Source organism: Molossus molossus, unplaced genomic scaffold (assembly GCF_014108415.1).
Source record: "Molossus molossus isolate mMolMol1 unplaced genomic scaffold, mMolMol1.p scaffold_m16_p_1, whole genome shotgun sequence".
NCBI lineage: Eukaryota > Metazoa > Chordata > Mammalia > Chiroptera > Molossidae > Molossus > Molossus molossus.
In genome coordinates, this window is record NW_023425344.1 from 210,708,375 (window position 1) to 210,780,295 (window position 71,921).

The 71,921-nt window shown below is 43.2% G+C and overlaps 2 protein-coding genes and 1 long non-coding RNA gene across 12 annotated transcripts in view; 1 reads left to right on the forward strand and 2 right to left on the reverse strand.

Moving 5' to 3' along the window:
* Positions 1-585: 585 nt before the first annotated feature.
* LOC118643936 lies at positions 586-7,386 on the reverse strand. The gene is made up of 3 exons (XR_004962040.1): positions 7,033-7,386; positions 2,834-3,036; positions 586-1,948 (listed from the first exon to the last, which is right to left on the reverse strand). It is a non-coding gene; the product is annotated as an uncharacterized LOC118643936 (long non-coding RNA).
* Positions 7,387-31,394: 24,008 nt separating this feature from the next.
* On the forward strand, positions 31,395-47,705 carry LGALS3 (galectin 3). The gene is made up of 6 exons (XM_036266094.1): positions 31,395-31,506; positions 37,681-37,702; positions 38,347-38,718; positions 40,162-40,250; positions 45,125-45,290; positions 47,400-47,705. Exons 2-6 carry the CDS (start codon positions 37,685-37,687, stop codon positions 47,553-47,555), a joined length of 801 nt encoding a protein of 266 aa, XP_036121987.1. The 5' UTR covers positions 31,395-31,506; positions 37,681-37,684; the 3' UTR covers positions 47,556-47,705.
* A 3,548-nt stretch (positions 47,706-51,253) lies between these two features.
* Positions 51,254-71,921, reverse strand: part of DLGAP5 (DLG associated protein 5) — a 44,518-nt gene continuing 23,850 nt past the window's right edge. For 5 of the 10 annotated variants that reach the window (XM_036281291.1, XM_036281282.1, XM_036281299.1 and 2 more), the window contains 7 exons: positions 68,659-68,751; positions 64,587-64,806; positions 61,508-61,700; positions 59,154-59,214; positions 58,319-58,565; positions 57,455-57,504; positions 51,348-51,546 (listed from right to left, as the gene is read on the reverse strand). In XM_036281291.1, the coding sequence (XP_036137184.1) occupies positions 51,406-51,546; positions 57,455-57,504; positions 58,319-58,565; positions 59,154-59,214; positions 61,508-61,700; positions 64,587-64,806; positions 68,659-68,751 (1,005 nt within the window). In that variant the 3' untranslated portion in view covers positions 51,348-51,405. Of the gene's footprint in view, positions 51,547-57,454; positions 57,505-58,318; positions 58,566-59,153; positions 59,215-61,507; positions 61,701-64,586; positions 64,807-68,658; positions 68,752-71,921 lie in introns of all 10 variants that reach the window. The other 5 variants (XM_036281343.1, XM_036281308.1, XM_036281326.1 and 2 more) reach the window with 5 other exon arrangements.

The following is a 71,921-nucleotide window of genomic DNA, read 5'->3' on the forward strand; positions in this document are numbered from 1 at the left end:
ACTCTGCTGCTTCGGAAAGCTTCTCCCATCACTTCAGCTCCTCGTTATCTCCTGTGGCAGTGATTCACTGCCGTTTCAGTCCCACGCTCCATCCCAGGGGCAAAAGACAATCTTGACAACCACTTTGATAGACACCCACTCTCACCCTTTCTGCAGCTGAACTGCATTTGGAAGAGCTGACCCCCTTTCTTTCCTCCAGTCGGTCAGAGGGACACTAGCTGTACTTTTCGCACCTTTCCACGTTATGGTGTGGTCACCAGAAAGGTGGCACTGGGCCACAAGGTGTGCTGTGACCACCACAGCAGAACAATGAGGTGAGAGCAGAGGCCAAGACTAAGTCAAGGGGTGTTCTTCAGGGTCTAAAGAAGTCCTGGAAGTAGCAGAGAAACCCGAGGGTGTGCATAGTCGGAACCCCACACCAGGAGTTTTCCGGCAGTGGCAATACTCAAAGCCAGTTAGGTGGCACAAAGACACATATACAAAGGAATTCATTATAACCTTGTTGTTACAGAGGGAAAAAATGAGAAGCAACTGAAGCATCCAGCAACAAAATTATCCAACTATATGATATCATATACCGTGAAAAGAATGAGGCAGGTCTGTATTAACTAACACAAAATGGTCTACGCTGTAAATGGTAAAGGCAAGTTGGAGAAACCTATATACCACATGATTCCATTTATGGGTTTTACAATTCCTGTGTGCACGCACGCAGTCTCACACACACTGGCTCTGGTAAGTAGACAGAAAAAGGTGAAGGATCCACGTGTTGGGTCGCCACTGAGGAAGGGAATGGAAGTAGGAAGATGAGAGGGCACTTTTCACTTTCACCAGATGTGTTTCTGTAGTTTTTGTTTATGATTTCCCAATAGTTCTTTTGTAATTTACAAAGCAGTTTTAAAAGCTGCGGCTATGGGGATGGAGTATGGAGGAGGCACGCTTGATGAGGCATGGTCAGCAGAGCCAGAAGCTTCTGTGAGTCAGGACTGGGGCTGGGAAGTGGGCTCTTCCAAGTTAGGGGAGAGACTCCCAGCTCCTGATGGTGCAGGACCGATCCTTTCCTGTCCTCGTTCACCCTCTTTGGGGCCATGTGCTCTTGGCTCTCTGGGTTACTTCCTACCCTGACAGCCAGAGAAGGGCCCCAACCTCAGAGAGCCCAGGGAGGGTGGCTTGGGCCAGCTTGGCCCTAGGCCTTAGGAAGAAACCGCCTTAGTGCCCACTCTCTTGAGGTTCTTTCCCTTAGTGCCCACTTTGGGGGTTCTTTTCCTGGGCCTTCATTCTTAGAGCACTAGATCTCCAGAAGCTGAGAAAAGGGACCACCGCACTCGGCCAACTTTTAGTCCAGTTTACTGCTGTTCTCCACCCAGATTCCACCTTAGAATTGCCTGGGGAGTGTTCAAAAACTAGAAACCTCAAATATAGACCTATACATTGAAATACAGAAAAAAGGTTTTGTGATGTTAGCAGATAGCCAGTGCTGAGTGAAATAAAAATTTTCATTCACTCTGGAATGAGTATAAATTGGTTCAGAACTATTTGCAACACAATTGGGCCAATAATAAAATTCCCCTTGACATCGAATCACAAGCAGAGGCAGGTGCACTCATTAGGAAATAGGTGGTGGGAATAATCTAGGTGAGAGTGAGGGCGTGGCCGGCTCGGGACAGCAGTGGGGGCGTCTCAGAGGCAGGTCCCCACAGCCGCACCTGAGCTAATGGAGACTACGAAGTTGGAACCAAACCCTGGAATGCAGGTGGAGGAGGGGACCCAGCCCTGCAGAGCCCCTGGGTGCCTGCCCAAAGGCGCCCATCTCCACCGTCTTGGTAGTAGGGTAAAAACAGACGCTTGGAAGGCTGGCAAGTAGGCAATTCTGGCAAGAGACGCTTTCCTCCAGGGCTCTTGGCAAGAAGGTGCTCCCGCCTATTTGTTGTTGGGTCAAAGGAAACGGCTGAAAATTTAAGAGGAGAGAGAAAAACTCAGGAAAGGCAGACAGCCAAAGGGGTCTATTAGCAGAACATAGTGATCCCTGTATGGACACTCTGAGACCCTTGGGGGAGTGACATGTGGTGTGACTGGGGAGGCACCGCAGAGCCCCCTGCTCACAAACGTCCTCCCCACCGGGCTCCCTGCTGCCTGTAGCTCCACTACTGGGTCAATTCCACCAGGGTATTAAGCATCACCCATTTATTGTTGTCCTCTTCTAGGAAGCAGACTCCTGAAAGGAGTAACAATTTGATTCAGCAACAATTTGGTGGAATTAGTGTATGATTTATTCAGCCAGTTTGCGTGCCTACTCGGTGCTCGGTTCTACACGGGGAGCTGGGTAGGACACAACGGAAAGAAGACTTTGTCAAGGTGCTAAGACTCGATTCCATTCAGAAGTGCCTACTGGACACCTGTCCCCTGACAGGGAGCCAGTGCTGAGACAGGAGGAAACAGAAAAATGCACGACACTGTCACACCCCTCAAGGAGCTTTTAACCTCGCTGGGGGAGTCCAAGCACACGAAGACAGATGGGACAAGCCAGGGCTTATTACACGGCTAATATAATCCAGGGCCCACATGAAGAGTGGGACTAAACGCCTGCATGTCGAAGAGCCTTTCAGACGCTCTCTCGTGATTGAACTACACTGATCCTTTTCATCAGGAAGCCTGGAAAACAAACTATTATACCCCCACTGTTTTCCGAATATTAATGTGGGTGTGACTTCCTGGTTCTGAGGCCTCACCTTAGTTTTTGCCTTACACCCTATAGCTCTGGCTAGACTGAGCATTACTGAAAGGGAGTTATTCATGAAGCGTTTATTTATAGGGTGCATAAGGGCCCACCCACCTTCTCTGCCTGTGCTCCCCACTCTGGCCACTGGCCACATCTTGGTGGCAAACTGAGTTCAGGTTTCACGTCGAATGAACACCCACAAGATTCGTGGTTTCTGTTTATCATAGTCATGTTCACAAGACATCCTCATGACAAAAGCCTCATGAGCTGCTGGCTCCGGCTGTCACTGGAGAGGGAGGAGTGTGACGGTCACCCTGCTGGAGTAAGACAGCAAGATTTAGTAACAGGAACGGACGAGGGTCAGGATCCAGGCATCGTGCAGGGCCAGACACGGTGATGTTGCCACGTCTTGAGGAAATGTGCCTTTTTATGAAACTGCCGTTAGTAAATCATGTTATCCTGGGGCACTTTTGAGGCCAGAGACCCTTCAGGGCCCAGGAGGAATGAGGAATGTGGGCTAATGGACATCTAGCCTGGAGGAGGGGAGAACTTGCTGACACGGGGTGGGGAAGGACTAGGGGCCAGACTGGAAATCAAAATTGGGAAATGAAGGAGAACAGAGAAAGCACAACCTCAGGCCAGACAGCGAGGGGCACAAGCTTCATAGTGGGGAGAGCACAGAGTGGGGCACAGGATGGAAATGGGAGTTCAAAACCAGGAGAGTTCATTTGGACTACAGACTAAGCAAAATATCCATCGCTTCTGGTGGTGGGGGGCTGACTGGGAAGACAGAAGGGAACTTTCTGAGAAGATACAGAGATGATAACAGTGGGAATTGTAACCCACTCCACCAATCTGACATTGTTTCTGTAAATGCCGACTCTGACTAATATGTAGCTTGTAGATAAAAAGCTTGTTTGTATAAGAATCCTAGGAGCAGCCCTGGCCAGGATGGCTCAGTGGTTGAGCGTCGGCCTGCGGACCAGAGAGTCCCAGGATCGGTTCCCACTAGGGGCACGTACCACCAAAAAAAAAAAAGAATACTAGGAGCTAACTTCAGAAGATACAGACTCCAACCTTCAGTTATCCTAGTCCCAGGGGATTTGCTGACCTTCCACTGTAGAACCAGGATGACACACACCAGACCATCACTATCACTTGACCAGTTTCAAGGTCTTTATCAGAATGGACTCTGCTGGCCTACAGGTAGAGAACTTTTCAGAGAGCCCCTTGATCTTTGTCCTGCGTTCCCTCTCCTCCTTATGAAAGCCCCTGCCTGCACTGAGACGCTGAGATGGGCTTTGGACAAGAGAGCCCATCTCCTCAGGAGGCTGACATCTGAATAAGCCTTTCGTTTCTGCGCCAGCACTTGTCTCATGAGTTTGGTTTTTGTGGCAACAGACAACTGGACCTAGATTTTGGTTACAAGGTGAGTATCCCATATCTTGAAAGAAGATGGTGTATCCATTTGTCAAAAGTCATTGAATCGTATACTTAGAATATGTGCATTTCAATGTTTGTAAATTTTACCTTAAAAATTGTAAACAAATTGAACTCTCATTGGGTTTACTTTTTTTTTTTTTTTTTTAATCCTCACCTGAGGACATTTTTGTCTTTATCTTCAGATAGAGTGGGAGGGAGAGAGAAACATCATGTGAGAGAGACACATCGAGGGGTTGCCACCCACACGACCCCATCCGGGGCCGGGGACAAACTGCAACCGTGGTACATGCCCTTAGCGGGAATCGAACCCGAGACTCTCTGGTCCGCAGGCCGATGCTCCAACCGCTGAGCCAAACTGGCCAGGGCTCATTGGGTTTACTTTGAGCAATGCTATGGATTAGCAATTCTGAAACTACAATCTGTGTATTATTGAGTTTGAGGCTAATGGAAGCTAGATTCCTCACTGTTGGGAAAAGAAGTTACAATTGCAGAAGGGGTGTTTTTGTAATGGAGTTGGAGTTATCAGTATAATTCTATATCTATATCTAATCTTAACATTTCTCTCTCCAAATACACACACACACACACACACACACACACTTCTGATATATATCTATCTCTATATTTATCTACTTCTGTGCTAATACAGGGTGGGGCAAAAGTAGGTTTATGGTTGTGAGTACACAAAACAGAGTTTATTCTTGTATTATTATTTCTTAATGATTATATTATTTTCCATATGAACAACTGCAAACCTACTTTTGCCCCACCCTGTAGATAGTAGTATTATATTGATGCTTAATTTCCTGTTTGTTTGAACTGCATTGTGGTTATGGAAGAGTACAGTCACCTCCCTCAAGGAGCTTTTAGAAAATGCTTACTGGAGTACTTAGCGGTAAGGGGGCACCACATCAACTCACTGTTAAACGGTGGTGATGGCGGGGGTGATAGAGCACATAAGGCAGACATGCAAACAAATGGATCAAAGTTTGTACTATTCTTGTCATTTTCCTGTAAAATGGGAAGTATATCAAAATAAAAAGATCTGTCCTAAAACATCTGTGGTCAGGAGCTAGGCAACGTAAACACCGGGCTCACCGAAGCCAGTAGGCCTATGCTTCCTGTTGGGGCCAGAGCCAGCCCAGAGTGGCCATTGCAGAGCCTGCAGGAGGGGTAGGCAGTCACCCTGTGGGGTAGGTTTAGTTGGCTGACACCTGTATCATCAACATTCTGTCTGTGAACAGACCACAAACCGGCGTGCATTTCCTGACAGCGCCGGTCCCGTCCTGACAGCAGCGAGGCCTCACACACAGCAGCTTTTGGCAGATGGTTCCTAGACACCGTGCGGCACGCAGAGGAGAGTCACTGGTAAACGTGTGAATTGTGCTCAGACTGCATCTCTTCTCATAAAACTCATCATTGGGTAAGTCTTCTGCTTTTGTTACAGCCCATCAAGAAACAGAAATGTGTTTGCATTTTTGTAAGGAGGGCTGATTTTTAAAATCCGGTCAAAGAGTTTAAGGTTAAAAGAGTTTAAGGCAAAATCAAAGTCTTCCCATTTACTAGGAGTACAATTAAAAATGCCATTTTCTAGGCCCCGGCCAACTAGCTCAGTTGGCTAGAGCACTGTCCCCAAACGCCAAGGTTGAAGGTTCAATCCTCAGCCAGGGCACATGCAAGAATCAACCAATGAATGCATAAATAAGTGGAACAACAAATCTCTCTCTCTCTCTCTCTCTCTCTCTCTCTCTCAAATCAATAAATAAAAATGTAAAATATATATATATACTGTTTCCCTAAGCAATGTTTTTCTAAACAGAAGCATACATTTATAAGCAAACATAATTTTAAGTCATTACTGTCTCATGGGTGATCGTCATCCAGTGCCTGGCCTTTTGCCACAGCTCTAGTGCATAGTGATCTCTTTTCCTGTGCCACCTTGTTATGTGGCCAGAGATTCTGAAAATCTCTGAATTGCTAATTATATGATTTTCTCCAGCTTGCCCCCAGAAGTTAAATAGTCAGATCATCCCCCCTCCACCAGCAAATTGAATACTCCACAAATCAAAGACCAATGAATTAAAAGTAAAACAGTCTTCTTCACGCAACCCTTAGTAACTGTCTTTTTCTCAGAGTAAGAGAAATCGCTTTGTCAGACCCCACTGTGTAAGTGCTTCCTGGCATTTAGCTTACACCGCCTAGGCTGGGCCTGGGCAGGGCTGAGTGACTGCACTGGTGGGGAGTGGAACAACCCGGAATTCACCTCGTCTTTTCCTCTGCCTGCCTGTGGGGAGCATTTCTGACTCTCATCCTGGCTCGAGCAAGACAGTGCCCTGGCCTAGCAGCACCTGGACAACATTAGAAGAGGTGCTGCTCCAGGAAGGCCTGGAAAACACAACTCATTAAAGCCAGGCTGGCAAGCAGAGAAAGACAAATGTCACATGATCTCACTTATTTGTGGAATATAAGGAACAAAACAAAGTGATGAACAAAATAGACCCAGAGACATAGAAGTAGGGTACAGACAGACAAACCTCAGAAGAGAGGATCACTGGGGAGGGAAGCGATAAACCACAGAACTTACATGCAAACATGCGTAACCATGGACATAGACAACAAACCTAGGGATGGGGCTAGGGGATCAGGAGGAGGGTGTCAATGGGGAAAAAAGAGAAACATCTGTAACAAAAATACATTAATAAAAACCCAGTAACAAAAAAATAAAACAATAAAGCCAAGAATGAAAAAAAATAAATAAATAAAGCCAGGCTGAGTCACTGGGGTGTGGAGGCTGTTGAGTAACATTCTTGCAACATAACAAACAAACAGAACAGGGAGATTCCGGAAAACTTTTTTAAGGCCAGGCTCACCCTTGCTCTTTGGCTGCTAGGGCAGGGTCATCAGTCACTGTGGAGTGCTGGTGGAAGGTGCCGCTGGCCGGTGAGCACCAGAAGCCACGCCTGCACCGGCGACACCGTGTCTTCAGGCTGGTGGAGGACACGGAGCCCTGGCCCAAAGACAGCCTGGAGCTCATCCGCACGCACGCTGTCGGCAGAGGAGCTTGGAGTCTGGGGTGACCTGGTTTCAGTGAAGAAATCTGTGGGTCCTATATGGACTCCTTCCTCAAGCACTGGCTGTATAGGTGTCCCCTGAAAACAAGAAGCTGTTAGAAGAGGAGAAATTGCTAAGACCAGAAGTAAAATTACAAAAGATCAGACCAAGGCAGGTGAGGCAACAGTGAACTTTCTCAGAAGCTGTCACCTGGAGGTGGGGATGAAGAACAATGTCAATGGGAGCCAGACCCAAAAATAGTTGCCTGCCATTTTCTCAAAAATCTGTAATAGAGTCAACAATAAAAAAAGAAATAATGAATAATAAAATAATTAAAAGGTTGAAAACAAAATCTTGGTGTTGTGATAGCCACACATGCATTAAAGTTACCTGAAGAGCCCCCCCACGGTATCAGTGTGAGCAGTGGAAAATGGGCCTGGCACTGTCCGGGTACCTAGGACCTCGGTTAACTTGAGAGGCCCACGCCCAGAAGTACTGCTTAGCTCAGCAAGCTGCCCGGGAGTGGCCCCACCAGCTCCCAGGCGACCTGAACCTACTCTCCCTCAGGAACAGTGAGCAGAGGAGGCACCATGAGGCCGCTGAGCCAGCTCTGACCCATACAGAGTCTCAGAGAGCCGGGGGACCACGGACCACACTGCAGGCGCCTGATGGATCCTCCGTGGCTGCCGTCTCCTCCTTCCGCGACTGTCACACCCACCTCACTGCAGCCGCCCTCTGAGAGAGGGCCCTGCTGCGGGTGTGATCCACCGAATGTTAGTGGACCAAAACAGTCTAGACCTTATTTCCTCTTCCTCCACTGGAGTTCACTGGAACGAATGGAAGAGTTAGCCGTTGTCTTTTTTTTTTTATCCTCACCTGAGGACATTTTTCCATTTTTTGTTCAGGTAGAGTGGGAGGGAGAGGAACAGAGAGAGAGAGAGAAACATCGATGTGAAAGGGACACATCGAGTGGCTGCCACCCACACAACCAACCAGGGCCGGGGACAAACTGCAACCGAGGTACATGCCCTTAGCGGGAACCGAACCCGGGTCTCTCCAGACCGCAGGCTGACGCTCTAACCGCTGAGCCAAACCGGCCAGGGCTTAGCCATTGTCTTTAGTACTTGGTTCCTCCTCACCATCCAAACGGAAGCTTTATGTCTCAAGAAGAAATAAACAGGTTGTGTTCTAAAACAACAACGATGACAGAAAATCCTTACTCAGGGCCAGTGCACAAAGCGTTCACCAGCTCTGCAAGAGAGAAATAAACGGTGAGCAGAGCCACAGCTCCAACTCGGGCCAGTCTGGGCTAAACAAGGTCAGATTAGCCCGTGGCCAACCCGACAGAGCGAAGGAAGAGCCCACTTGAAAGGCAAATACTTGCTGGAGTCTGAAGGCTTCGGCAGAGAAAGGGCATGAAATCCCAATTACAAAAAAGGCTTAAGATGGGGAAATGACCTCTCAGGGATATCTCAGCAAGTGTCCTACCAGCCTCTTGTCTCCAGTTTTAACTATTCTTGATCTTGAGCTCCTAGCTGGAGAGAATTTACCGAAGCACAATGTAGTCCTTCAGACCCCGAGTACCCAGGCAGAGAAGAGCACTTTGAAGCTGAGATCTGTTTCCAGGGCATAATTACTTCAGACCTCTGAAGTGGGAAGACGAAAACCCAGTTTATAGGGATCAATAGCATCTGAGAGACAGGTTTGCTGGAACCTAAAGGTTCAGTGGACAGGCAGAGGCAGGCCTGACTTGTTTTCCTAGTAGCTCAACACCATTTCTTTTAGACAGTGATCTGAAGTGGGACACCTGGCCCTGAGACCCACACTGAATGTTCACCCTTAGGAGTAAATGCTTCTGATAGGTCAAATGGTGGGAACCCGCATGAAGCAAAGAACGCTGAGACTAACACACTGGTGTGATGGCCACACCCGTCTCCACTGTGGACACCACTTGCCCGACAGGACAGCCTGACTTTGGTTTTTGATAAGCTATGAGTTGCTTATTTTCACTCTTTTGGTTAAAGTATGGGGAAATGTCATCTGCCTTCTTGACTTTGGTTATTTTTCTCCTGCTTCCTGAGCTGGGCACGAGAGAGACAGAAAAGGAAAGGAAGGAGAAACCCAAGAGGACAAGAGAAGCTCCTCCCATCCTTCAAATTTCTGTTGTGCTCCGGTGGGTGTGAAGTCAGGGCCTGGAAGGGTGATCTGCCCCATTCACATTCTGGTCATTTTATCTCTGAAATAAGACTGACCAGTCCTCCACCTGTGTTGAATGTTTCCATCCAGGGCCTGTGGACAGTCTTGCAAATGTGACATCACAAGAGACTTACTCTAAATCCTGCTGGGGTTAACTGTCCCCCACCACCATTTGCTACCTTTGTTATCTTCTATTTCGTAGGAGTTATCAGTACAAAGCAGTGATTATGGTGGTCAAGAAATCAGACTGCCTGGCTTCATATTCCAACGTTGCCATTTACTAACTGTGTGAACTCGGCCAACTTGTTAAATGTCCCTCAGTTTCAGGCTGGTCCCACATCCACGTGTGGTGGATAAAAATCAGGAGGATACCTCGGCTGGGAAGGTCCTCTCTGAGGACTGAGGGGTCCCTGTCCCACACCAGGCACCCTGCTCAGGATTCCAGTGCCAGGAAGAGAATCCCCGTAACTTCTGGCTGGAAAAACCAGCGGGAACTGAAGCTCAGGGAGGCTGAGGCGGCTGGAGCCCCAGGCAGCTCCTTAAAGGGCCCGTGCACGGACTTATCAGACTCACTCCCTCTAAGCTTGGAGGGGAGGCAGCTCAAGAAGTGCCAGAGACATACAGGGAAGAACTGAGCTGTTTGGCACTAGAGCTAGGGCTGAAGAGAGGGCTTTCTCTGGGACAAAGGTGCTGTCAGAGGCCTTTGTTCCTTTGGTGAGCTCTTCCCTGGGGCAGCAGACAGTCACCATATCTGGGACTCCAGCAACCTGAGTCACACTGGTAGCCCCGCCCTGGTGATTCCCTGAGGCCTCGCCCCACCCAACTTTCAGGCCCACCCAAGCTGTTGCCAGTTTCTTAACCATAGGATTGGCCTGTCTTGGATCCTGCTTCAGGTTTTCCTAAATTCTTTTAAACAAGCAGCATCTGGTCTCAGAGAGCCCCATACCTCTCATTCAGTAATACATAGAAATAAACACAGGGAGGCAGCCAAAACGAGGAGACAAAGAAACAGGTCCCAAATGAAAGAACAGAACAAAACACCAAGAAAAGAACTAAGCGAAATGGAGATAAGCAACCTAACAGATGCTGAGTTCAAAATACTGCTTATAAGAACGCTCAATGAACTTAGTGAGAACCTCAGTGAACTTAGTGAGGGCCTCAAGAGCATAAAAAAGGAGCAGTCAAAAATGAAGGATGCACAGTCAGAAATGAAGGAGGCACTAACTGAAATAAAGAATAATTTACACAGATTCAATAATAGAGTAGGGAAAGCCAAGAAGCAAACCATCAATTTGGAATCTAAGGGTGCAAAAAACACCCAATCAGAACAACAAAAAGCAAAAAAGAATACAAGAAAATGAGGATAGTGTAAGGAGTCTCTGGGACAACTTCAAGTGTGCCAACATTCACCTCTTGGGGGTGCCAGAAGGAGAAGAGAGAGAACAAGAAATCGAAAACCTATTTGAAACAATAATGGCAGTAAACTTCCCTAACTTGGTGAAAGAAACAAACATACAAGTCCAGGAATCACAGAGAGTCCCAAACAAGATGAACCCCAAGAGGCCCACACCAAGACACAACATCATCAAAATGCAAAAGGTTCAAGATAAAGACAGAATCTTAAAAGCAGCAAGAGAAAAGCAGTTAGTTACCTACACGGGAGTTCCCATAAGACTGTCAGCTGATTTCTCAAAAGAAACTTTGCAGGCCAGAGGGAGTGGCAAGAAATATTCAGAGTGATGAAAAGCAAGAACCTACAACCAAGATTACTCTATCCTGCAAAGCTGTCATTTAGAACCGATGGCCTATAAAGAGTTTCCCAGACAAGAAAAAGTTAAAGGAGTTCATCACCACCAAACCATTATTATATAAAATGTTGAAGGGTCTCTTTGAAGATAAAGATAAAATATATGAACAAACAAAATGGCAATGAATACATATCTATAGACGATAAAATCTACAAACAAAATGAACAGGCAGAACAGAAACATTCTTATAGATACAGAGAACATTTTGTTGGTTGCCAGATGGGCGGGGGTTTGGGGGAATGGGTGAAAAAGGTGAAGGGATTAAAAGGAACAAATTGGTTGCTAGACTGACAAACCTCAAAGAGAAGGGGGTTGGGGGGGGCAATAAGCCAAAGAACTTATATGCATAACTAATGAACACAGACAACAGTGTGGGAAAAGGCAGGAGGGGGGCGGGAATGGGGAGGAGGGGTCAATGGGGGATAAATGAGGAAAATCTGTAATACATTCAACAATAAAGATAAAAAATTTAAAAATGTCCCTCAGTTTCCATTTTTCTCTCTCTATGAAGTTAGAATAATAATAGAACCAACTCAGCGGGTAAATATAATTAAATGAGATCATGTATGTAAAAGCCCATGGCACAGGGTAAAGGTTCAATAGCCATTTAGCCATTTGCCTATGGTGATGGTGAGGGTAGAAATACTAGCAGCAGTAGAAGTCACGATGACAAACCAAAGAGTGGTCATGTACTTGTTTCAGAGATGGGAGGTAGAAGAAGAGTTGGGAACTGGTGCCCTACTGACTTGGGGCCCAGAGAATCTGAGAGGAAGAGCTTCCTGCTGGGATTAATCTCTGGACACCTCATTATTCCAGGTTGGTCCCACAAGCCTGCCCACAGCTCTGGACATCCTTCTTTCCTTCAGGTGTCTGCTTTGAAACCATCATAGTAGCTTCTTTTTCCTGCTAGGGACCTGACTGACCCAGTACCTAATGGTGTTGTGTGTCTTTTCCATCAGTCTTTAGTGCTAGTCCTCAAACCAGCCCCTTTTTCCAACTTCCCTCCTTGGCTGTGGGTACCAGCATTCTCCCACGCATCTGAGTGTGATTTTTAGTCATTCCTGAGTGGTTCTTTCCTCTCCCTGAGCCCCCACAATCCAGTAGGTCCTCACATCCTGAGACTCTTACCCCATGGAGTTCCTCATGTCCTCCCCCTCCTCTCCCTTCCCATGGTGTCTCCTTCCCACTCGGATGCTTTTGACTGCCCACTTGGGCTATGACAAAAAAAATCCTAGACTTTCAGCCTCCAGGCTCCTCCTCTGCATTACTAATTCAGCCAATGATTTGCCACCAAATTAATTTCCCTAAAGCTGGGGTTTTCACACTTTTTTGGCTATGACTCATAATAAGAAATATATCTTACCTCCTAACCCTGTACATACATATAAAACTCACAAAACAATACTTTGATATTGTTTTTATTCACAACCCGTGAAATTGACTTTGTAACCCACTAATAGATCCTATCCCACAGTTTGAAACACTGCCCCAATGTAACTCTAATTCTGTCTCTACCCTAGTGAAAGCTTTCAATAGACCCAACTTGACTGAATTTCTACAAGTTGTTTCACCTAGCATTAAAGGCTTCTATAGGCTGACCCCAGTTTGTCTGCCTCACCATTTTGGTCCCTACTCTATTGATACCATTTAGCCTCTGTGGGCCTTCGTGGTCTAATATATCAAATGGGGAAAAATGTTTCCCAGCCCGAAGGCCAGAGGTAGACCCAATGGTCCACTTCATTTCTTCTAGAAGAGCTATGATTCTGGGATTGTAAATGCCCAATATCTAACAATCAGACATATCTCTTCTCTGGTCTCCAGACACACCCGTATCTGGTTGCTCCCTTTAGCCACCTTCCTCTGTCTCCCTCTACCTTCCTCCATTGATGTCACATCAAAATTCAGCAGGAGCAAAGTACACAGGAAGAGAAGGTCAGGACACATGGAAGGAACACAGTCAGTCCACCAAGAGTGCAGCCACGAAGGCAGGTATTTTACACACAGGTGGGAAGAAAGATGAAACCACAGAGGTGGGCTAAGCTAGTCTATGTCAAACTTAGACCCTCAGATGGAGATTTCATCTTAATTTAGAGGTCATGGGGAGTCGTTAATAGTTTCTGAGCAGGTGTGACATGATCAAAGGTCAGGTAACTTCAACAGTAAAATTGACATAACCTAGGTGTGGCCGGTATTGGGACAGGTCAGACCAGGGATGGGTCCTAGAAATCCAGACAGGCAATATTAAGGAGCTTCAGCTTTGGCCACAGATAAGCATCCTGGAGAGTAGAAGGAACATAGTGTCCAGATGCAAAGGACAGACTGGAGCAGAGGGCCAAGAAGGTGCCTGGTTTCTGCCAGCTGTGGAAACAGTGTGGGGACACAGCCAGGAACCGGGACTCCGGAGCAGGAGGCCACTCCTCGAGAGGGCTGCTGAGGGCAAAGCTGCAGAAAAGTAAAGGAACCACCCTTCCCTTGGACCTTTTATGTGACAGCTTCTCTACCAAGCATGTTCACACGCTCGTCTGACTCGACAGCCTGAGTCTGAATGACAGCAAACTGCCGAGGTCTCTGAGGACCAGAAGCAAATTTTCCGTTCTCCTGGGACCCAGCGCACTGCTCATACAGAGTAAGCCTACACGCTGCTTGTTGGATTGCACTGAGAAGGGATTATGATCTCTATCACCCCATGGCTATCACTGCCTGTTTGTCTGTCTTCACTGGTGATTCTTGCTGTCCTGCACCTTACACTGTTTACCTGACAGCCCGAGTCCGAAGCTCTTTGGTGGATTACGTTGCTACTCTGAATTCATTAGCCTGAATGTGTTTCTAGATGAAAGGCTTGAGGTGCAGCCTCAACGACGATGGTGTGTGAACAGCTAAGGGAGAAATGAGTTACTGTCCTCGTGAGATTTGTTCCCCCTCGTGCAGAGAGAGAAACCAGCACTAATCCTCTTTTCCTGTGCTCTCTTCCAGCCGTATCATAAACATCTTGGTCTCCCACCGCCCAAGTGCTCAGCAGGTGGGGGAAGCCCCTCGAGCAGCAGCAAGTGTTGGGAGGAGGCTGAGGTTTGTGCTGGAATCTGTGAGGGTCCCACCACAGGGCTGGGAGCTCTGTCACAGATGAGAGAAGCTGGCTGTGGTCCCTTTGGAGCAGCACACTGCTGGGGGTGGACAGGGGCATCTACCTGACAGGAAAAGGGCACAGACTGGTTCTCTTGGTAAACTCTCTATAAGCACCCATTAGTCAGAATTCATGGCTCCTAGTTTCTCAGTCAACGCTTACTAAAAGCGCCTCTGGACTTCCGGTCAAGATGGCGGCCCACATAAACTCGGTATCCTCCCACAACCACATCAAAGTTACAACTAAACTACAGAACAACCATCATTCAGAATGGAAGTCCTACAACTACGGAATTAAAGCAGCAGCCACATCCAGACTGGTAGGAGGGGCGGAGGCGGACGGGCTGGTCCCACACCCACGTGTGGCGGATAAAAATCAGGAGGACACCTCGGCTGGGAAGGTCCTCCCTGAGGACTGAGGGGTCCCCATCCCACACCAGGTGCCCCGCCCAGGGTTCCAGTGCCAGGAAGAGAATCCCCATAACCTCTGGCTGGAAAAACCAGTGGAAACTGAGGCTCAGGGAAGCTGAAGCGGCTGGAGCCCCCAGAAGATCCTCTTAAAGGGCCCGCGCACGGACTAATCGGACTCACTCCCTCTAAGCTTGGAGGGGAGGCAGCTCGAGGGGTGCCAGAGACATAAAGGGAAGAACTGCGTTGTTTGGCACTGGAGTGAGGGCTGGAGAGGAGCTTTCTCTGGGACAAACGTGCTGTAAGAGGCCTTTGTTCCTTTGACGAGCCCTTCCCTGGGGCGGGAGACAGCCGCCATATCTGGGACTCCAGCAACCTGGCTCACACTGGTAGCCCCGCCCTGCTGACTCCCTGAGGCCCCGCCCCACCCAACTTTCAGGCCCATCCAAGCTGTTGCCAGTTGCTTTACCATAGGATTGGCCTGTCTTGGATCCTGCTTCAGGTTTTCCTAAATTCTTTCAAACAAGCAGCATCTGGTCTTAGCTAGCCTCATACCTCTCATTAAGTAATACATAGAAACAAACACAGGGAGGCAGCCAAAATGAGGAGACAAAGAAACAGGTCCCAAAGGAAAGAACAGAAAAAATATCCAGGAAAAGAACTAAGCGAAATGGAGATAAGTAACCTAACAGATGCTGAGTTCAAAATACTGCTTATAAGGATGCTCAATGAACTTAGTGAGAACCTCAGTGAACTTAGTGAGGGCCTCAAGAGCATAAAAAAGGACCAGTCAGAAATGAAGGATGCACAGTCAAAATGAAGGAGGCACTAACTGAAGTAAAGAATAATTTACACAGATTCAATAATAGAGTAGGGAAAGCCAAGAAGCAAACCATCAATTTGGAATCTAAGGGTGCAAAAAACAACCAGTCGGAACAGCACAAAGAAAAAAGAATCCAAAAAAATGAGGAGAGTGTAAGTAGTCTCTGGGACAACTTCAAGCGTGCCAACATTCGCATCTTGGGGGTGCCAGAAGGAGAAGAGAGAGAACAAGAAATCGAAAACCTATTTGAAACAATAATGACACAAAACTTCCCTAACTTGGTGAAGGAAACAGATATACAAGTCCAGGAAGCACAGAGAGTCCCAAACAAGATGAACCCCAAGAGGCCCACACCAAGACACATCATCATCAAAATGCAAAAGGTTCAAGACAAAGACAGAATATTTTTTTTTTTTTTATAGATCTATTATATTCTTTTTTTACTAATTTTTTATTTTATTTTTTTAACCTCACCCGAGGACATTTTCCCATTTTTTACTCAGATAGAGCGGGAAGGAGAGAGAGGAAGAGAGAGAAACATCGATGTGAAAGGGACACATCGAGTGGCTGCCACCCACACGACCCAACCAGTGCTGGGGACAAACTGCAACCGAGGTACGTGCCCTTAGCGGGAACCGAACCCGGGTCTCTCAGGACCGCAGGCCGACGCTCTAACCGCTGAGCCAACCCGGCCAGGGCCAAAGACAGAATCTTAACAACAGCAAGAGAAAAGCAATTAGTTACCTACAAGGGAGTTCCCACAAGACTGTCAGCTGATTTCTGAAAAGAAACTTTGCAGGCTAGAAAGGAGTGGCAAGAAATATTCAAAGTGATGAATGCAAGAACCTACAACCAAGATTACTCTGTCCTGCAAAGTTGTCATTTAGAACCGATGGCCTATAAAGAGTTTCCCAGACAAGAAAAAGTTAAAGGAGTTCATCACCACCAAACTGTTATTATATGAAATGCTGAAGGGTCTTTTTGAAGTAAAAGATAAAACATATGAACAAACAAAATGGCAATGAATACATATCTATCAACAATGGAATCTACAAACAAAATGAGCAGGCAGAACAGAAACATTCTCATAGATACAGAGAACATTGTGTTGGTTGCCAGATGGGAGGGGAATGGGTGACAAAGGTGAAGGGGTTAAGAAGTACAAATTGGTTGCTAGACTGACAAACCTCAAAAAGAAGGGGGTTGTGGGGTGGGAAGAAATATACCAAAGAACTTATATGTATATATGTATAACCAATGGACACAGACAACAGTGTGGGAAAAGGGGGGAGGGGGGCGGGAGCAGGGAGGAGGGGGTCAATGGGGGAAAAAATGAGGAACATCTGTAATACATTCAACAAAGATATAAAATAAAAAAATGAATAAAAAATAAAAGCGCCTCTGGCCCTGGCCAGTTTGTCTCAGTGGTAGAGTATCGGCCCGTGGACCAATGAGTCCTGGGTTTGAGTTCAGCCAAGGGTACGTACCTCGGTTGCAGTTCGTCCCCAGCCAGGGTCGTGCAGGAGGCAACCAGTCGCTGTGTCCCTCTCATCTCAATGTTTCTCTCTCTTTCTCTCCCTCTCTCTCCCCCCTTCCACTCTATCTGAAGATATTTGAGAAAATATTCTCGGGTGAGGATTAAAAAATAATAATAATAAATAAATAAAACATAAGTAAATAAATAAACAAACATAAAAATTAAAGCTCCTTCGCCAGCAGGACAACAGAGGGAAGGCAGGTCACTTCCCCTTTTGAGGCTCCTAGTATATTTTTTTAAATGTACAAATGGCTAAACAAGATTTAAAAATTATAGTATACATATGTATTTTTAATTTGTTTTTATTTATTTGAGAGAGAGAGAAATCGATGTGAGAGAGAAACATCGATTGGTTACCTCCTTTCCGGTGCATGGGACAAAGCTCAAGTAAGTGAGCCACACAGGCCAGGGCTAAAAATCAGAGTATATTTTAATGTCTGCATTTTAAAAATTAAAATTGTATGATAAATATTGTCTTCTTTTCCTCCTGTAAGTACAACTTACGTCTGAATTCATAATTTCATTTGCAGAAAACACAGAAGTCCAAATTTGAGGCTCTTTATGAATATGGGGCCTGGATCCTCTTGCCACCCCACCCTTGCACCCCCCAATCCTACCCTGGGCTTCCCTCCCAGGCCCTGGTGCACAGAAGAAGGAACTCCCTCTCATTATGGCTTTGATTAGTGCCAGACTGTTCACTGCTTCCTCAACCACACAGGCTCCCTTTGACTTCAAATCGAGCTTGGAGCTTTGATCTGCCCGAAGGGGCTACACCCAGATGCAAGACTCTGTCCTTGTCTGAAGCTAGTCTCCTGGGTCATGAGAGCCTATACTGCCAACTCAACCAATAAACCATGCTGTTTGGCTTGAGTTCTATGTATGATTTCTCCACAAACATTAAAATTGTGAGCACTCCCTATTTCTAAATGCTTAGACATGCTCACCTGTAGCAACAGGATAAAAAAAAAAGGGATTCCCCAGAGAAAGCTTGGGCAATGACAAATACCTCTAACCCAATGAGCCAGCAATAGGAGGTGTCCTGATGTCCAAACACAGGTGCACAAGATTTGATTTCCATCGTGATTATATGAGGAACTGCCAGCACCCTCTTTTAAAAAAATAGCCAAAGGACCTAACCCAAAACATTACTCTATGAGATTTCGGCTTTAGGGAGCAATGGGCAGAGGGACCCTTTTTTTTTTTTTTTTTTTTTTTTGAATCTGCTTCTTTTCCAGCTTTGAGGAGGAGCCAAGCTGGGATCTCCTACAAGGTTAACTGACCTAAATCAAAACCTTGCTGGGTTTTCCTTATTCAGACTTTTCCTCTAGGAATTTCAAGCCAGTTTTGAGAGAATTAAGGAGTTAGCACTCAATCCTTACAATCTCCATGAAGAACAGGGGATCTGTCTCTTCTGGAAGCGGGACATCTGGGACCTGCGGGCCTGTGCTGAGCCCTGGGGTAGGGGACCTGATTCCTGCCCCAGAGTTCACTGACAGCTGCACATGTAGAGAGGTGGTGAGGACCCAGGAGTGATGCAGGTCGAGAGAGCTGTCTACAGAACTCAGCAACCTGGAGAGTGTCGACGGGTAAAAGTGCCTACTCCTCAGAAAAAGCAGGTAATCAAATGAAAAAGAGCAGAAGGAGTAGCAAAGAATCTATGATATCATTAAAGGAATAAAAATATTTTTGTATCAATCTCATCTTAATTATAAAGAGGAACAAATATGATGATGCAGCTTCCACCACTGTGGTTTTTGGCAAACAGCTATGTAATTTTGTTTCCTCACAGGCTGTAGCAAAGGGAAAATATTTTTTAAAAATTTTCATCCCAAGGGGTAAAAAGATACAAGTGGGAGGATCGGCTTTTTTCCCCGGACCTGATCACACCTACATTTGAAAAAGTAGGGCACTTTTAAAGATGTTTATTTAGAAATTTCTGCCCACTAGAGAAATGCTGGGAAACAGAGCTAGTTACTCTGTGTTTATGTTGGTGTTAGTTCTTGAAAGAAGAGAAAATTATAAAGTGCCACATCCATCATTAATTACTGAGCAAGCCCTCAGTCCCATGACCTTTAGTTTGTATTTCTAAAGGAAACAATGACTGTTGCCTTCCCTTTCATAGACGTGACTCTTCTTCACGTCTAAAAAAATATGATGCCATTCAGCCATTTATTCACTTTATTTAGCATGTATTCATTCAGGGTCTGGTGTTTTATTGAGCACCAGGGATAAAATAGTGACCTAAAAAACAGCCTTGTGAACAGTATGAAGACACTTCAAAAAATTAAAAACACAGCTACCCAATGAGCTAGCAAATCCACCTCTGGGTATTTATCAAAAACAAAACCACTAATTCTAAAAGCTGATGCACCCCTATGTTCATTGCATCATTATTTATAATAGTCAAGATATGGGAGCAACCTAGGTGTCCATTAACAGATGAACGGATAGTGAAGATGTGAGATGTATACATGGGTCTGTGTGGGGGAAAAGAGAACTTTGAACTAGTGATAAGAACCATACCAACAGACATAACATTACACTTGATGATAAGTGCTTATTTTTTTCAAAGAAGAAATCCTCCTCGTTCTTAATTCATCTGTCCCTGCTTCCTTGGGTACCAGCTGCTTCCCCTCTCCAATGTCCATCTCCTCCTGTTCACTGGGTCCTTCCTCCCTGTCAGCAGCTTGCTCTGGTCCCCACCCCACCGCCTCACCCCTTAACATCTTGAAAGAATAGCCCTGGCTGGTTTGGCTCAGCAGTTAGAGCGTCAACCCTCACACTGAAGGGTTGTGGTTTGATTCCCAGTCAAGGGCGTGTACCTGGGTTGCAGGTTTGATCTGCAGCCCCGGTTGGGGTTGTTCAGGAGGCAACCAATTGATGTGTCTCGCACACAGATGTTTCTCTCGTTCTCTCTCTCTCTCTCCATCCCTCCCTCCTTTCCACTCTGTCTAAAAATCAGTGGAAAAATATCCTCAGGTGAAAATTAACAACAACAAAATCTTGAAAGAATAGTTTTAGGTTCTTCACCTTCTTTTCAGCCACAAAACCATGGACGTTGGTTCCCACCCCCGCCACACTGCTGAAAATGCTCCCTCAATATTGGCAGGAGGGTCTCCCCACTACTGAATCCTCCGTGCAGCCTTCACCGTTGCTCTCGACCTCTCCACAGTGTCTAACACCCTGGCCGCCTCCACCTGCGAATCTTCTTTCCGTATCAGACAGCACTCTTCTTTCTCCTCACACCGCTGAGAGGGTGCTGCTCCCCGCGTTCCGTCCTCATGTCTCACTTGCTTTTGTATCCTCCACTTCTACCCCAGGGAAGATAATAAATATTAAATCATAGCTTAATCTCCCAGAATACCTACTATCCCAGTAACAGGTAAATTTTCTCTTAATCTTTTAACAGTACATCACCAGGAATCAATTACCCAACTCTGACTTTTGCTTTGCCCCCCAGGAAGGCTTTTATTCACTTAAATGTTATAATGCTCATTCTCATCTCTAGAAATATGCACTGCCCTTTTCCTGGCCTAATTCTGACCCCACCAATCCTATGATAGATTTAGAACAACAACAAAACATCAGAAGCTCACCATTTGATTGTAAGACCCTCAACCTTTATTCCTGATGGGACCATGGGCATGAGGTCTGAGGGTCTTGTGATGCAGAATATCATTACGACTATTAACAACAAGGGACTTGGAGAACTTTGACTTACAAGTTGGAAGAGAACTAGCTCTCTTCTGAAAAATACTTACCACTCTGCTGCCTCATACTCTGGGTGTGATTTATAATGTGCTTTTATGGGCAACAGACTTCACAGTTTGTAGAAAACAGCCAGACATAACAACATACCTCTGAGCTTCTCTGCAAGGTTCATAACCCTGTAGATTCAGAGCACATGGTCTGCCCTTCAAAAGTGCAGAGAGGGGGAAATCTCTCTCCATGTTCTCCTATTTTCTGCACAAACTACACCCCCCAGACATTTATAGTTGTTAAGTACCAGATGCATAGAAAATATGCACAGCCAACTATGAGGTATCACCTCACACCTGTCAGAATGGCCACCATCAATAAACCATCAAACATCAAGTGCTCGCGAGGGTGTGGAGAAAAGGGGACTCTAGTACACTGCTGGTGGGAATGCAGACTGGTGCAGCCTCTATGGAAAACACTATGGTGTTTCCTCAAAAAATTAAAAATTAAATTGCCATTTGACTCAGTGATCCCACTTCTAGGAATATACCCTAAGAAGTCTGAAACAGCCCTGGCCGGTTTGGTTCAGCGGTTAGAGCGTCAACCTGTGGTTCTGAGAGACCCGGGTTCGGTTCCCGCTAAGGGCGTGTACCTCGGTTGCAGTTTGTCCCCGGCCCTGGTCGGTTGTGTGGGTGGCAGCCACTCAATGTGTTCCTTTCACATCGATGTTTCTCTCTCTTTCTCTGTTCCTCTCTCTCCCTCCCACTCTACCTGAACAAAAAATGGAAAAATGTCCTCGGGTGAAGATAAAAAAAAAAAAAAAAAAGAAGTCTGAAACACCAATCAGACAGCACATATGTACCCCCATGTTCTTAGCAGCCCTATTTACAATCGCTAAGATCTGGAAACAGCCCAAGTGTCCATTAATAGATAAGTTGATAAAAAAGCTGTGGTACATTTACACAATGGAATACTATGCAGCTGTAAGAAAAAAAGCTCTCTTATCCTTTGAGATGACATGGAGGGACCTGGAGAGCATTATGCTAAGCGAAATAAGCCAAACAGAGAAAGACAAATACCACATGATCTCACTTATTTGTGGAATATAATGAACAAGGTGGGCTGATGAACGAAATAGACCCAGAGACACAGAAAGGAGTATGGTTCAGACTGACAGATGTCAGAGGAGGGGGTTGGGGGGGATGGATGAGATGAACCAAAGGACTTATATGCTTGTATGCATAACCAATGGACATAGACAGCAATGCTGGGGGATGGGGAGTAGGATGGGGAGGAGGGTGCTTGGGTGGGGGGAGAAACATCTGTAACAAAAATAAATTAATAAAAATTGGAAAAAGAAAAGAAAATATGCACAGCACGCTGCCAATGTACAGATCTAGAAGAATCTCTAAGCAGGAACCTGCCGGACCTGTTCTGCGGTAACCTGCACAGGATGTCCACAGTTCTGTCTGCATTGAGAGCCTGGGGCTCCACAGAGGCTTATTAGTAGCTAGTGGCAGCCCGGCTTTCCAGCTGACTTCCTCCTCTCTGCTTCTCCTAACCTAACAGACTGGCAGGTTGGAGAAAACATACCCAGAGAATATTTTTGACTGTTTCCGTTTTAGTAAATCTCTGAGGGAGAGAAGTGGGGGCCAGACTCAGGAGGATTTGTTCGGGATGAAGACCAGAAAACCGTGGGTCAGGGCAAGCCTGAGCCAGCTGTGGACATGCAGCTTAGCAGCCCAGTGCAGTTCCCAGGAGCGCCTCCCCGTGCAGGTGTCCCTCAGGTCCCTGGGCCATGGGTGGCAGTGTGGGATTCAGTGGGGAAGTTCTGGGACTTGAGTCAAATAGCAGTAGCTATGGCAACAACACTGAAAGCCAGCTCTGTCTGACTCCAGCGTGGAGCAGCACACACAGGCCCAGCCTGTCACAAGTCACATGGACCTCCGGGAGGCCCGCGAGGGCCAGTGTGCTCGGGGAGGGGGGGAGGGGGGGCTCCCCGCTGGCAGGCGGCCAGCTTCCGCCGCCTCAACAGAGAGGGCGGGGTGGGTGGGGCGGGTGGGGCAAGAGTCACACAGCAAATCCGACTGCAGAAGTAAGACTAGGCCTCTGAAAAGGCCTGGAACCAGGAATTGAAATACTTCAGAAGTCTCTGCGTCTTGTCTCTCCTCTCCATGCAGATTCTTCTTTTTTCCGAGCAGATTCTTGACTCATCTCTGCTGGCCAGCTTTCTCTGCTCATCATTCATGGGGCCGAGCATTTCCTGGGGTTCCCAAGTTTACCTGGTACAGACACAGCCACATGTACCAACTGACTGACAGTCTCTCAGGGGCCCGAATCCACGCTCCGGTGAAAGAATCCCAGTGGGCAGCTTGTTTGAAGAGCTCACTCCTGATTTCGTCAGCTCCAGCTGAGGTGGGAGGTCAGGAAGTGCCCATGTGGCTGGCAGGAGCCACCCCTGTGAGGGTGGCACAGAGGGCCATGCTGAGACAAGTGGGCAGGAGAACCGGCCAGTAGACGTCTGTTCTATCACCACTCTCGGTGTCGTTCTTGCTGTTCTCTCCTTCCTGAGATCTTTATATGGTGGCCTCCTTCTCATTATTTAGGTCTCAACTCCTATATCACCTTCTTGGAGAAATGTTGCTGGAGCACACTAGTGAAAATAACAATCACCCCACCCCCACCCCCCGCCATTCCCTCTCTGTTATGGGCTGAAATGTGTCACTCCAGAATCCATGGGTTGAAGTCCTAACACCCAGTATCTCCCAGTGTGACTGTATTTGGAGATAAAGGTCTTTAAAAAGGTAATTAACTTCACATTAGGTCATTAGATTGGGCCCTAATCCAATATGACTGGATTTTTTATAAGAAGAGGAAATTTGGACAAAGACATGTACAGAGGGAAGACCACATAAGGATACAGAAAGAGGACAGACATCTGCAAGCCAAGGAGAGAAGCCTCTGAAAAAAATCAACCCTACGAACACACTGATCTCAAACTTCCAGCTTCCAGAACTGAGAGAAAATAAATTTTTGTTCTTTAAGCCACCCATGCTGTGCTACTTTGTTATAGCAGCCCTCACAAACTAATACACTCTAGCCCTTTCCCCCATTTTATGTTTCCTCAAAGAGGCAGTGTACAGAGTGGTTGAGTGACAGGAATAGACAAGGAAGGGGCTGAAGCTGGGCTGGAGAAGGGACTTTCTACCTGCTATGGCACCAGGGAGACCTTTTACTCCCTGGTGCTGCTGGCTTCCCCATCCAAGACTGGGGGAGGTCTCCCTCCTAAGCAGGTTATAACCTCCACTGCACCCCTGAGGGGCTCCAGTTGCAGAATGGCAGGGAACCTTGCAAACCAACATTTGGCATGTCATTGCCACTGACCTCATTTAATTTGTTGACCAGGTTTTGCTGAGCCTGTTCATCTGATGGGCTGGAAGGGGGGTGAGTTTTGTGAAATGATTGAGGCATATGTTAGGCCCCCCACTAAACATCTCTGAAATGAAGAGCATAAGTGCAGATAACTGGAAATAGAAAGAGCAGACAGACCCAATCATTTTGTTCTGGATTTGGAAATCCCTCTGCCTTCAAAGCATAACTTGTGTCTCCATGACGCCCAGCATCTCCTTCGGTCCCCTAGTTTGCCAGCCACATGTTTCCAACTTAGAACCCAGTGTTGGCATCCGACAGACAAAATGTCCCAGTGCCTGACTCAGCTTGTCGCCTGGAAGTGTCGACACTCTGTGGACACAAACATAATTGCCAAGCTTGTCATCAGTTCCCAACGTTCCAAATGGAAAAACTGGAGAGATCTGTTTGTTTTCCCTTTTCTGGCCATTTTTGCTGCCTACAAGACTTACTGCCAATATACTACTTTATTTATATCTCATAAGAGCTTCATCTTTTGTGAGATGTTCTTTCCTTGTTGGGCCCTGTTATACTAGCCTCTGGGTAGTTTCTCATCTCTAGTTCCAGGTTCACAATTCTATTTTCTGACGTAAAAATGGGCTCGTCTCTCTCCTTCAGTTTATTTTTTCTTTCTCTTTTTTACTTGCCCTTGAAAACCTTCTCTTTGCTCTCATCCTCATCTCCTACTCGTTGCTGACTCAGTCTAACTCAAGTTCCCCTCATCCAGATGCCACCAGCTTCCTCAGATTTCCTCTTCCCCTTTCTTGGAGAGATGCCTCTCCTAGAGTCCTGGATTTTTATCATGGTCCCCTAATCTTTGTATTAGTAGAAACCAGCCAACCTGTTGCTTGATGGCTAATACCTGGCTCGTCCCTTATTTAACAATTTTTTTTTTCTTTATTGACTTTTAGAGAGAGAGGAAGGAAGAGAGGGAGAGAGATAGAAACACCGATGAGAGAGAACATCGATTGGCCGCCTCCTGCATGTTCCCCACTGGGGATTTGGCCCACAACCTGGACATGTGCCCTGATTGGGAATCAAACCAGCAACTTCTTTGTGCATTGGTTGACGCTCAACCACTGAGCCATACCGGCTGGGCGTTTTTGTTAATCCTCACCTGAGGATATTTTTCTATTTATCTTCAGATAGAGTGGGGAGTGGGGGGGGGGGGCGGAGAGAGAGAGAGAGAGAGAAACATTGATATGAGAGAGACACATCAATTGGTTCTCTCCTGCATGACCCAGACCAGGACCAGGGACCGAACCGCAACTGAGGTACATGCCCTTGACCAGAATTGAACTCGAGATTCTTTGGTCCCAGGGCCAGTGCTCCAACCACTGAGCCAAACCTGCCAGGTTGTCCCTTATTTTAAACAGTGCAGTGATCCATACATAAAAGTTACTCAATGATGTTTTTATCATTTGTATTAGATTGCTTTTTACACTTACCTTGGAAGAGTTTATGAAGGCTTCAGGTTGGGAACTAATGAGCCACTTGCTGCATGGGTACCAATTTAAATTCCTACGCACACCCTGATCACAGCAAAATCCCTTTTTTTTTTAGCTATAGGGGACATAAACTTAGCACCAGAGGGTGCATGGGGATGTGTAAGCCAAAGATGTCTGATAACACTATCAGGTGTAAGTGAGCCCAGGCTTACGTGAATAGGAACATGGGCTTTATCTGTCCCTGAAATCACCAAAGATCACCAGAAAGAAAGGTAAGAGGGTGACTCAGCCCTTATCTTCATACAGCTATCCCTTTTCTTATTTACCAGCAGCTAATCCTCTAAAGGCAGTGGTGCCACTGTTGCCTATCTGGCCTCATGACTCAAAGTCTTAAGATTTATAGCATTTTCTTAGGAGTCAAAGGCCATGCCTGTGGGTAACTCCTTTTCAACACCCATAGGTTAGTCATTTATTGTGGATGATCCATTTGAGTACATTGATTGTCAGGTTCCCTCTTCAGAGAAGAGGTCATGTTTTTCATAATTAGTCCCCAGCCACACAGTGACTTCTGTGTGCAAGCCTGGAAGGGACAGGATGTAAGACCAGTACCAGCCACCATGGAACTTTCACACTGATCCGAGAGGATGCCAAGGCAGCTGCTCAACCCCGTCCAGTGAGTCTTTCATGAGCACATTCCCCCCTCTGATAAAAACTGGGTGAAATAATTTGTCTTTCCACAGTTTATTAATTATTTGGTTATGTTAGGAAGTACAGAAATTATTTAGAAACAAGATTTATACCTGGTTTTCTCCCTAGCTCACATAAGCCAGTCCCTGCAAGGACTCTTTGCTCAGTGCTTTTCTAGATGAATTGCAAAAGTCAGGACATCTGGATTCTGTTCCCAGACATGGAGGAGAGCTTGGGTAAGTGAGTCACTTTCCCTGACACCTATCAACAAAAAGAACTGATGAAGCCCTGGCCGGTTTGGCTCAGCGGGTAGAGTGCCGGCTGCAGTCCAGAGAAACCCGGGTTTGGTTCCCGCTAAGGGCATGTACCTCGGTTGCAGTTTGTCCCCGGCCCTGGTTGGTTGTGCGGGTGGCAGCCACTCGATGTGTCCCTTTCACGTCGATGTTTCTCTCTCTCTCTCTCTCTCTCTCTCTTCCTCTCTCTCCCTCCCACTCTGTCTGAATAAAGAATGGAAAAAAGTCCTCCAGTGAGGATTAAAAAAAAAAAAAAAAAGAACTGATGAAGTTAAAAGGAGAGTATGCATAATTTTAATTTTCTGTGCAAAATGTGATAATCACTTCATAATGAAGTTGCTTTGGAACTAGGTCTGTTGTCTGGTCAGTGTGGCTCAATGGTTGAGCGTCAACTCATGCACCAAGAGGTCGCCAGTTCCATTTCCAGTCAGGACACATGCCTGGGTTGTGGGCCAAATCCCCAGTGAGGGGCATGCAGGAGGTGGCTAATCAATATTCTCTCTCATTGATGTTTCTATCTCTCTCTCCCTCTGACTTCCTTCTCTCTAAAATCAATAAAGGAAAAAAAAAAGAACCTAGGTCTGCTTATCCAAAATAAGTGATCAATCTTGAGTCAGTTCCCTGGGAATAGACATTAATCTTTTTCCCATTGATTTTTTATTTTTTAGAGAGAGTGGAAGGGAGGGAGGTAGAGAGAGAGAGAAAGAGAGACAGAAACATCAATGTTGAGAGAGGCACATTGATTGGTTGCCTCCCACACAGCCCTGGTCAGGGCTCAGGAACCTGCAACCCAGGCACATGCCCTTGACTGGAATCAATCCCATGACCCTTTGGTCTGTGGGCCAATGCTCTAATGGCTGAGCCAAACTGGCCAGGGCAAAGATATTACTTTTTAAAAATTTTTATATACATAGTAACCCATTCATTGAATTCTTCCAGCTTAAAAATTTTCTGTACCACAGGCCGACGCTCTAACTGCTGAGCCAAACTGGCCAGGGCGAGCTTAAAAATTTTAATCGTTTGTAAGGGTCATTAAATAGTTAACTAGAGGGATAGCACTGAAAATGATAATATCAAACAGCCATAGGATTTTTCTCCAGTTTCCACACTACATAAATCTATTCATTTAGCAAATATTGAATGCCTACCTTGCACAACTTGGATCCATCAGTGAATAACAAAGCAAAAAACCCTGCGGTCAGAGAGGGGAGTGGGAGAAAGGCGGGGGAGCCCATAGCAAACAGTTGAAGTAAGTAAAGTCCATAACATGCTGGAAATTGATAAATATGATGGAAAAATAGAAAAATTAGCCCTGGCCGATTAGAGTGTCAGCCCGTGGACCAGATTGTCCTGGGTTTGGTTCCTGCTAAGGGCATGTACCTTGGTTGCAGTTTGTCCCCGACCCTGGTTGGGGTCGTGTGGGTGGCAACCAGTCGATGTGTCTCTCTCACATTAATGTTTCTCTCTCTCTCTTCTTCCCTCTCCCCCTCCCACTCTATCTGAAGATAAATGCAAAAATGTCCTCGGGTGAGGAAAAAAAAAAAAGAGAGAGAATTCGAGCAGGGTAAAGGGAGATCAGCAGCATGAGAAACTGGGGAAGGTTGGAGCTGCAATTTTAATCAGGGTGGTAACAAAGTACATTCATGGAGAAGATGACATTTAAGCAAAGACTTGAAGGAGATGAGAGTTGGTAAATAAGGGAGAACAGAGTTCCAGATACCTGTGCAAGGATGGGTGTGGAGAGTGAGTCTTGTGTGCAAGGAAGACCAGCTAGGGGGACCATGTGGCCAAGATGGGGTGATCGAGGGGGAGGGTCATAGGAGGGAAAGTCCAAATTTAAATGTTTGCTTCCTTCTGGTTTCTTAGTAGCAATACAGAATTCCAGCTTCTGTGTTTTAAAAACATTAATTAACGTGTCTTATTTTTTAGAGTTACTTATAGACAGGTGGATCATTAGATATAGTTCTATATATCTAAATATACACATAGTTTCTAGTAAAATGTGTGTATGTTTTCTTTATCCATTCATTCATCAACAGACACTTATATTGTTTCCATGTCTTGGCTATTGTGAATAATGCTGCAATAAGCATGGTGCAGATATCTCTTCATGATAGTGATTTTAATTCTTTCTAATATAAACCCAGAAGTAGGATCACTGGGTCATATAATAGTTCTATTTTTAACTTTTTGAGGCCCCTCCCTAGTGTTTTCCATAATGGCTGTACCAATTTACATTACCACAAATAGTGAATAGGGTTTCCTTTTCTCCACATCTTTGCCAAGATTTATGTCTTGTCTGTCTTGTAATAGCCATTCTGACACGTGTGAGGTAATGTGCATTTCCCTGATGATTAGTGATGTTGAGCACCTTTTCACATACCTGTTGGCAATTTGTATGTCTTCTTTGGAAAAATGCCTATTCAGGTCCTTTGCCCATGTTTACATTGGATTATTTTTACCATTATGTTGTATGGGTTTCTTAGAATTTTGAAGGTAAACCCCTTGCAGCTATATGGTTTGCAAATATTTTTTTCCCATTCTGTAGGTTGCCTTTTTATTTTACTGATTGTTTCTTTTGTTATTGTGGAAGAGGAACAAAATTTCTCTACCCTCAAGGTTCTTCTGACTGGTCTAATAATCAAATAGACATGAGACAGATTAGCAAAAGAAAATAACCAAATTTAATACGCACATATGTATGGGAACCCCGCATACATGAGAGAGTCTGAGACCCACGTGCATGACAGATTCAGAGATGAAAAGGTGGTGTGGGGGTGTATAAGACATCCTGAGCTAGAGATGAGGTAACACCTTGGGAGCTTCAAAGGATCATTGCAGGATGATAAGAGCAGCTGTTTAGTTAATAAAAGTTTGCACTGTCATATAGGTGGGTTGAAAAGGTTATCACTGATAATCTCTTATGGGCTAGGCCCCTAATTCAAATTCTTCTAGGTAGTTAAGGAGGTGTAGAGGGTAGAAGTTTCTCCTGAGCCTGTAGCTAAAGTTGCCTTTAGCTCAAAACACTTTGCTTATCACAGAGGCACATCTTGGGGTGACTTGTTCTGGACCCCCACACTGTGCAGCTGTCCAGTTTGATGTAGTCCCACTTTTTATTTTTGCCTTTGTTGCTTGTGCTTTGGTATCAGATCCAAAAAAAAAAAAAACATTGCTAAGACCAATGTCAAGGAGCTTTCCCCTCTGTTTCCTTCTAGGAATTTCTTTTTAAATTTGTATTTATTTATTTAATCTTCACTCACCCAAGGACATTCTTATCCTCACCCAAGGACATTTTTCCACTTTTTTGTTCAGATAGAGTGGGAGGGAAAGAGAGGAAGAGAGAGAGAGAGACAGAGAGAGAGAGAGAGAGAGAGAGAGAGAGAGAGAAAGAAACATCGACGTGAAAGGGACACATCGAGTGGCTGCCACCTGCACAACCCAACCAAGGCCGGGGACAAACTGCAACCAAGATACCTGCCCTTAGCGGGAACCAACCCGGTCCCTCTGGACCGCAGGCTGAGGTTCTAACCGCTGAGCCAAACCGGCCAGGGCCGTGGATTTTTTTTTTTTTTCCCAAAAATAAAGTTGGGGGTGGAGATGGAGAAAAACATCAGTGTGAGAGGGACACATAGACTGGTTGCCTCCCGCCTGTGCCCTGGCCGGAATCAAATGGATACTCTTTCGTCCACCGCGAACACTCGAACAGCTGAGCCAAACTGGCCAGGGCTAAATTTTTATTGATTGATTTTTAGAGAGAGAGAGATATTGTCACTTATCCATGCATTCATCGGCTATGTGCCCCCAACAGGGTTCGAACCCACAACCTTGGTATATGGGAACGACACTCCAATCAACTGAGCTACACGGCCAGGACTTGTCTAAAATTTTTATGTTTTCAGGTCTTACATTGAAGTCTTTAATTCATTTCAAGTTAATTGTCTGAACTTTTTTATCTTGGACATCCTTAACCATTTCACTCAGCTGTTATCCAGTTAAATGATACCAAACACTAAATACAATCTCTCTTGCAAGCACTGATATTTGTTGTAACAACCTTTCCTAGAGGAGTAGCTATGTCCTATTCTTGCCTTTACCAAAGGTACTTTGTATTTAATTGTTCCCTCCTTCATCAGGACTCTCCCCAATCTTTGTGGAAACAGATTTTCTAGGAACTGATTCATTCACTCATTCGTTCATTCGTTCGTGAAACAATTATTTCCTCAGAACCTGCTACAAACCAAATATTGGGTAGATGCCGAAGATGCCGGTGGGGAGCAAGGGCAACACTCTCGGTCTGAAAGGGTGTGCCCACACCGCCGTTCAGTAAGCCAAGAGCATGGCAGCAACACGCTGGCATCTCAGAAAACTGGACAGGGCTCCCTCCCCGCCACGCAAGTCACTGCGCACTTCGGGGAAGGCTTTGATGCTGAGAGAATGTTAAGTAAAGTAAATGCAGAAGGAATGAGAGTGCCTGCCATTCAGGCAAAAAACAAGTCAACGCGGTCAGAGCGAGCAGCAAGCAGAACTCCCTGGAGAAGCACACTGCGTGCTTCGCAGGCTCTCGGTCGGAGTACGGGGCGGATGGTGACCCCGACCACTCTCCAGGGCCTGAGGGCTGCGGACGGGGCTGCCCTTCACGGTCCACCCCCGTCTCCCGGGTCCAGAGGATGTCCTTTGTCCCCGGGGACCGGGGCTCGCCCAGCCAGTTCCGTGGGGAGAGGCTGGGTGTGCAGGGGTGTCGGCCCCGCCCTGGGAGAGGCGGGCCGGCCCCGAGTATTTGAGGCGCAGAGCTGCCGCCCCGTCCTGGACAAAACGGCCTCGCCAGGAGCCACACACGGAGCAAGCGAGCCAGTGCCTTGCAGCGGGGTGAGTGGTGGGCGCCGGGACCGGGACCGGGACCGGGACCGGGACCGGGACCGGGACCGGGGGACGAGGACCCGCCTGCTGGCTGCTCGGGCCGGGCAGGAGCGAGGGCGCCCGGGGAACTGCTCCGCGCGCCGCCCCCTTTGGAGGGCTCGAGGGGAGCCTGGGGAGGGGTTGGCTTCCCGGGGCCCTGGGCAGCGGGCGCGGACAGCTGGGTGGCCCTGAACGGAGCTGTGGGCACCGTCTGGAGCCCTCGGGAGAGCGGGCGCAGGGAGAGTAAGTACGTCTCACTAGGACTCACGTACACCTCCTCCGGGCGGACGGGCGTGTCAGCGGGCGTCGGGCGTGGGCGCAGGGCACCCTCCGCGGCCCCTGGGAGGCTGAGCGTCCCGCCCTCCCGCTGCCGGACCACCTCGGAATCAACTGGGTCCGCCTGCGAGAGGGTGGGGACGGGACGCGCTCAAGCTCGGTGTTAGGAACTGGGTCCGCTAACCCAGCTCACAGAGTGTAGCCCAGGGACTCTCTAGGGCGGCACTGGGGACCCAGGACTGGGCTGCCCGCCACTTGATCTCGCTGAGGAGTGCGAATAAATTCGTCTACCAAGCCAGCAGCGTCAGGGGTACAGCTGCCCTCTGGATGCTGAGCCCACAGAAAATGACGCTGCCCCATGGCCTGAATGGGCATGTACCCGGCTTGGTGACGACCGAAAATGCTAAACTTGTGCAAATCAGCGACTCGTCCCTGATTAGATTGGCTAATTTGAGCCTTAACGATCCCAGATCTGTGCTGAGGCTGTGTGGGGTGTGGCAAAATGTTCAGAATGCGCTGAGGATGTGTTGGGTGTGGCGAAATGTTGTTCCGAATGTGCAGAGCCCTAGTTGAGCGGGTGTGTGTGTGTGTGTGTGTGTGTGTGTGTGTGTGAGAGAGAGAGAGAGAGAGAGAGAGAGAGAGAGAGAGAGAGAGAGAGAGAGGGAATTGGGGACACATAGGTGGAAGCTGTGACTTAGGTTTCAGTCCTGCCCCTTAAAGTTAGTGATTCCTGTTCCAGATACTGTGGAATATTTGTAAAGTGACTCTTGGGAGTTGGGTTGCTGGACAATGAGAATGGTTTGATCTCAGTGACCCAGTCTGTTTCCAGCATTTTGGGAAAGAAATGGAAGGCAGGTCAGTTAATTCTGAGAAAGAGAGAGAGAGAGAGAGAGAGAGAGAGAGAGAGAGAGAGAGATTGACCACTTGGGCACAGAACAAGAGAACAAATTTTCACCAACTTCCAAAGTTCTGACTCATTTGCCTCAAGTTTTAACATTTCTCTTTCATACTAAGAAATTCTGTTTCCATAAAAGTAAAAATTTAATGATACAAATGTATTTTTCCACAATGGTCTCCTTTTCAGATATTGACTGAATCCCCTGAGTAGAGTTTCTCATTCCTTTGATGGTTATGCCTCATCCTTGATCTTTGGGAGATTGGAGCTGCTTCCTAAATTCATAATGTTGAGGGTTACACTGAGAATCAGCACTTACTTCATATTCTGGGGAGAAATTTGATTATGTCCTTGAATGTTCGTGAGAGCCATGTAATTGATCTAAAAGATAGCCTCTCTTTCCTGTGACAGTTTGTAACACAGGCTCCTACTGAGGACAGCTAGGTAACATTTTGTCTGGCGCCTGAACTGGTTCTTCTCATTAAATCCTGAGTGGTAAGCCTGCCAGGATAGCGCTTGCTGTAGGCTTACAATTTGCTGCTGCCAAAGTATCATGTGTTCTCTCCACTGATGATCGGCTTTTCCATAGGGGAAAAAAATCAGTAACTGAGAGGCATAAAGTAACTTTACCTTCCTTGATGCTGAGGAAATATGATGAGAAAGAAATCCTAGTAAAGGACCAGGTTTTTTTATTCCAACCAATTCTCACTGAATTTGGCTTTGGAAAGTGAGACTTTCCTCAAGCCCTGCTCTGTGTTTAAGCAAGGGCAGGAAGTAGACCACCTGGCCTGTGTTCTTTGGAAAGTAGTGTGGGCAGTGCCTTGGGGTTCTGAGGAAATATACTCATGATCTACTTCCCTTATGGCTTGTGTAAAGGTCAGGGTCCTTTGTGAAGAGAAATTTCAGAAGTGCTCTGAGGAGCCCCAGCAACTGGATTAATTGCTAGGTGAGCCTAGAATGACATAGTAGTGTGGATACCACTTTTTATTACAGGGAAAAGCTACAATTAACAGATGATTCAAATGGTCAACCTTCAGACTCATGTTTCAATTCCTTATTCTAAAGCAAACCAAACTACTTCCTGTAGGTTTTTCCAAATGTGAAGTCCTGGCAGTATGCACTGTCTTTTTTTGTTTGTCTTTAATGGAATGTTTCTTTTCTGATTCTTCAAAATTCTCTGATTCTGGACATGCCAGAACGGAGTTCACATATGTACAGATTCTACAGAGGGGGAAGATTTAAAAAAATATATTGGTTGTCTCTCTAGATAGAAATTATTCATCTAAAAAATAAGAATAAAAATATAAATAAATAAATAATTTTTCCAGGGAAGTAAGGAAGATAGTTATCTAAACAGATGTGTTTTGTTTTTATCTATCTATTTATTTATTTTAAGTTCTAAGGTTGTTAATCTTGATTTCAAAAGAGCATTGGTTATAACCCTTTTCAAAAAAGAGATCTGATGGTTATGACTTGACAAAATCAAAACAGTGCACACCCAGTTTTGGAAAAGTACACATGTTGGTTGAAATGTGTTTATAATTAGCCAAGAGACTGTGCAGAATGGCATTATTGTGTTCAACATCCTTGCACACTGAGTGAATCACCCAGCTAGTTTTCTGACAAAAACATGGTCTCTTTTTAAATTTGTTTACAATTTCAGCATGTTATGCAGTTCTGAATGAATAAGCTAGATCACTTCTTTTTTTAATTTTTATCTATTTTTTTAATCTTCACCCGAGGATATTTTCCATTGAATTTTCAGATAGAGTGGGAGGGAAGGAGGGAGAGAGAGAAACATTGATATGAGCGAGACATTGACTGGTTGCCTCCTGCCAGACCCCAACTAGGGCCAGAACCGAACCCCAACTGAGGTATGTGCCCTTGACCAGAATCAAACCCACAACTCTTTGGTCTGCAGGCTGATGCTCTAACCGCTGAGCCAAATCGATCAGAGCTAAGCTAGATCATTTCTAAATGAAGTAATTAACGCTTTCAAAGGACAGCACTTACAGAGTCAAAGTGTGAGGTTTTATATATTGGTGTGGAATGAGCCTGCATTAGGAGTCAGGTTGCATGGACCCTGGTCCTTGGCTGGCTGATGAAAGAATGGCTTTGAGCCACCATGTCAGCTCTCTGAGCCTCAGTTTCCTCACCTCTAAAGTGGGAATGTTAACTTTTCCCTGTCACTCTCATAAGATTATTATCAGGATCAAAATAGGTAAGGTACGTGAAAGTGCCTTGTAAGCTGCAGAGCACCACACAAATGCAGGGTGTAATTATTCTGATTGGCTTGTCTAATGTATCAAACACAATCCAAACTGTCATCCAAGGTGTTATATGAAACACAGAGTGAAATCTACCTGGTTTCTCCAATTGTTTTGGCTGTGTTGGAAAATAAACTGAATATGCTTGAGCAAAGACTTTGAAAAGAACACAGGTTAAATTTTATAAATGCCAGTTTTATGTAAATTTCTGGTTGTAATCAGCCTTTAAACACATCTTAGTTTGATTGGAGTTATGATAATAAGACGCCAATGGCACAGATTTAGCTAGTTTTAGTCATTGAAACTACCTTTGTTTTTTATTGACCTGTGTATGTAGACATATGTAGGGAACCACATGCTAATTAGCCTAGACCAATGATTCTCAACCAGGCAGATTTGCCTTTTCCCCACTTCCCCCAGTGACATCTGGCAATGTCTGAAGATATTTTTGGTTGTCACAATTGGTGGTGGTGTGGGGGGGCGTGTTACTGACTACACTGAAATCAGGGATGCTGCTAAACATCCTACAATGCATAGGGCAGCCCCCTGAACACAAAGTATCTAACCTGAAATGTTGATGGTGCTGAGGTTAGGCATAAACGTTTACATAATGGGGATATGTAAAAGAAGTGAAAACACTTATAAAGTTATTGCTGCGTCTTTGACACGTTGCCCAGGAGTGGAAGAAGACTTTATGGAATCAAAATAACTAAGCTTTCAGATTGTTTTCTACTAGTATCTCAAATGAGAAAGGCTTTATTTTCTTGACTTAAGAAATGTCCTTTCTTTACCTTTTCGGTAACAATTCTTCTCCCGAGTTCCCCTGCAGTGGCGGCCGGTTAGGGAAGGAAGCGCAGGCAGAGGAGCACCCAACCTTTTCAAGGTCAAGTCCTACAGAAATGCAGTGAGCAGGGCCCTGGGAGAGCCCTGGGCCTCCCACCCAACTGGCAGCGGTTTCCACTGTGGAAGGTGGAAGCGGTGATAACCCGTTTCCAACCATGTTTGAGAATGGCCAGAGGAACCGGAGAGGTGCGGAAAAGAAAGATCGTGTGTATAAGTGAAGCACACTTGGGGTCCTAGGAGGAGCTCTGTCTGTTTGAGTTTTTACCAAAAAATATGGTATTTTACATGTTAGTACCTATCAAGTAGTCACCATTTGTTGACTCCCTTGTCATTTCTTAAAATAATGGAGTAAATATCATGAGTGAGCAACTCGAGGGAAACAGAGATTCCGACTGTTTAGGGCCCTGGTAATTTTGGCCAAAGCACAGGTGATCCTGAGTCAAGAAACTCAGCTGGGCTCAGTTCCCCAAAGCTGCCGTCCTCCCCTCAGCGCTGTGTCAGCCTGGGAGCGTGGGAGCGTGGGAGCGTGGGAGCGTGGGAGCGTGGGAGCGGGTATCACACCCTGGGCAATCAGGGGAGGGCAGGGATGATGTGTAAGGACAACCCCTTGAAGCAGCTTTGGGCAAGGCACACCCTCTTTGCCCTACCCAAAAATATTTTCCTCCATATTGCCAACTTTTTTTTTTTTTTTTAACAAATTTGTTACATGGCCAACTATTTCATTTGGAACAAGAGGTATCTTTTTTAAGCCAGCAAGCATGCTGTGGCCTCCTTTCGTCTTCCCTGCTCCACATCCTGGTCTCATCCCTCCCGCAAGGCTTAGCTCAAGCAACACCTCCCTCTGAGAAGGGATTGTTCTGCTTGCGACTGCCCACGGCACACAGTCTGGCTCACAGCATGATCATTTATGATCCCTGCTGGCCTGTGAACCCTGCGACCATACAAGCCTTGGCCTATCCATCCTCACACCCAGACAGGAGCCGGCACCTGTGCAGACAGGCAGGTATTCTGCAGGAACTACATCCGAGGGGCATGTCTTTCAGATCTCAGTAAGAGGCAACCAGCTCTGCTTTCCTCCCACGACCCAGAAGAGGTCAAGGCGCTCTCAGTGAACATGGGGGTGGGGGAGCGGCGGTAGGCGATATGAACACACAGAACCTTTTGTAAGAGGTGATGGGAAAAGAGCACAGGAAGGAAGTTGGACCAAAGGTAAACCAGGGCTGTGTACACACTTGTTACCTAGGAAAGGGGCAGAACATTTTTTCTCAATCTTCTTCTGTCTCCTGCATTGTATGGCCCTTTGCTCCCAGCATTCAGAACACCAGCTAATGTGACTGCAGTTTAAAGCCATGTGTTAAAGAGAGTTTGGTGTCCAGCTGGAGTGCACCCCACCCTTTGATGAGACATCTTTGTGGTTCCACGCTATTGATTTAAACGTATTTTGGAAATAGATTGGCTTGTACTAGAAGAATGCTTGCAAATTGACTAGAACTACCCAACAAACTATTTGTGATGTTAAATTTATTTATTGATTTGTTGTTTTTTTAAATCCTCACCTGAGGATATCTTTTCTTTTATTTTTAGATAGAGTGGGAGGGAGAGAGAGGGGGAGAGAGAGAAAAACATTGACGTAAGGACACATTGACTCATTGCCTCCCGCACAACCCTGACCAGGGCCGGGGATAAACCGCAACCAAGGCATGTGCCCTTGACTGGAATCGAACCCGCGACTCTTTGTTCTGAGGGCCGACGCTCTAACCGCTAAGCCAAACCGACCAGGGCTGTGATGTTAAATTTAAATGGAAACTCATGAAATCTTTTCAGATCAAATCGTAACTTATCTTCTTTTTTGTCTCCTCTCAGGAAAATGGCAGACAGTTTTTCGGTAAGTGTTTTATGTCTGTTTTCCTACATTCTGACCCCTTGTAGGTGAAGAGTTTTGTTTTTAACACCAGACTTTCCCTTCTAGCTCTCACACCATGTGCCTTTCTCTGGCCTCCCCTGTCCAATGAGGGCTTGTTGGCCGGAGTCTTGTTTTTCTAGCAACAGATTTGGGGAGAAAGCCAGGTAGAGAGAGGCCTGGGGCTCACTAAGAACAACCCCTTTACTAAAAGGCCTGGGACAGAAGCGGGTGGATTCCATGGACCAAGAGCTGAGAAACAAGCTGAGCAGTGGAAAGTGTGGTACAGTCCGAGCATCTTGATTTTTGTGATTGTTTTCCTCATGTTAATTAGAAAATATGTTTTTTTACATAGAGGATGGATAGCTCTGATTTCAGCAAATTACGAAAATGCAACCCTCCACAATATGAGATGATGGGAGACACATACTGATGAAGAATATATAAGCCCAAAGTCAAATTTTAGTCTTTGGAATTCAAAACGATTTAATGGGGGGGAGTGTCATAGATATGAATGTCATGCCTTCCCCATATGCCTCCACTTCGTAGATCTCTTATTCTTGTTTTCCTGAAAATTCTGTTTTTGTGAATGTTTTTCATCCAAGAATTGTTTATATCTTTCTTTACAGCTTAATGATGCCCTTTCTGGGTCTGGGAACCCAAACCCTCAAGGATGGCCTGGTCCATGGGGAAACCAGCCTGCTGCTCCAGGAGGCTACCCTGGGGCTGCCTATCCTGGGGCATACCCCGGACAGGCACCTCCTGGCGCCTACCCCGGACAGGCACCTCCTGGGGCCTACCCCGGACAGGCACCTCCTGGGGCCTACCCTGGACAGGCACCTCCTGGCACCTACCCCGGACAGGCACCTCCTGGCGCCTACCCTGGTCCTACAGCACCTGCTTATCCCGGACCAACTGCACCAGGAACCAGCCCTGGACAACCAAGTGGGCCTGGGGCCTACCCTGGTGCTGGCCCCACTGGTGTCCCTGCTGGACCACTGGTAAGATGGAGTTAGTCATTTCATGTACTTGATTGTGACTAGGACAAAGCTAATGAAGAACACAGCACCTGCCTGGGTCTGTGGTGCCATCACTTTGCAGTGCTCTGGCTGGGAGCTGATTCTGGGCACTCACCTGCAGCGGACCTTGGGGGCACCTGAAGCTTTAAACTCACTGCTCATGGCCACTTTTTCTAGTTTTGAAAAACCTTCTATAGATAATTTTGTGATCCAGGGAATGAATTTTCACTTAAGTTAAAACACATTTCGTAAAGAAATTCTAAGTGCAAAACCTTAACTCTGTAGGGCTCCAGACACATCTCAGACATAGACCTGTCCCTTCCAGACGCACAGTCCAGCCGGGAAATAAGCAGGTGTGAGGAAGGAGTTCAGTAACGGCCGGGATCAGACCCTTTCGGGACTATGTAGAAGATGGCACAGGTGGCATCTGATCTGCTTTGAGGTCAGCTCAGAGGAAAGTGCAGAGAAAGCCCACAGACGGTTCGCTCCTTGCAGATGGAGGGGGATGTGGAGACAATGGCAGGGAGAGGCAGCTGGAGGAAAGATTGCACAGGAAGAACCCCAGGATCTGCTGGTTAAGTCTTAGGAGTCAGAGATGACTGGCTTTTCAAGAAGAGACAACTAGGGCACCAGTCAAGGGTGAGCCCTGACTGGTAGCTCAGGAAGGGGACCGGTAGGGGAGGGGAGACAATTCCAGTTCATACCTCTTGAACTGGCAGCACCAGTAGCAAATCCAGAAGGAGGAAGTACAGGACTAGTACAGATCAGGGCTAGAGATCAAAGATGTGGATGATGGTTGGACCCAGGGTGGAAGATTGTAAAGGGAAAAAAGAAGAGGCCAGCGATGGAGCTTTGGGAGTATCTACAGTACCTGGAACATAAGTATTTACGGAATGAACTAGGAAATGTACGTATTCACTGGGAGGTGTTCATTCCACAAATATGGAGTATCTGCCACACACTAAGTACTCCGCTGGTGCTCTGAGTAAAACATAGGAGAACCCAGAAGCCCAAGAATGTGACATGATGAAGTATGTTAGGTGACAAGGGTCTTCAGAGTGGCACAGAAATGTTAATGTTGGTTGCAAGGTCTGGCTTAAGCCCTTTCAAAATAAAGTCTGAGTGAATGAGTTATAGAGTGGGTTAGCCCTAGTAATAAGAGCTGCCATGCTCCCAAAAGGACGATGTTCTGCCTTTGGCGCCAATTAACTGATGGCTTATTCTCCATTAGTAGCTGTGCATGCAGGAGCCCTATCTTTTAGGCCCTGGGCAAGGTGGCCCCGGAGCCTGGACAGATGGCTTAAATTAGGGTCGTGTGTTATTCACACATATTAATAGTGATTGAACTTTAACAACATCTTTTTCTTTCCTTCCCCAAGAAAACATGACTCGTTATTGATACACATATCTTCTTTTCATCCCCAGACGGTGCCTTATGACCTGCCTTTCCCTGGAGGAGTCATGCCTCGCATGCTGGTGACAATTATGGGCGTAGTAAAGCCCAATGCAAACAGGTAAAGAGCAAACTTTAAAAGTCGGACATATATGTTGATTGGTTTTTGAATAGAGGCTGATCTATTTCGAAATGTAAGAGAATTTCTAAAACTACCCATTTAGTCTCGGCTCTTTCATAGTATGGCATTATCCCATCACTTAATACATGTTCCCACCCTGGGGACAAGTTTTCTCTCGCTTAATCTTGTTTTTCTCCCAAAACCTGAATACAACAGAGTTCTGTATTGTGGGGACAAGGAGGAAGAACAGAAAAATAGAACCTTGGTAATGTCCTGTTTGGCCATCCCTCCACCTCTGAACCTTAGTGTCTAAAAAACCAAGCATGAGCTTTATGTCTAGATGCCCATCAAAAATGAGGCTCCCAAACCAAAGATCCCACTGGACACGGTGGTGAGTTGCTCTGAGAGCTCGAATATTATCCCACTGTGTCCTCATACACAGGCCAGGTCACAGCGCAGTCTCAGCTCGAGCTCGGCTGCCATGGCCGTCTGCACACCGGCTGCGACTGCAGAGTCAGAGTCCCACAGTGTTGGCCTGGTCTACAGATGATAAACGGCAGGATGGGGACCTCCCGTCTTCTGAGTAGTCGCTGCTTACTTAAAGGGTTTTAAAAGATTTTACAAGTTAAAGACTTTGTCAAAATAAGTCAAACCTTGCCACGGGAACTGGTTTGATTGAGGTGAGCTAGAATGGGGTAAGACTTTGAGCTACTTTAGGAAAGTCCGTGCTGATTTATGGCTGCCCTGGGACACCTGGCTCTGGTGACCACCCCTGGCTATGCTTACATTAATACAGACAGGCTAAGGATATCCTGAAGCCCTCCAGTATGCCTGACCCTGATATCAGTGGTACTACTAAAGCTCTGGTATTATAGACAGTATGCAAAGGATACAAATCCAGCCTATGTACACAGGTTTCTTTAAGGATCCACAAACAGTCTCTGTGAGTATCTGTCACCTTGCTCCTGGTGAAGCAACAGGCACCACCTCCTTTGTTACCAGATGGACTGGCTTCTGATTTAACTCTTTGACATTCAAATAGCCCATTTGCTCCAACCTCTAGCCAGCCCCTTCTGGCTCTAGTCCATAGCTGTCACTATACCAAGCCAACTCTTCTTTCTATAGGGCCTATACAGCTTCTCTAAACAGTACTTCCCTGCATAGTAAAGCTTATCAAACAGCAAATTATGAAACATATGTATCCTCCGCCTATGTTCTTATCCATTTTTCCTCCCAACGTAACATAGAACCCAGTACACCTTATTCTGTGAACACAGCACTCACAATGTGTTCATTTCTGCTCCCCTTCTCCAACCCCTCTCACACAGAACGACACTGGTATCTTTGCCTTTATTTAGGGTTATTGTATTGGAAACTTTAGCTCCAATTACACTAGAGATATAGACTGAGACAGTGGCAGATCAAAACTAATTTGGGCCCTGGCCAGTTTGGCTCAGTGATAGAGCATTGGCCTGCGGATCAATGAGTCTCGGGTTCGATTCTGGCCAAGGGCACGTACCTCGGTTGCTGTTCGTCCCCGGCCCTGGTTGGGGTCGTGCGGGAGGCAGCCGGTCGATGTGTCCCTCTCACACCAATGTTTCTCTCTCTCTCTTCCTTCCTCTCTCCCTCCCACTCTATCTGAAGATAAATAGAAAAATATCCTCAGGTGAGGATTTAAAAAAAAACTTATTTGGTTGAAATGGTCAAGGTGACAGCAAACTGAGAGAGTGTTGCTTGGTCCTACACATTCTATAGAAGGAATTAGAAGAAAAAAGAATGCTTAAGGCGGTAGAGACGACAGTTTTCCCTGCAGAGGAAATACAGCCAAATGGAAATTTAGTCAAATACAATTTCTGTTGCCATTTTGGTCCTTTCCCTGTAAATACATTTGTGGTTGGGTCTGTTACTGGGTGAATCCAAATACCCAGGGAGAGGACTTCCAGTCAAGATGGCGGCGTAGGAAACGCGGTATCCGTCCTCCCACAACCACATCAAAGTTACCACTAAACTACAGAACAACCATCATTCAAGCCGAATGAAATCAAACTGAATGAAAGTCCTACAGCTACGGAATTAAAGCAGCAGCCACATCCAGACTGGTAGGAGGGGCGGAGGCGGACGGGCTGGTCCCACACCCACGTGTGGCGGATAAAAATCAGGAGGACACCTCGGCTGGGAAGGTCCTCCCTGAGGACTGAAGGGTCCCCGTCCCACACTAAACACCCAGCTCAGGGTTCCCGGGCCAGGAAGAGAAGTCTCCATAACTTCTGGCTGGAAAAACCAGCGGGAACTGAGGCTGAGGGTTGTGGAGCCCCAGGCAGCTCCTCTTAAAGGGCCCGCGCACGGACTTATCGGACTCACACCCTCCAGGCTCCAGCATGGGGAAGGCAGCTTGAAAGGCACCAGAGACATATGGGGAAGAACTGAGTTGTTTGGCACTAGAGCGAGGGCTGGAGAGTGGGCTTTCTCGGGGACAAATGTGCTGTCAGAGGCCTTTGTTCCTTTGGTGAGCCCTTCCCTGGGGCAACAGACAGTCGCCATATCTGGGACTCCAGCAACCTGGCTCACACTGGTAGCCCCGCCCTGGTGATTCCCTGAGGCCCCGCCCCACCCAACTTTCAGACCCACCCAAGCTGTTGCCAGTGGCTTTACCATAGGATTGGCCTGTCTTGGATCCTGCTTCAGGTTTTCCTAAATTCTTTCAAACAAGCAGCATCTGGTCTCAGATAGCCCCATACCTCTCGTTAAGTTATATACAGAAACAAACACAGGGAGGAAGCCAAAATGAGGAGACAAAGAAACAGGTCCCAAATGAAAACATAGAACAAAACCCCAGGAAAAGAACTAAGCGAAATGGAGATAAGCAACCTAACAGATGCTGAGTTCAAAATATTGCTTATAAGGATGCTCAATGAACTTAGTGAGAACTTCAGTGAACTTAGTGAGGGCCTCAAGAGCATAAAAAAGGACCAGTCAGAAATGAAGGAGGCACTAACTGAAATAAAGAATAATTTACACAGATTCAATAGTAGAGTAGGTAAAGCCAAGAAGCAAACCATCAATTTGGAATATAAGGAAGCAAAAAACACCCAATCAGAACAGCAAAAAGAAAAAAAAATCCCCCCAAAAAATGAGGCTAGTGTAAGGAGCCTTTGGGACAACTTAAAGCATTTCAATATTTGCATCTTGGGGGTGCCAGAGGAGAAGAAAGAGAACAAGAAATCGAAAACCTGTTTGAAACAATAATGGCAGAAAACTTCCCTAACTTGGTGAAGGAAACAGACATACAAGTCCAGGAAGCACAGAGTCCCAAACAAGGTGAACCCCAAGAGGCCCACACCAAGACACATCATCATCAAAATGCAAAAGGTTCAAGACAAAGACAGAATCTTAAAAGCAGCAAGAGAAAAGCAGTTAGTTACCTACAAGGGAGTTCCCATAAGACTGTCAGCTGATTTCTCAAAAGAAACTTTGCAGGCCAGAAGGGAGTGGCAAGAAATATTCAGAGTGATGAAAAGCAAGAACCTACAACCAAGATTACTCTATCCTGCAAAGCTGTCATTTAGAATTGATGGCCATATAAAGAGTTTTCCAGACAAGAAAAAGCTAAAGGAGTTCATCACTACCAAACCATTATTATACGAAATGTTGAAGGGTCTTCTTGAAGAAACAGATAAAAAATATGAACAAACAGAATGGCAATGAATACATATCTATTGACATTTGAATCTACAAACAAAATGAACAAGCAGAGCAGAAACATTCTCATAGATACAGAGAACTTTGTGTTGGTTGCCAGATGGAGGGGGGTTGGGGGGATGGGTGAAAAGGGTGAAGGGTTAAGAAGTACAAATTGGTTGTTAGGCTGACAAACCTCAAAGGAAAGGGGTTGGGGGGTTGGAAGATAAACCAAAGAACTTATTTGTTATATGCATAACCAATGGATACAGACAACAGTGTGGGGAAAGGCAGGAGGGGGGATGAGACTGGGGAGGAGGGGGGTCAGTAGGGTAAAAATGAGGAACATCTGTAATACATTCAACAATAAAGATAAATTTAAAAAATAAATAAATAAAATAAAATAAAAACAAATACCCAGGGAATTGTCGTTAGTAGGTCAGGAGTGCAGATTCTGCTTTAAAACAAGAGCACTAGCTGATTCCAACATTAGTGCTCTATGGAGCACACTTTGAGAAACTGGGGGATAGGGTTAGTACTTCAGCAGTCAGAGAGCTGTATTTGTACTAACGCCCAAGGAGAAGGAACAGGGTCAGAAAGTTAAGCCAGCACTTGCGTTAATTCCACTTCACGTCAGGGAAAGTTCAACACATTTACTGTCATGGTTTTACGACTCAGCAACAGGAAACTGAACATTAACTATGCAATCTCATTCTTTCTGTTTTAGACCTAGGTTTTTGGTTAACTAGGAGGAAGCCAGGAATTTGATCTCTTACTTATGTGACTGGCTTGCCATCAATCGCTATTAAAGGCAACCGGGCAGAGCAGGAAGGAGGTAACCGTTGTCATCTGCAGTGGAAAGCATACATGTCCTCAGAGGGGACTCAGACCTCTATAAGGAAACCTTGAAGGGTTTTCATGAGCAGAGGGGTCAAGAGGGAATTACAGCTGAAGAGAATGATGTGACCAAAGACAGAAGCAAAACAATTCAATACATACTGTCTTGTTTACTTTTGGTATTTTACTAATACTTGGCCTAGTATCCAGTTTGAACCCATTCTCTGGTTTGTTTTCTGTGTAGAAGATTTTCCTGTATCTTATCAAATGATTTGCTCTTTAGAAAATCATGTGTTCTTCACTTGATACAAATACACAGCTTGAATCATTTTACTAACTCTGGTCTTTGGTTTAAACAGACTTGTTTTAGATTTCAAGAGAGGGAATGATGTCGCCTTCCACTTTAATCCACGTTTCAATGAAAACAACAAGAGAGTCATTGTTTGCAATTCAAAGATGAATAATAACTGGGGACAAGAAGAAAGACAGATGGTTTTCCCATTTGAAAGTGGGAAGCCATTTAAAGTAAGTTATTGCTGTTATTATTTATTGATAATGCATATTGCTCATGGGGAAATCACTCTAAAAACATGGTGCACTTAAAATGAATTTTGGTCAGCTGTCCTGGAACACCTAACCAGCTCCTCCCCATCCCAGGGCCCAGGAGCAACAGACTCCCCAACTCCATCCTACTACCACCCCTGAGTTTAAGCTTTTCTGGAAATGAGAAAAATAGCATCTTTTTTTTTTTTTAAATCCATACCCAAGGACGTTTTTCCATTTTTTTGTTCACGTAGAGTGGGAGGGAGAGAGAGGAACAGAGAGAGAGAGAGAGAAACATCGACGTGAAAGGGACACATCAAGTGGCTGCCACCCGCACAACCCAACTAGGGCTGGGGACAAACTGCAACCAAGGTACATGCCCTTAGCGGGAACCAAACCCTGGCCTCTCTGGACCGCAGGCCGACGCTCTAACCGCTGAGCCAAATCGGCCAGGGCAAAAAATAGCATCTTTAATAAAAAAGGCAGAATGTCTCAGTTGGAGACTTAGTTCCTTAAAATACATAGTGACATGGCAATCAAAACTACAAAAAATTTTAATTAAAAAATTTTTAATTTAAAAATAAATTACAGTTGACATTTAATACTATATTAGTTTCATGTGTACAGCATAGTTAACATTTTTAAATTATAAAATTAATACATGCTTATGAAAAGAAAAATGTATAGATTTTTTAATTAACTAAAAAGTCCTCCATCCTTTACGTCCCGAAGGCTGCAACTTGGTGAATATCTTTCCAGTATTTTTTATGACATACAATACACTTTGTATTTTTAAGCCCTGCTTCACCACATATTTATCAGGTTCACAGGGTTAGGTTAGATTAACTGTAGAGTGGGCAATAAAGCAGCGAGGCTATAAGCCCCTCAAGAGCAGAGACAAATAGGGACCATATTCTACATTGGGTGGACATCTTTCAGTACCAGAACATAGTTAATAGTACTCCATTGTTTAGATATGTGATAATTCAGCCAGTACTCTATTTTTTTAAAATATGTTTTTATTGATTTTTTAGAGAGAGAGGGAGAGATAAAAACATCAGTGTGAGAGAGGAACATCAATCAGCTGTCTCCTGCACGCCCCCTACTGGGGATTGAGCCCGAAACCTGGGCATGTGCTCTGACTGGGAATCAAACCAGGACCTCTCAGTCCATGGGACAACGCTCAATCTACCGAGCAACACCGGCTGGGCTCAACCAGTACGCTACTGATGGAAATTTGGAAATATTACAAATAAAACCTGGGAAGGTTTTATTTATTTTATTAAAACGCCAAACTAACTTTGCTTATTCTTCTTTGCTTTCTAGACAAATAATTTTATTTAAAGAATATACCTGTTTAAAATTTAGATATTGCCAAAGTGCTACTTCTGAAAAGATGTAAGGATTAAACATCCACTAACTACTGGGAGACTATGTTTTCCCTTCTCTTGCCAAAAGTGATCATTATCCTTCTTCATAACATTTGCCACTCTATTAGGGAATTCCTAATTTAGTGTTTATTTTTATTTTTACTTTTAGGCACTTTAGGCCATATGAAAACTTTTTATGTAGACATGTTATTTATGTAGTCACATATATTTATGTAGACATCATTTATTCCTTTGTGGCTTCAACTATATGCCTTCTAAAAATTTTGTTGTTGTTATTAATCCTCACCCGATGATATTTTTTCCATTGACATTTAGATAGAGTGGAAGGGAGAGAGAGAGAAACATCAGTGTGAGAGAGACACATGGATTGATTGCCTCCTGCATGACCCCAACCTGGGGATCAAACCTGCAACCCAGGTACATGCCCTTGACCGGGAATCAAACCTGAGATTCTTTGGTCCATGGGCCAACATTCTAATTGCTGAACCAAACCAGCCAGGGCCCTTCTAAAAATTTTGTCATTTTTTGTTTACATCTTTAAATAGTCTGGAGTTTATTTTTGCTGTAAAGTTACTTTTTCAGGACTTTGATCAGTTCCACAAATGATCATAAAGATGAAATATGGACACCCTGAACTCAGGACAGACTGGTTTTGAAATTAATGGGCATTTCTAACAGTTTTGTGTATGTGCCATTTCAGATACAAGTGCTGGTTGAATCTGACCACTTCAAGGTTGCAGTCAATGATGCTCACCTGTTGCAGTACAATCATCGGATGAAAAATCTCAGGGAAATCAGTGCATTGGGAATTTCTGGTGACATTGATCTCACCAGTGCTTCCCATACTATGATATAATCTCAAAGGGGCAGATACTCTTTTAAAAAATAAAACAATGTAAACCTTACCCATTTAAAAGTTTCATGTTCACTAGAAGTGAAAATGTTTACCTTTATTCAACAACATCCTTCTTGTAAATCATCCATTTAATAAATATTCTGAGAGTTACCTGTTTATATATCATTTAATTGGGGCAGTTTATTCTTGATAATGAATAATGGACTCAATGGTAAAATAAATATGTAGCCATATTAATATTGGATTAGAGCCTCCCAAATTTTCTTTACATTTTATTTATTTATTTATTTATTTATTTATTTATTTATTTATTTATTTATTTATTTATTTATTTTTATCCTCACCAGAGGACATTTTTCCATTTTTTGTTCAGATAGAGTGGGAAGGAGAGAGAGGAAGAGAGAGAGAAACATCCACGTGAAAAGGACACATCGAGTGGCTGCCTCCCACACAACCAACCAGGGCCAGGGACAAACTGAAATCGAGGTACATGCCCTTAGCGGGAACCGAACCTGGGTCTCCCTGGACCACAGGCCGATGCTCTAACCGCTGAGCCAAACTGCAATATACTTTTAAAATATTTTTAAGGAAATAGGAATAAATACTACCCAAACATTAATCTTGCTCTTTCATAAAAAGAAGAAAATCATTCCCCTGTTTATTCACCTAAGAAAATAAAATATATTCTGGAAATGAGAAAAGTAGAAAGACTTTATCCATAGATGCTCTATGACCCATAGGCAATTACTGTTAGTATTCTGGTATAGTTCTTTTGACTCTTTAAAAAAATTTTTTTAATCCTCACCAGAGGTTATTTTTCCAAATATCTTCAGATAGAGTGAGAGGGGGAGGGGGAGAGAGAAAGAGAAACATCAATGTGAGAGAGACACATCAATTGGCTGTCTCCTGCATGACCCCCACCAGGGCCAGGGATGAACTGCAACCAAGGTACGTGCCCTTGGCCGGAATCAAACCCGCGACTCTTTGTTTCTTGGGTCGACGCTCTAACCACTGAGCCAAACTGGCTAGGGCTCTTTTGACTCCTTTTAATCCTATTTTCTCTCTCTAAACTCTACCTCACTGCTTTTAAATCAGTTTTGGAGATCAACGCTAAGCTAAACTATCTCCCACAGGTTTTCTTTAAAAAAAAAAAAATATATATATATATATATTAATATATATATATATATATTAATATATATATATATATATTAATATATATATATTGATTGATTTTTAGAGAGGGAGAGGGAGAGAAACATTGACCTGAGAGTGAAACATTGCTGCCTCCTGCACACACACCCCTACTGGGGATCGAGCCTATAATCTGGGCATGTGCCCCAACAGGGAATTGAACCAGCAGCCTCTTGGTGCATGGGACGACACCCAACCAACTAAGCCACACTGGCCAGGGCTCTTGGTTTTTATAAAACCTCCAGATTTATAGGAACGTGGGTGAGTAGGTTCTCTATCAGATATATAATCAGCTTTAAAAATTTAATCGTTCCCATTGTCAACATTCTTAACTTTCTGCCCTTCTTATCAACAAACCCAAATAAAATTTCAAAATGAGGATGTAGTCATACCACTTCATATTATAAAAGACCAAAATATTATTTATTTCCTATTATACCGTCTTCTCAAATTGGTCATTGTCACAGGTTGGGTTCCCCGGGAAGCAGAGATTAGAGTACAAGAAGTTTGTGAGGGAATGCTCTTGCGACCAAGAGCTGTGGGCACAAGAAGGTCCACAGTGGGGCAGAGGGAGAAGTTGAGCATTAATGCCTCAGCCTACCCTACAGGGCTCTGAAGCTGGGATGACCCTTCAGAGCAGTCAAGAGGCAAACAGGTGCTTATATCTTCACTTCAGTCAGTGAATGCAGGCCACCTGGGAAACATCGTGACTTTGAGAGAAGTAGCTCTCTTCACCTGAGGCAGTTCTCATGTTGGGTGATAACTGAGGGCCACTTGTACTTGCAGCAACTGAAGTCCCTTCAGTACTTTGGGGGGATGTGAGCAGCATATTCCAGCCTATTTCAAAAACTGTAAATTCCTTACCCTAACATTCTGGTCTTGATGGTTCTACTCCTATGATTAAATGGAAGAACATAAGCTTTGGAGAAAAGAGGAAGCTTGGTTTATACGAAATTACTTGAACCCTCTGACTTGGTTCCTTCGTCTATAAAATGGGTGATAAATCTTTTTGTAGGGTTACTGTGATCACTGAATAAACATTGTTTGCAAAGGGGTTTTTATATAGTAGGTCCTCAATAAATGAAAATTCCCTTTCTTTCGATTTTAAGGTCTTGTTCTACCCAAGCAGTTTTTTCATTTTTTTCTTTAAGGATTTTCCCAATACCTCATAATTCTGGAGTCCAATAGCCCAAGAACACTCTATCTAGTTGTAGGGACACTGATAGCTGCCTACACAAAATCCAAAAGCTTTCTAAATGATTCAGTAGTACCTCTTATTAAACTTACCCTCATAGATTCTAAGTCTTGGGTTACTTTGTACCAACCTCTTTTACATGTTTATGGCCCTGGACCCTTTGAAAACCCTAACTTTTATATATACTTCTTTTGTTCTTCATGTCTTGCTTGAATTGTTTATTAACAGGCTGTTAATGAATAAAAGCTTTTTTTTTTTTATCCTCACTCGAGGACATTTTTCCATTTTTTTGTTTTTAGATAGAGTGGGAGGAAGAGACAGAGAGAAACATCAATGTGAAAGGGACATATCGAGTGGCTGCCACCCGCACAACTCAACGAGGGCCGGGGACAAACTGCAACCGAGGTACACGCCCCTAGTGGGAACAGAACCCCGGTCTCTCTGGACCGCAGGCCGATGTTCTAACCACTGATCAAAACCAGCCCGGGCTAAAAGCTATTGTTATCGTTTGGTAAGACTTTAGGCTTTTAGAGAAGGTTCTTCTAAGTCTTACACAGCCTCCCAATTGCTCACATGAATTTAATAAATACTATCTTTCTCACAAGCCTAACACCCCTTCCTCTAAAAGAACATGTGTTTTCTTGTTTGAAAACCCCTAATCTTAGGGTGGTTATCCATAAAGTTCCTGCTTATTGGCCAACTCATTTGAAGGCAGAAATAACTGGATCCACGTCTGGTTATAAGCATTAGCTACTCTGAATCTTCTTGGTGCTCTGTTATTCTGATGGCCCTGCTTTCTACAAACCCACAGGTCAGAGTTTTATACAAGAGGAAATAGTTCAAGCACATTAAGTGATTGACGTAATTCTCTTCAAAGGAAGAAGGCATTTCCTTCAAAGCCTGTCAGTCATGAAAAAGGAAAGAATTTAATGGGCACCTAGCCAACCACTTGAAACTGCAACATGTGAACTGGCATCAGAATCCAGAAAGCTCATCTCAAGAAATTTAGTATACCCTGGAAAATGAAATATGCAAAGCTGTTTGACATCGACAAATTCAGAAGTTCAAACTTAAAATTAAGCATGAAAGCATACAAATATTTCTGTCTAAGTTTAGTATTACATTTTGATTATGTTGAAGAATATTCATAAGCTTTGAGTAGGTGTTCTTATCTTTAAGCTTATACACTTTAAAGAAGAAAGGGCATAGTATACTTCTTTATCGGTACTCTTTTTATTTTGCATGGCTGTTGTACAAAATATCCCCACTTCCCTTGAAGAAAAACAGTATCATACCTAAAACACACTTTGATGAACACTGAATATTAAAATATTACACGACACCATATAAATGGGTTGAATAGAAATAAACAAAAATACACAGTCTTCAACCCTTTCAATATTCTATGAACATACCACAGCATTGATAATATGAAGGAACATGTTTGAAATGTTTTTAAATTCAAAATTCTTCTGGTTGTTCTGCACCGAGGGGCCTTAGAGGTGAAAAGGCAATCAGGTTACCACCAAAAGAAACATGTTTGGCATAATCTTGATGTCTCCTTGCCACAGGAGTGAACGGATTACTGCAGTTCAGGCCTGTCTAGAGAAGAAACAGAGAAGTCACTTAAGGAACCATCAAGCGTTTCACCAACTGACTTCAACATTGCAAATTAATAGTAAATTAATAATGTAAATAACATTTCCCCATATAACAATAAAATTATTAATAACAATGATTGTGCAACTTTCTAGCAGAAACTATTTCAAATAGTTTTTTATTTAAAAGGTATATTAAAAATATATGCCAAGCCTGACCAGTGTGGCTCAGTGGTTGAGCATCGACCCATGTACCAAGAAGTCTCCAGTTTGATTCCTGGTCAGGGCACATGCTCAGGTTGTGGGCCTGATCCGCAGTAGGGGGCATGCAGGAGGCGGCCAATTGATGTTCTCTATCATCGATGTTTCTATCTCTCTCTCCCTCTCTCTAAAATCAATAAAGAAAAATTATTTTAAAAAATAAATAAATAAAAATAAATGCCAAAAAAGGTGATTTAGTAATAGGCAAATGCACTTCAGCAGCACACGCACATGGAATAAAATTGAGGCCACATCTTAAGTCACATATGCAGAGTACACAAACCTACTCTCATCATTAACAGCACTTAATAGACCTTTAACTAGAATGTGACGCTGCTGGGATCCTTTTTCTTTGTTCTCCCCCTAAACCCTACTTCAGGTTCAAATGATGCTATAGTATAAGTAATATTTTGGTCTAAAATAGACAGATGAGCCCATAAAATGTATTTATTTATTTATTCATTTATTTATTATTTAATTAATTCATTTTTGTTACAGATGTTTCCCTTTTTCCCCCACTGATTCCCCCCTCCTTCTCCCTCCCCATCCTGTCCCCAGCTTTGTTGTCCATGTCCATTGTTCATGCATACATGCATATAAGTTCTGTGGTTCATCCCTCCCCACCACCTCTCTTCTGGGGATTGTCAGTCTGTACCCCACTTCCAGTCTCTGGGACTACCCCATTCCTCAGATCATGTGATATTTGTCTTTCTCTGCTTGGCTTGTTTCGCTTGGGATAATACTTTCCAGGTCCCTCCATGTCATCTCAAAGGATAAGAGATCTTTCTTTCTTAGAGCTGCACAGTACTCCATTGTGTATATGTACCACAGCTTTTTTATCCATTCGTCTACTGATGGACACTTGGAACCCATAAAATTTAAAAATATATATAATTGGTAATTTTTATGGAAATAGAATTCACAAGGAGACTAAATTACAAGGTACTAAGATTCAGCAAGAAGATAATGTATAAGATCTTGTGTAGCAATTTTAATATTACTAATATATCAAAAACAAATTATGATTAATTTCCAGATTTAGTTATAATATCATATATTATAAGAGCCAATCATTCAGAGTTCAGATCTGGAAGCAGGATTAAATCAGATGTATATAAACTGGCCTTTTGCTGAAGTCTCTGACACTCTAGGTCTCCGCCTATGGTTAAAGGAGGGTAAGAAGACCAAGGAAGAACAGAGTGTGGGTCACAGTAACAAACTTCATTCTGCTCTGGAGATACATGGCAGCCCAGATGCCTGAACGCAAAGGCATCTTTGAAAGATAATGAAAGCCAAGATATACCGAAGTTCTTAAGGAATTAATGACTTAAGGACGCCAGGTATTTGCTAGGCTTCATGAGTTTAATAATAGTTGTTGCTTGATACTACGCTTGCCTTACTGAATTTTTTTTTTTTTTTTTTATCCTCACCTGAGGATATTTTTCCATTTTTTGTACAGATAGAGTGGGAGGGAGAGAGAGGAAGGGAGAGAGAGAGAGAAACATCAACGTGAAGGGACACATCGAGTGGCTGCCACCCGCACGACCAACCAGGGCCGGGGACAAACTGCAACCGAAGTACGTGCCCTTAGCGGGAACCGAACCCGGGTCTCTCGGGACCGCAGGCCGATGCTTTAACCGCTGAGCCAAACTGGCCAGGGCCTGAATTTTTTTTTAAATATGTTTTTTTTATTTTGAGAGAGACTAAGGGAGCGGGAGAGAAAAACATCAATGTGAGAGCAAAACACTGATCAGCTGCCCACTGGGCATCAAGCCTGCAACCTGGGCATGTGCCCTGACTGGAAATCAAACCAGCAACCTTGATTTTTTTTCATATTCTGAGATCAAAGATTAGCAAACCCAGGCCATCTCCTGACCCATTTTGAGATTTTTTTATGTCTTGAAGTAGGCCTATATTGTTTTGAATGTCCCTCTTAGAACCACTTTTGCTGCATCCTATAGACTTTGGTATGTCATATTTCTGTTTTCATGTATCTCTTAAGTATTCTTGATTTCTTCAATGACCCATTGGCTTTTCAGTAGCATATTATTTAGTCTTTACAGTTTTTTTCCAGTTTTCTTCTTGTAATTGATTTCTTTTCACACCACTGTAGTTGGAAAAGATGCTTGATGTGATTTCAGTCTTCTTGAATTTATTAAGATTTGAGGACCAATGTGGTATATCCTGGAGAATGTTCCATGTGCATTTTGAGAATAATGTGTATTCTGCCAATTTTGGGTAGAATATTTTGCATATATCTATTAAGTCCATCTAGTCTAACGTATCATTTAAATCAGTTGTTTCTTTACTATTTTTCCCTCCTCCTTTTACTTTTATTAGCATTTATTTTAATCTCAATTTACTCTCAAGCCATAAGTTTTGTTTCTTCAGTTTCTACTGGGATATCTTTTTCTTCTGTGCAACCTCCACTCCTGTTTTAGGGACAATCTTCTCTTTTTCAGTAAGGATCATTTCAACATGGCAGGGAGAGCTCATGCATGGGTTAATCTGCCCATGAACTCTGTAAGTTCTGCCCAGCATCTTGGGAGCTTTGTTCACCTGGATGTGTTCAATGACCAGCGAATCTATATTAAAGCCCTAAGTTCAGCATTACCCTCTGCATTTTTAAGGATGTGCAGCAAAAATTAAACTTTCTTTTTGGGCCACCAACCCTGTGTTCAGCTTGTCTGTCCTGGGCTCACCTACCAACCCCACCATTGTAACAACAAAATGGCACACATTGCTTTTGTGAAGTGACATCTTTCAGATTCTTTTTTTATCCACACCCGAGGATATTTTTCCATTTTTTTGTACAGATAGAGTGAGAGGGAGAGAGAGGAAAGGAGAGAGAGAGAGAAACATCGACGTGAAGGGACACATCGAGTGGCTGCCACCCGCACGACCAACCAGGGCTGGGGACAAATTGCAACCGAAGTACGTGCCCTTAGCAGGAACCGAACCCGCGTCTCTCCGGACCACAGGCCGACGCTTTAACCGCTGAGCCAAACTGGCCAGGGCGACATCTTTCAGATTCTTGATGGCTTTGCAGATGTGTATACCCTTGAGGGCCTGGGCAGTTTCACAAGTGTTCTTAAAGTAAACACAAAAATTTCAACCTCTTGATTTGCATGATTTTGTGGGATTTTCCTCAAGTGAACAGGGAACCATTTTCAGAGGTCACCTTGGTTGCTTTCAAGAGTAGTCAGATGTTTCCTAATTGATTTTCTATCCACTGCTGTGAGTGTTACTGTCCCCTAGAGTTATTGTATTGCTTTCATTTTCTCCTTTTAAGTCTGTTAATTTGCATATATATTTATAAATATTATATCTTCTGACTAGATTGATACCTTTATGATTATGTAGAGCCCCTCTGCCCCTTTTTAAATCCTCATCCAAGAATGTATTTTTTTAAATTGATTTTAGAGAGAGCGGAGGGGAGAGGGAAAGAGAGAGAAACATCGATCAGTTGCCTCCAGTATGCACTCCGACTGGGGATCCAAACCACAAACTGGGTATGTGCCCTGACCAGGAATCAAACCAGTGAACTTTCGGTGACCAGGTCAACACTCCAACCAAATGAGCTATACTGGCCAAGGCTACATACAGTCTTTGTTTTAAAGTGAATATTTTTCTGATTTGAAGATAGCCACACCAGCTTTCTTTTCATTTCCATGTGCATGGGATATCTTTTACTATCCCTTCACATCCAGGCTCTGTGCGTTCTTATTTCTGAAGTCTCTTGTAGGTGGCATACAGATGGATCTTGTTTTGTTTTTAAATCCATTCAACCACTCTGTGTCTTTTGTTTGGCAAATTTAGTCCGTTTACATTTAAAGTTGTTATTGATAGGTAGGTACTTATTGCCATTTTGTTAATTGCTTTCTGGCTGCCTTTGTGGTTCCCCTCTGTTCTTTTTTCTCTCTCTTCCTTGTGGTTTGATGGCTTTCTTTAGTGTTGTTTAGATTCATTTCTCATGTTCTTGTGTGTGCTTACTGTATGTTTTGTGTTTGCGGTTACCATGAGGTTCACATATAAATTGTACGTATATAATAGTCTCTTTTAAGTTGATAGCAACTTAAATGTGAACACTTTCCAAAGCTTCAAATTATTGCTAGCACCCCATCATCGGTTTTGTTTTGATAACACATTTGACATCTTTTTCTTTTGTGCTTCCCTTAACTAATTACAGTAATTTTTAGTTAATTTTACTACTTTTGTCTTTTAACTTTCATGCTTGCTTTACTATTTACATTTATATATAATGTACATGTACATATCCTTTACTATATATCTACCTTTACTATATATTTACATTTTGCAATGAGATTTTTTTACTTTTTTATTTCCTTAATTGACTTGAGAGAGAGAGGAAGTGAGAGGGAGAGAGAGACTGAAACATCGACGAGAGAGAACATCGATTGTCCACCTCCTGCATGTCCCCCACTGGGGATCAGGCCCACAACCTGGGCATGTGCCCTGACTGGGAATCGAACCAGTGACCTCTTAGGGCATGGGTAGACGCTCAACCACTGAGCCACACTGGCCAGACATAAAGTTTTTTACTTTTATGTTTTCTTTTTTAATTTAAATTTTTTATTGTTGACACTATTACAAATGTCCCCCAATGCTGTAAAAACTTAGTAGACACTTTTTCTTTTTCTTGTTAATCCTCAACTGAGGATATTTTCCCATTGATTTTTAGATAGAGTGGAAGGAAGGGGAGAGGGAAAGAGAGAGAGAGAAACATCAATGTGCGAGAAGCACATCAACCGGTTGCCTCCCACTCGATCCCAACCAGGCTGGGGATCAAACCTGCAACCCAGGTACATGCCTTTGACTGGGAATTGAACCCTTCGGTCCATGGGCTGACCCTCTCTAACCACTGAGCAAAACTGGCCAGGGCCAGTGGGCACTTTTTCATTCATGCCACAGTGAGTGTAAGTCAGATAGCTCTGCCTACAGAGGAATTTACAGTTAATAAGGGAAACAGATTCCCCAAATTATAATATTTTAAGAATATAATATATTCAGATTATTCTCTTAATAAGAGATTAAATGTGTGCATTGTATGCATTTTGTGTCTATGTACACCTGTGCTTATAATAAATTAACATTGAGAGATGAGAGCTTTATAGGAAGGCTTCGCAGAAAGGCTAATGTTTTAACTAGATAAGAGATCACCAAAAGTAAAGCCAAAGGAGCTTCCAAATAAACCCAGTAATCTAAAAGAAAAAGAGTGAAAATAACCAGTGCTGACTGAAGGTAGGACAGACATTATCTCCACAACTGCATGATGCAGATGGGCAGAAACCTTGCGTTATATTTCTCTTGTATCACTTGGAAATACCTAACATAATCCAAGTCATGTATTAGATATTCAAGTACTCAATCAATTTGTCATAACAAAGTTGATACATAAATCACCCAGAGAAACAAACCTTCATAGTTTAACACTAAAAATTACTATATTTTAATGTATACAAGCATGAAATTTTGTTCCCATTTTGATAAAAATGAACAAATAGATTACTCAGTAAAGAAGACAATGACAAGATGTAAATTTTAAACTTTATACACAAATTAAAAAGTAATATTCATTTTATAAAACAAATCTAGTATATAAACTTTTCAAATTAAGTTGAAAAACTTACTGAATCAAGAAGATGGCATTCAGTAGTAAGATTTTTATTATCAAATAATACTGAAAAACAAAAAAGAATTATTTTTAACTTTTAAAAGAATATTCTGGCAGCCAAGGGTTGTTAGAAATAAAGCATTGAGAAATATGAAAAGTTACATATTGTCATCAAATGGTAAGACAAAAATATAGGTCATCTTATGTTATATCTTTAAATGTGTTTGAATTTCTTAATAAAATTCTTACCCTTAATTTTATTAGTATATAAAGATTGTTCTATAAATAAATCTCATGCTTGTAATAGTAAAGGTGCCCAAAAGATGCTAGATGAAGAGCAGAGCTGGAATGCATTAAATGTCTGGCCAAAGTAATGTTCATTTTGCCTTAGGCCTCACCCAGAACACCCCACAGAGCAGCAGATGTAAATAGTAAGTGAAACTGTCAGACATTATATTATAACAGGAATACAAGAGCCATTTCCTACTGTAGAACAATCACAACAAAGTAGGTGGGAAGAAAAATAGGGCATTTTGAAGAAAGGTTTGAGGATGTACGTGTGCTGAAGTAACTTTTTAAAAAAACGCCAGGGAATTTTTCTAATTCTGAGTTTTACAAACAATGAAGGATCCCCAAAAGTTAGATCTAATGTAAAATGCTACTTATTTCCAATGTGGACTGGTATCTGCTGTTGATTTTTAACAGGTTTACCTCATAAGGTTTGGGGTGGAGAATGAGGTACTACAACACAAGCTAATTCTCATAAAATATTTACTGTGACTGTTCCATTTTTCCACCTTCATCTTAGATGCTAGTACCCAGACATATGTACAGCAATCCATACATTAGTGCAGTTTCATTTATTTAACAAAGACCTCACCTGACTGGAAAATTTTAGTCTCTTCTTCCTGTGAGATGTTATTTTGTGATGGTATATTTTTTTCAGGGCTACTCATCAAAATATCCTGAGTTGTAATGGAAGAATTTAATTCCATTCCTTCCACAACATCTAAAATGTCTTCCTTTTTATTAGTATTAATATCACATGCCACTTCATCAGCAGGTAGGGACAAACTCATTCTTTCAGTGGGTAAACAATCCATCTCAAAGTTTTTCTCACTTACATCCTGGAAGTGAACGTGATTATTATATTTAATTACCAAACACTGGAACAATTAGAAAAAGTATTGTTGCTATTAAAAATGATAAAAACAGAAGGATGACATTCTGAACACAGGCTAAAGAACATTGTAAATCCTACTACCTTGCTTCTTAGACAATTAGTTCAGACAATGTTGTAACAATAGTATGACTGAAGGAAAGTTTCTCAGCCAAGTATCTGTACTCACTTCAGAGACTGGCAGACACTTTCCGTGAAGTGACAGTACTTTTTTTGGCTTTTTGAGCCATAGAGTCTCTGCCACAACTACTCAACTCTGTTCTATTGCAAAAGCAACCAGGTATAAAACATACATAAATAAATGTGGCTATGCTCTAATAAAACAATTTACAAAAATAATCTTGATGTGAGTTGGAGAATACAAAATAGTAGTATGACCTCAAACAAGCTAAAGGCCTTTGAAACAAGAACTATCATTTAATATTACTGATTTTAGATTTCCAATGGAATTTCTGGGAGTTGTTTATGAAGTTACTATATCTAATAATATAAGCAGATAACATTGGGCTATCTAGTATACTAGGACAGGACTTACATGGTTTACTTCAATTAAATCCTGTAATCTAGCACACTGAGCGTCTTCTATAATGCTGTTCCTGAAAAAAGGGGAAAAAAAATAGCACTGTACTCAGATAATCAAACATATTGCTATCTTTTGTGTTCACCACTATCCCTTATGGTCAAAGATGGAGCCTGGTCCAAGGTCAGACCTGATCCAAATAGGTTAGTTTGGGACTATAGCTACTTTAGGATGGCCTTACAAACCAAATGCATTTTCCCCCAGAGAGCTCATGAGCCTGTTTCTATGCCGGTCAGTTCACCAGAAATTCTCTGAACCTCCTCCAAATCCAGAGCTACATAGTAGAGAAAGGTTAGGAGAAAGCTGACTTCTAGGGGTAAAGAGCAGAGGAGTGAAGCAACAGTTCAATTACTGTACAGCTGGAGTTGGCTACATTTACTTGTTAGCTACCGCATATACAGCATATAATTCTGAAGTTCTTAACTTGTACTTTATTAAAAATATGTCTCAATCTCTTGCAAGTCATGGATTCTTTTTTTTTTAAATATATTCAATTTTTCTAGTTTTCAGCTTCACTTTGCCTTCATTGCATGAAGTTGCTTATTTGTAAGATGCCCTCTTTCAGGACTATTTTTGGGAATTAAGTAAAAAAAAAAAAAATTTTTTTTAAACAGTACCTATAATAGCACTTAAATACGATTATGAACCTTCTTAGAACAAGATAATAAACTATAAGATATAAAGTAAACCAATTTGCATTTAAGAAATGACAATAAATTGACACTTTAGCCCTGGCCAGTTTGGCTCAGTGGTCGGAGTATTGGCCCATGGACCAGAGAGTTGCGGGTTCGATTCCAGTCAAGGGCACGTGCCTCAGTTGCGGTTAATCCCTGCCCTGGTCAGGGTTGTGTGTGTGTGTGTGTGAGAGATGTCTCTCCCACATCGATGTTTCTCTCCCTCTCTCCCCCTCCCACTCTATCTGAACAAAAGTGGAAAAATATCCTCGGGCGAGGATTAAAAAAACAAAATTGATACTTTATAACCTATAGATTTCTACAACACCTGAAATATTTTAGTCCCCACAATGGCTAAATAAATATACTTTGGTTTATATCAAAAATTAAAAATTCTAAAACCTTTTTCATGACCTATTTAAGCATAGTAACTTTCACTGGTTTCCCCCATTTCAATTCATAGGGGTTCCTTAGATTTTTGACAGCCTTGTCTGATGATGACTGCGTCTTCAGTGTTGTCCATCTCCAGGTTAATAATCATAAAGTCAATAGTCCTCTTGACTCCAGACTATACGTTTATTTCCTATTTATTTACTTTTTAAATCCTCACCCGATGATATTTTTTCATTTCTCTTCAGATAGAATGGGAGTGGAAGGGGGAGAGAGAAAGAGAGAGGGAGAGAGAGAGAAGCATCAATGTGAGAGAGACACATTAATTGGCTGCCCCCTGGATCAGGGCCGGGGATGAACTGAAACCCAGGTATGTGCCCTTGATTGGAATCGAACCTGAGAGTCTTTGGTCCACGGGTTGATGCTCTAACTGCTGAGCCAAACCGGCCAGGGCTATTTCCTATGCATTTTACAGTGTTTTTTCCCGTCAGATTTCCAGTACCTTTATGTTACATGAACAAGGACTACACAGGAAATTTCGATGACATTTGTGCAGAGGCAGTAGAAAGAATGCAAGCAGCATCCCATTTCACTGATTGTAAGTTAAATTTAGGTTAAGTTACTAACTTTTCCCGTTTTCTCATTTGAAAAAATGGGATCTAGTACCTCCCAAGGTTGTTGTGAGGATTAAATGAAATGACATGCTAAGAACCCTGAAGCAGTCTAGCCCATAATAACTGTTCAGTACACATTAGCTCCCCCTTCTCTTACACCCTGCCCTGTCAAGACAGTAACCTAAGGTACTTTCTGTTAAGGTGGGTACAAAGTGTCTACCTCTCAGTGACCCTTTGGGGAGGCATCAGCACTGCTGTCTGTAGATGAAGAAACTGAAGTTATAGAAACTTGACCCAAAATTTCATAACTAATATGTCATACAACTGGTTTTGAGCTCAGATCTGTCAAGCACCAAAGTTGCAGTTTGTTTAGCACCAAAGGACACTATAATGTTTTCTCTTCTTAGTTCTGCAGAATTAACTTTGCCCATCTAAATATGACCAGTTGCCAATCTGACATCGTAAACCTTAGTTTTCTCATTTATACGACAGAAGTACTGCTTATATGCCATAGGGTCATTGTGAAATTAGATTAAAAATATATGTCTTGCATATTTTACCAGGTTAACAATCTGAAATAGTATTTAGTGTTAGCATTTGTTAAACTCTTAATAACATACTGAAGAACTACCTGTTCTCAGAAATATTGGAAAGCAAAGTCTTCTCCTCCGCACGCTCCCTGTCGGTACTCTGAGGGTCAGGGCCCCCTGGTGGCGCAGCCTGCCTTGGAAGGCCCGGATCGGCCCTGCCGTTGGACACAGCTGTGCTGACAGACTTAGGTGTTCCAAGTCTTTGAGAACGACGTTCAGACGAGATAGAAAGTCCTAGAAGATGAGAGAAATGGCCTCAATATCAAACATTCTTTCATATACTTTTCAGTATAACTAGGAAGACAGTGCAAATTCTTCCTATTCCCCTACCAACTACCCTCTTTTTTCCTGTAAAATAATGTTCGTTAAAGTCAGATGCCCAGGACCTTCAGTAAAAGACAGTATTGAACACACACAGTATCCTGTGCTTCCTCTCAATGTCCCACTACTATGAGCAGTGAGAGATCGTCTTAAAAGGCAGAATGCTACAAACACCAAGGAAACTAAAAAAGAGACAATAACCAGAACATTTTAGGAGCTGTGGTCCTAAAGCAGAGTCTTCTCCTCAGCATGTTCCCTTCCAGTGTAGATGTGAGTGGGATTTTACTTAGTAGACTCAAGAAAATTAATCCTAAGCAACCAGTCAGGAAAGATGAGAATCAACGCAATTTATTACCACAGAACCCCTCAAAAGAACTGGTGGCCTCATGTATCTCTGGAAGTGGAGATGAAGATGGAGCTAAAAACAAGAAGACTGGTTCAAAGTCACTTCAAAGAACAATTACAGCCCAGATTTCTCTCCTCGTTCTGCATAGCTGGGCAACTGTCATCATCCCTCCCACCACCAGAATCAGAAAACCAGAGGTTTATTCCCCCCAAAAGGAAACAGAGGGTCTCCGGTTTAGAGATAACTGATAAGGTTGAAAGATGAGTACTATGTGGGAAACAAGGGATTGAGTATTTACAAATAGACTGCTGAAACACTCAGGTCCTCCCTTGCCTCCACACCCCACATGGCTCCTGCAAGACTGGCAGCCAGAAGTATACCCCCCAGGCAACAGACTGAATGTTGTTCTCTGGGGAATTAGCCTGTGAGAAAAGACAGAAACAGTGATATGGAGGCTTCCCAGCGCAAGGGTGCAGCTAAACTACCCACGGTAAAGACCCCACCCATTCGCTCTGCCCAGCTCGGAACCAGGCAACCACGAGCAGGCCTGAGGAAGCCTCTGACATGAGAGGGAGAAACCAAAACCAACCGGAGGAAAGTATCTTGGAACAAATACTGACGACACAGGGGAAGGAAACATAAACGCTATCATTAATGCCCTCAGAAAGATAAGGCAGTGCAGTTATGAAATAAGTACAGGCTGTAATAAAATGAAACATTCGGAGAATGACTCAGAGCTATTGGGAATTAAAAACATGACAGCTAACACGAAGTTGAGAAAATCCAGAAAGGAGGAGAAAAAGACAAGTACAGGAAAGAATGATTGAACAAACCGTCTATTTACCAAGAGAAAAATATGTACGTCTGAAAGAAGGATCAGAGAGAAGAAAAGCAAGTAAATCAAAGGAGTAATTCAAGAAAAAAACCACATTTAGAGAGGGTCGTAAACAAGACTCCAAGACTGTGAAGAATTACTGATCACTACATTGTACACCGGAAACGAACATAATATTGTATGTTAACAGTAACTAAAAAATTTTAACTAAAGTAGTTGCCTCTAGGGAGTGACAAATGGGATGAGAGGGGCTTCGTGGGGGACTTCTGTTTTATAACAAGCCTTATAAACCAAGTGCTCTATAACTAAAACTCAGTCTGAAAACTATCAGTTGTTGCCAAAAGCCTTTATCTCCACAGTTATAGGTGCAGAGTGGGGAACGTGAAAGAACAGTGATGAGCTCACAGCCGTGGAAACCACTGGGATACTTGAGAAGTAGGTAACAAGCAGCCATGTTATCAGCAATGAGACAATTCATGCAGCTGTTCAGACTAAAAGAAACAAACCCACATTGCACCAGGTGTGACACCTCAACCATGGTGATACATTTACATTTTCACGTAAATATTAGAGAGCAGCTAAGCTTTATTTTCAGAAAACTTCCTAGTGGACACAGTTAAATAAGAGGGAGAGAATCACTCTTCAGCTGATTAGTACTCAAAGAGGCTTTGGTCCCTTTCTCCTTGAAAATAAATATCCAGATCTTAAAGCACAGATAGAATTATCTACCAAGATATAAGAATAGATTACGTCAACTAAGACCTCTCATCCTGTGTCTTATAAATAAATTCAATCTCATACAGTCTATGAAAAATTGCTATAAAGAAATACAGAGAGTTAGAAAATTTTAAGAACTGTTTCCTGAAGTACTCAAAACTGGTTTCACTAGAATATTTTAAAATTAGGAAATTAGTGTATTTACGGTGTCTCCAAAAGATCCAAGTTCTAATATAAATAAAAATATAACCGAAACCATCCTCCATAAGTTTCATTTTAAAGCACAGCTAGAGGTGTGATAGTTTGATGACTACATTTCCTTTGCATCTTAAATTCTAATCCAACTTCTAAAAAATCTTCTCATGCTCCCATCCTGTTCTTTACCTCTTGGGATCCTGTAACCCACCTCACAGGATTGCGGGGTTAAATGGTAATAACAGATGTGAAATAACTTAGCAAACATAAAAGCAATTTCAGCCCAGCTGGTGTGGCTCAGTGGTTGAGCGTTGACCCCTGCACCAAGAAATTGCTGGTTCGAGTCCTGGTCAGGGCACACGTCCAGGATGAGGGCCAAATAACCAATGGGGGGCATGCAGGAGGCGGCCAATCAATGTTCCCTCTCATAGATGTTTCTCTCTCTCTCCCTTCTTCTAAAAAAATCAATAAAGAAAAAGAATTAAAAATAAACATAAAAGCAATTTCTGAAGATGTCACACTTAAAGTAATCTAATCATGCCCATCCAAATGTGATTTGCATGTGTTTGTGAGTGAAAATGTAGTCTGTTTTCCAGAAATCACAGAGAGCTTATATTCCTTCATGTGGAAACTAGTTTTCACTTCCTATACAACCTCCCATCCAACCCAAATATTTCTCTTAAGTGATCTCAGCAGAAAAACTAACCTGAGAATGATTTAACAGGACTTTCAACTCTGAAAAACCCAGCATCAAACACAATTTTATCAATTTCCTTTGGCACTACAGAGGACGCTGCCTCAGCATGTTCTTCCTGCTTAATTCTCTCTCTCATTGCATTTTTTATGGCAGCTAGGCGATTTCTAGCTGCAATTCTTCCACCATCGTCCTGTTTTGGTTTATTTGCTATACCCGAGACAACTTTTTTCTGCAAAAAAAAGAAAAAAAGATGGCATTTATTAAAGCTACTCATTATCACCTTATAAGAAAAATAAATCATACATAAAATATTTTGTAAATTCATCATATACTTATAGAGTTCCTCGTGCGTGCTAAAAATACTGGGGGTCACAAGGTAAAGAACAAAGTTCTTGCTCTCAAGGAGTTCATAACTTCAAGGTGGAAGAGCTCAACAAGGACACTGAGGACAAATGTCATGTTAGAGACAAATTCAGAGGGCTGTAGGAGAACATAAGGATAACACCAAATCAATCTTCAGAGGCACCAAGAAAGGCTTATAGGAAGCAGCACCTAAGCCAAAATCACAGTTAACCAGGCTAAATTGAAGTGAGGAAAGGGCTAGATAGAGAAGATAGTATTTTTGCAAAACTAGAAGCAAAAGAAAGCATAGAGGAGTTGCCAAGAGATCAGCAATAGCTAGATTATAAAATCCCTTACATGTAACCATTTTATGGAGCCACATTTAAACAGAAGACAAACGCATAGAGATTATCAATGATTTTTAATCACGAGATTAAGATTACTGCATTTTAGCCTTGGCCAGTTTGGCTCAGCGGTTGGAGCGTCAGCCTGCGGTCCAGAGAGACCCGGGTTCGGTTCCCGCTAAGGGCATGTACCTCGGTTGCAGTTTGTCCCCTGGTTGGTCGTGCGGGTGGCAGCCACTCGATGTGTCCCTTTCACGTCGAGATGTTTCTCTCTCTCTCTCTTCCTCTCCCTCCCTCCCACTCTATCTGAACAAAAAATGGAAAAATGTCCTTGGGTGAGGAAAAAAAAAAAAGATTACTGCATTTTATATTTTAGAAAGGTCGCTCTGGTTGTAGCCTGGAGAACAGACTGGAGGGTTACAAGCCAGTGAGAAAGGAGACTACTGCAATGATACTGGGAAAAGATGATGGTAGTTAAATTGAAGACATGGAAAAAAGTGAAGAGATACTTAAGAGGCCTGATTGAGAGGACTTAGTGTATTAGATGGATGTGGAGTGGAGATGTGAAATAGAGAAAGTGAAATAGAGAAAGGAAAGACCAAACAACATACCCAGGTTTCTATCTCGGACAGCTTGTGGGATGGTAATAGCGTTCTTGGAGACAGGGAAACCAGTGTGTGTGTGATGATTTCAGTTTGAGACACACTGGTTTTAAGGTATACTGAGTCAGGATATATAGAATTTAGCAGTAAGTGTGGTCTGATTTTGGGAATCATCAAAGGGTAGGTAGAATTGCACAGGAAGAATATGGAAAGAGAGAAGAGAGTTGAGGTAGGAATTCTGAATATGACAAACTTTGAAGGGATAAATGAAAAAGCAGAAGAAACTTGCAAACATGACTGAAGAATGGGCACAGAGGTGGGAAGAAAATCAGTAGAATAGCCCGGCTGGTGTGGCTCAGTGGTTGAGCGTTGACTCATGCACCAAGAGGTCGCCGGTTTGATTCCCAGTTAGGGCACATGCCCAGGTTGTGGGCCTGATCCCCAGTGGGGGACATGTAGGAGGTGGTCAATCCATGTTCTCTCTCATAGATGTTCCTCTCTCTCTAAAATCAATAAAGAAAAAAAAAAAGAAAATCAGTAGAATATAATTTTAAGAAGAGCAAGTATGCTGTATTTAATACTGCAGAGGGATTATTTTATAATTAAGTGTCTAGTAACTTCAGCAACTATTGGATCAATATAACCTTGATGATATCTGTTCTCCAGGCACAGAGAGAGGTCAAGTTGCATTGCAGTGAGTTGGGGAAATAAGTGAGAACCCAAAATAGTAGACAACTTTTTCAGGAAGCTTGTCTGTGATTGGGAAGAACAATAGGAATGGGGGTACAGATAAGTAGAGGGAGATGTGGACATCACAGGTTTAGGTTTTTGTTGTTCATCCTCACCTGAGGATATTTTTTCCACTGATTTTTAGAAAGAGTGGAAGAAAGGGAAGGAGGGAAGGAGGAAAGGAGAGGGGGAGAGAGAGAGAAAAACATTGATGTAAGAGAGACATATCAATTGGTTGCCTCCAAAATGTACTCCAACTGGGGCCGGGCATCGAACCTGTGACCCAGGTACATGCCCTTGACTGGGAATCAAACCTGCAAACCTTCAGTGTGAGGGCAGATGCTCTAACAAACAAACTGAACAAAACTGGCCAGGGTTAGTTTTTTTTAATGGAAACAAATATAAGATCCAAAACATGTCTAAAAACTAATGGGAAAAGAGGGAAAGAGAGAAAACAAGGCTAACTGATGGAATAAGAGGTCAATGAATAAGAAATAGAAGGGAATGGTATCAAAGTACACATAAAAGATTAGTTTTATTTTATTTGATAATCTTAACAGTGGCCTATAAAGTAAAGTGGGAGGAGAGGGACATCTGGTGATAAGGGGCAAAATTACAAGGCTCTGAAATAATGCTGTACTCACACAGCCATATCTATATCACAGATGCTATTAAGGTTTCCATGACTCTGTACTCAATAAGAAATACCCACAGTAGCTTCAAAATGTTCAAGCACCCTTCACTGTTTAGTAGATTTGAAATCATTTAATCAATTTCATCACTGTCCTCAGGGTACTTTTCATGAGACTTCATTACTACAATAATTTTGTAGTAAGGTTTTTTTTTAATTCAAATTATTTTAATTAATTAATTTTTGTTACAGATGTTTCTCCTTTTCCCCCCACTGATTCCCCCTCCCCCTTCCTCCCTCTCCCCTCCCAGTTTGTTGTCCATGTCCACTGTTCATGTATACATGCATATGTAATAAGGTTCTTTTAACAGATTCAAAACAGAGTTTTTATTTGGATTACATAGCATAATAAAGAAACAACCTAGGGAAAAAAAAAAAAGAAACAATCTAGAAACCTGCTTTTATAACCACAGGCATTTTTTTTTAAATCTAAAAGAAAAACTGACAATGCTCCAGAGTGGTTTGAGAAGTATCCGTTTGAACCAAAAACTTTGAGTTAAAACATTATTAGAAAAGAAAAAATTACTGCAAATAGATTAAGAACAAAATCTATTATGTTAACAGAGACAATTTCACAGGGAAGAATAATAGAACATTTTACAGGATAAAGTATATGGAAGAAGGCAGATGTTCTAAAGAGCCATCGTTCCTCTTTACAAAATCCTTTTCAGCCCTGGCCGGTTTGGCTCAGCGGTTGGAGTGTTGGCCTGCGAACCAGAGAGTCCCGGGTTCAGTTCCCGCTAGGGGCACACACCAAAAATAAAAAAATAAAAATCCTTTTCATTTTGAAATATATCACACGAAAGAGTATATAAAACAGACAGATGGCATAGCCTACTGGGATTCTGGAATGAGAAAGTGTGGCCTGAAACCCTGCTCCATCCTGGACAAGTGATTTCATCTTTCTGGGCCTCAGATTTCTCAGCTGTGAAATGGGGATAATAGCACCCACCTCATAGGGTTGTTGTGAAGATTAAATGAGTTAATACATGTAAGGTACTTGGAACAATATTTGGAACAGGCTAAGTATATGTAAATTATCTACTACTAGTAATAGTAGTAGTACAAAAAATATACAAGTCTAGTTTAAAGAGTCAAACAGATATGTACATATCCATTATTTAGCATCTTAGAAGCTCTCAGGGTGCCCCAATTCAACCACAGCTCCTCCCTTTCTCCCTCCAGAAATAACCATTCTGAATTCTGTGTTGATCATTTCCTTATTCTTTCTTCAAAGACAATCAGGACATTGTAAGTAATATATGAAATTTATTTTGTAAAGTGATGAAAAATCTGAAGCTAAATGTTTTTAAAGCTTAATAATAAAACCTCATTAAAGTAGAGGAGTCTATATTAGAAAATCATAAACTTACCCGGAAGACCTTTTTGCTTGTATTATTATTATTTTGCCACCCAGATTCCTCAAGTTTGGTCAGATTGTTGAACTTTTGGTTTACATCTTCTATCTGTTAATAAATAAAGCACAAGTTTATCAGTTTAATACTAACCATATTAATATAACAAACTAATACATTGAGACTTCAAAAAAATTGAAAGTGACTTGGACTGATGACATATAAAATTTGACTACATCATTCACAATTTAATATGTTAAAATTGTTCATTGTTATTTTTGGTCTTATAAACTGCCATAATCTACATAAAGGAAGTCATATATGAATAATTAATTTTGATCACTAAATTGGTAAAAAGATATTCTAAATTATACAAGGGGAACATAATCTCTGTCTCTCTCTCTCTCTTTTTTAATCCTCACCTGAGGATTCTTCCACTGGTCCTCAGGCTGAGGCTCTAACCCCTGAAGCAAACCAGCCAGGGCAATTTGTCTCTTTTTAAACAGTTTACCTATCCTCCTACTCAAGGATCTATTATTGATTCCTTACCAGTTTGGACAATTAAGAATCAAGCTGCTGCCTGGCTGATGTGGCTCAGTGGATTGAGCCTCTTCCCATGGACTGAGAGGTCCCGGTTGGATTCCCAGTCAAGGCACATGCCTGGGTTGCAGGCTCGATCCCCAGTGGGGGATGAGCAGGAGGCAGCCAATCGACATCTTTCTCTCACATCGATGTTTCTCTCTCCCTTCCTCCCTCTCTAAAAAATCAATTAAAAAATATTTAAAAAAAATAAAGCTACTATAAACATCTGTGCACACATTTTTGTGTGGATATTTGTTTTCACCTCTTTTGGGTAAATACCAAAAAGTGTAATTGCTAAATCCCATTGTAAGAGTATGCTTAATTTTGTAAGAAACTGACAGTCTTCCAAAGAGGTTGTACCATTTTGCATTCCCACCAGCAGCAAAGGAGTGTTCCTATTGTTCTCCATCCTCATCAGCATTTGTTGCTTTCAGTCGCGTAGATTTTGCCGGTCTAATAGGTATGTAGTGGTATCTAATTATTGTTATAACTGGCAATTCCCTAATGACATATGATGTCGAGCATCTTACTTTTCATATGCCGACCTGCTGTATATACCTTCTTTGGTCAAGTGCCTGTTCAGGTGTTTTGCATGTTTTAAAATCAGGTTGTTTGTTTTCTTACTGTTTAGTTTTAAGAGGTCTTTGCATATTTTGAAGATCAGCTCTTTATCAAATGTGTCTTTTGCAAATATTTTCTCCCAATTTCGCCTTCTCATTGTCATGACACAGACCATTAAAAAAGATTCGAATGTCCTAGCAGGATGGGAATGTATGATCCCCATTCTTCTCGTTTTTCCAGTCTCCCCCAAAGTGGTAGCCACTGTTGAGTTTGGTAAACATACTTGGGAGTCCCCTTATGCATCTATACACATAGGTATTCACAGACTCGCTCTCTCAAAAAATTTTATAATATGTAGATTATGCCTCAATACAGCTTTAAAAAATAATGAAATAAAGCCCCCCCTCCCCAGGAGCCAACTTGAAGAGGTTCCCACTGGCCAAAGCTGGAAAAGGAGCATTAATAAAGATAATAAGTGTAGCCTGGCTGGTGTGATTCAGTGGCTGAGCGTCAACCCATGCACCAAGAGGTCACTGGTTCGATTCCTGGTCAGGGCACATGCCCAGGTTGTGGGCCTGATCCCCAGTGGGGGGGCATGCAAGAGGTGGCCAATAGATGTTCTCTATCATCGATGTTTCTATCTCCCTCTCCCTCTCTCTAAAAAAAAATCAATAAAGAAAAAAAAATTTTTTTAATCCTAACCTGAGAACATTTTTCTATTTTTGTTCAGATAGAGTGGGAGTAAGAGAGACAGAAAGATTGATGTGAGAGAAACACATGGACTGGTTGCCTCCCACCAGTGCCGGGGACGAATCACAACTGAGGTATGTGCCCTTAACCGGAACTGAACCCACGACTCATTAGTCCGAGGGCTAATGCTCTAACTTCCGAGACAAACCGGCCACGGCAAAAAAAATTTTTTTTTTAAATATAAAGATAAGTGTAAGTAACTGGGTGGGGGCAAGCAAAGGAGTGTAACAGTGTCAACAATAAAAATGAAGTTAAGCCCTGGCTGGTTTGGCACAGCGGTTAGAGCACTGGCCCACAGACCAGAGAGTCTTGGGTTTGGCTCCCGCTAAGGGCACGTTCCTCGTTTGCAGTTTGTCCCCAGCCCTGGTTGGGGTTGTGTGGGTGGCAGCCAGTGTCTCTCTCACATCGATGTTTCTCTCTCTCTCTTGCTCCCTCTCTCCCTCCCGCTCTATCTGAAGATAAATGCAAAAGTGTCCTTGGGTGAGGATAAAAAAAATAACAAATAAATAATTAAAGCTAAGCCCTGGCCAGTTTGGCTCCATTGTGTGTCGGCCCGAGGACCGAAGGGTCAAGGGTTCAATTCCCAGTCAGGAGCATGTGCCTGGGTTGCAGGTTCAACCCCAGGTTGGGGTTGTATGGGAGGCAACCAATTAATGTGTCTCTCTCACATTGATGCTTCTCTCTCTCTCTCTTCCTCCCTCCTTCCACTCTATCTAAAAATCAATGAAAAAATATCTTCGAGTATGGATTAACAAAAAAATGTTTTTTAAAAAGTAAAAATAAAAGATAAGTGTAAACAATGCAGACACATCAAATACCTTTAAATCCATAATGATATTAAAAAACAAAATTAAATGGTCAGCATTAAAAGATGCTAGTGAACTAACTATTATGAAAACTGGTAAATATATTAAAACTGGTCATAAAGTAATGCTTACATTGTGATGACTAATGATTGTTAGCTACTAGTTATTGAAAGAGTATTTTATATGCTTATCTCTGGAATAAGCTCAAAAAGCTAGAAAGTGCCATCTCCTCCACACCTTGACTGATCTTCCTAGTAATTCCGTCTATCACAGCATTTTTTACACTAGATTGGAATTACGTGTTGTGTCTGACTCACTAATGTGCCTTATTAACAACTCTTAGTACAATGTCTGACACACAGTAGGGACTCAATAACAGTTAGATAACCTGAACTACTAAAGACTAGATTTACTCATTTTCTCACATGTATCATCATTATAGCCTATTCAACAGTTGACTATAATCTCAATTTCCAACTCCTATAGAAATTATCCTGACAATATGGGGGAGGAGGGGACTTTACAGTTCCTAAAGGTGCTATGTAATATCTCACTTACTATTATAGGTACCTAAGCAGCTAC

What these genes read in the sequence shown, in the direction of transcription:
- LGALS3 (XM_036266094.1), top strand. An exon ending in GTAAAGCCCAATGCAAACAG is followed by an intron (nt 40,251 to 45,124) that starts GTAAAGAGCAAA and finishes TGGTTTAAACAG; the next exon opens with ACTTGTTTTAGATTTCAAGA. An exon ending in AAAGTGGGAAGCCATTTAAA is followed by an intron (nt 45,291 to 47,399) that starts GTAAGTTATTGC and finishes GTGCCATTTCAG; the next exon opens with ATACAAGTGCTGGTTGAATC.